Source organism: Armigeres subalbatus, chromosome 1, assembly GCF_024139115.2.
Source record: "Armigeres subalbatus isolate Guangzhou_Male chromosome 1, GZ_Asu_2, whole genome shotgun sequence".
NCBI classification, from domain to species: domain Eukaryota; kingdom Metazoa; phylum Arthropoda; class Insecta; order Diptera; family Culicidae; genus Armigeres; species Armigeres subalbatus.
In genome coordinates this window covers 193,285,927-193,358,015 of record NC_085139.1, presented here as the reverse complement: position 1 = coordinate 193,358,015, position 72,089 = coordinate 193,285,927, and the positions used below count along the sequence as shown (strand labels likewise).

At 44.3% G+C, this 72,089-nt stretch overlaps 5 protein-coding genes across 5 annotated transcripts; 3 read left to right on the top strand and 2 right to left on the bottom strand.

Annotated features, from left to right (window-relative positions):
• Positions 1-33,970: 33,970 nt before the first annotated feature.
• Positions 33,971-35,812, bottom strand: LOC134206859 (uncharacterized). Its single transcript, XM_062682594.1, has one exon. It carries the CDS (start codon positions 35,810-35,812, stop codon positions 33,971-33,973), a length of 1,842 nt encoding a protein of 613 aa, XP_062538578.1.
• A 617-nt stretch (positions 35,813-36,429) lies between these two features.
• LOC134206858 (uncharacterized) lies at positions 36,430-39,609 on the bottom strand. Its single transcript, XM_062682593.1, has one exon. The coding sequence runs from the start codon at positions 39,607-39,609 to the stop codon at positions 36,430-36,432; it is 3,180 nt and encodes a 1,059-aa protein (XP_062538577.1).
• Positions 39,610-55,392: 15,783 nt separating this feature from the next.
• LOC134206857 (uncharacterized) lies at positions 55,393-55,830 on the top strand. The gene has a single exon (XM_062682592.1). It carries the CDS (start codon positions 55,393-55,395, stop codon positions 55,828-55,830), a length of 438 nt encoding a protein of 145 aa, XP_062538576.1.
• Positions 55,831-59,212: 3,382 nt separating this feature from the next.
• Positions 59,213-60,433, top strand: LOC134206854 (uncharacterized). Its single transcript, XM_062682589.1, has one exon. It carries the CDS (start codon positions 59,213-59,215, stop codon positions 60,431-60,433), a length of 1,221 nt encoding a protein of 406 aa, XP_062538573.1.
• Positions 60,434-62,835: 2,402 nt separating this feature from the next.
• On the top strand, positions 62,836-66,082 carry LOC134209430 (cilia- and flagella-associated protein 58). Its single transcript, XM_062685420.1, has 5 exons — positions 62,836-63,227; positions 63,294-64,273; positions 64,331-64,458; positions 64,512-65,806; positions 65,870-66,082. Exons 1-5 carry the CDS (start codon positions 63,102-63,104, stop codon positions 66,041-66,043), a joined length of 2,703 nt encoding a protein of 900 aa, XP_062541404.1. The 5' UTR covers positions 62,836-63,101; the 3' UTR covers positions 66,044-66,082.
• The last annotated feature ends 6,007 nt before the right edge of the window (positions 66,083-72,089 follow it).

The window sequence follows — 72,089 nt, the reverse complement described above, 5'->3', positions numbered from 1 at the left end:
GGAAAACTTTTTATTACTTTTTATAACCCGAAAACAAACATCAAAAGAAAACCTGCAGGATTTTTTTTCGTTCGTTCGCGGAATGTTTACGATGCTTGCATTAAGTAAGTGGGAGTTTAGCAGATGAAGCCTCTAATATTTTTATTGCCGTTCTTAAAAATCCATTTACTGCGGGAATCCTTTTTGATACCCATGGATGGGAGAAGTATATTCCCGTTTGCTATTACGAGTGAAAAAAATCCAAATTCATTCACCTGATATTCACATGGCTTTTCTTTTTCATAAATTGTCAACCTTTCAACATTAACAGTAAGACCGTCTTCAGTGTTTCGTAGTTGGTACGACTATTTTAACAAGACTCTGGAAATAGATTAAAACAATTATCTCAAGACAATCATGGTGGAGCAGAGGTATACCTACCTACCTGGATATATGGATGGCTACAGCGTCGATACAGCTTGCCTGGTGTGCTGTAGAGCCCCATAATCGTCGGTCTTGGGCGCTATTCTCAGGCGAGGCAAAACGCCTTTTGTGGTTTCCCTCATATTTACCGCCATTAATATGTCCGTAACAAAACTAGATCTAAAATTATGTAGGTTAGGCGAAAAAAGTTTCAAAATAGCGTGTGGGAAGGTCGGAGAAACCGAAAATTTCCACATTTTGAAGAAACATCTAACATTTTGGCGAGGCAAAACGCCCTAGTGGCACGAACCTACAATGTACTTGCGTCTCCTCGCACTATCCATAGCAGAATGCTGGTTCGCCGACGCGTGGTGCTTTGTTCCCTAGGTGCTGCCAGCTAAAAGGCGTTTTGCCTCATGGGTTTTCCGGCAACAGAATATCACCACTTTTTTTAAATGTGAATATTATCAATATGATTGATATTTTTGACAATTTTTGAATGACATCAACTAGCTATCTTGTTAAACTGATGCATAATGTAAAAATACCCATGAATAGCGTTACGAATAAGACAATAAATCAGTGTTTGCTTAGCTAGGGCATATTGGCCCCCATCCCCTATGCCCTTGAAAACGCGAGCACTTCTAAATATGGATTCCGTGAGGAGTGTCCCTAGTACATCTTTATTTTCACCGTTCAACAAATCTTCGAATTGCTCCTTCCATCTGGATGTCGCAATAGTCTTGTCTGTCAGCAAATTCAACTCACGGCCATTGCACATGGTGTATACTGGCGTAGTCTTGGCTCCACCAACCTACGTGTATTAGCATTGCAGCGGAGTTGTGTCTTAGCTCACTTGACAGGAGCGATAGCCCACAAAAAGTGTGGGACAATCAAAGAGCACGTCGGTTCGTTGGTGGTCTTATGCCGCGCGTCATTGACAATTGAGTAAAACCTCCTCATATCGTTTCTATCCATGTTCTCCTGCGCTTTAGCTAGCACACTCTCTTCAGTCTGCTTTCCGGTGGATTCGTTTTTCTTCTACCCTTGCTGTCTATTGCAACGGGTACGAGGCACTAGCCTACGAGTTCTAGCCGTGTTTTTCTCGACCGTCATCCGCTGGCACTCTTCATCAGTGCTAGGAAAAACTCAAAATCTCAAAACTAATGAACGATTCAAATTAATCGTGAGTTGACACCAGTGTCAAATTACCCCAATACTGATTTATTTTGCAATAGTATGTGCGTGAATTTTGAATGTTTACGTTTTTACAGGAGAATATAGTGCAAAACGCCCATACCACTCAATAATGCAACATGATACAATCATGAGAAAATTGAGAAAAATTTAACGAATTATCAATTAAAACAATTTTACACTTGATTCCATGCTTCAAACTTAAGAATGTTCAACTTATTTGCTCAATTATTTAGAATGCTAGTTGCCCAAGGTACTGTCTATGCCTTTGTTCGTTTTATATCATTTTCATCCTCGCAATTATTTATGTTGCATTCGCAGTGCACTCGTATTGGTGATTCAGAAAAGATGTGATAAAGATGGCGTAGCTTGTCATCCCCGTGGTTGACACGCACCCAACTCTGCACCAAAAAAAATGTGGCTGAGAATCATCCATTTGAATCATCATAAGTTTTCTTTTGTTCTCCTTCGTAAATTAACAGTAAATTAGCGTTCAACATATAGAACAATGGATACTCTTGCGTGTGTAAACAATACATTGTCGCCAAATTGAGTTAAATGATGCATTTTAGCGTGAAAAACTCAGACGTGATGCATTCCTTTAAATTTGCACTTAGTTCTCAGGGAGCGAATGATTGAGACTCATGAATGATTTTACCTACACTGCTCCTCATCAAACCAACCATTTTGTTGGCGTCGCTGTGCAGTGCCTAACACTTCCTGCGCTGTTGTACACACTTCGAAAAACTCCTGTAGATTTACATCATATAAGACCGACATATAAAAGCGAACCATATGACGGATTTTTGCTTTCGATTTTAATTTTACAAGAGGACAACACACTTCGAAAAAGATCACTCTTAATTTTACACGGCTGTTTTATTCAAACAAAAATGACGAAGTTCCAGGCGGGAATCGAACATTGGTGTCCTGAGTGAGCGCCACTCACGCTTCCACTCCCGCCATCACCGCTTCTTGAAGAAAGAGAGATCCAAGCAAAACATTGTAACAGTACCATGATTTATGTTTTGAATTTTTAATAGAATTGTACAAAGTAGCACAGTAACGATGAATTTCCCCGTTGAACTACCCCTTGAATTCAAAAGCTCACTTTGAGTGTTTACCGACAATGTTCATTTTCTACACTCAATAATTCACTGAATTGAATGAGTTCCCGCTCAAATGTATGGCGCAAAATAACCGCCGTTCAAGCAATATATCTCAGCGACCATGTGCCAAGGCCCGGCCAATGACCTATCAGGATCGCTTTCAGGATTCGTTGACCCCCGGAATCATTTACAATCTTCGGGTGGGTAACAAGTAGATTGATCGTTTCCACTTGGAAGCTCGGGAAAAGGGAGGTCTTTACCCGCCGAATATGGATGGTGGTGTGGGTAGAGGCGATTTTTTGACTTTCGCGAAATCACTTCGTGATTCGCGTAATTTCCGGCGACGATCATAGAATCTCGCGCTTTGATCTGAGGATCCAAGGACTTAGCTCGTTCACTTCGTTCTGGTCTACGGAAGAGGCAAGAGCAGTCCGGATTTTCTAAATCGCGTCGTGGTGTGTTCTTGAAGGTGAACCATAGGAAAATGTGAAAGTGCTCCAAGTTTGCTTATTTAGATTTTTCCCTTAATTTCCCCTCTACTAGTTAGTCAAACCGTAATCAAGTGATTAGTGCATTCTGGCGGTTAGGTGGTTGTGTAGACTTGCGGATAAAGCGGTAAGACTGAAAACTAAACTTGGTGCAAAGTGTGGTGTTCAAGACCGGGGTGGGTCCTCTTTTCTTCACCAGAAGGCCCGACTGCTTTTGACCCCGTTTATCTGCTACGAAGGACGTCCCGGTGGTACACGTGGACCGGAGAGGGCAGCGCACGTTTTTTCCCGCGCCCTTGGCAGGGCGGCAACAACCGGACTGGTTAGGAACCGGTAATCAAGTTTATTCATCCTTTTTCGTGAGTGACGGCGTGCAGAGCGTGACACGGTCGCGTAAAAAGTTTTTCCCCCAGCCGGATTCGAACCGGCGACCTTTGGATCGGCGCACACCGTAGCTCGACGCCACCGACGGCTGTACCCCGTCGAGCAGTCCACAATTTCGCAAAAGACAGATTCTCCCTATTAATTTTCAATATAGATACTGAATGCATTGGCGAATTCTGTAGAATAGAACAGGATTGTAAGTATCCTAGTATATTGGTTAAGAACTGCCCAGTAGAAAAATAGTGGGACATTATTCCTCGATGAGAGCAAGTTGATACATGCCAAGCAAATAAGAATAAGTCCCTGTGAATATTTTTTAAAGCACATAATTAACAAAATTAAATTACTAGTGAAACGGAAGCGCGATTTTCCAAAGAAAAAACATATGTAATTTAATTGTGTATCTGTACACTTCTTCTTCTTCTTCTTATTGGCATTACATCCCCACACTGGGACAGAGCCGCTTCGCAGCTTAGTGTTCATTAAGCACTTCCACTGTTATTAACTGCGAGGTTTCTAAGCCAGGTTACCATTTTTGCAATCGTATATCATGAGGCTAGCACGACGATACTTTTATGCCCAGGGAAGTCGAGACAATTTCCAATCCGAAAATTGTCTAGACCGGAACCGGGAATCGAACCCAGCCACCCTCAGCATGGTCTTGCTTTGTAGCCGCGCGTCTTACCGCACGGCTAAAGAGGGCCTGTACACAAGTTTATTAAATATCATTTCTCAAATTCAACTATTAGTATTACATAGATCAGTGTGGACAATTGGACATACATAATGAAAAAATGGAATAAAATGTATGATAGGTAAAAAACTTTTCGTTTCTCAAAGTGACAATTTCCAATTTTGAAGTTAATAAATTTTTATAACTTTTTACCGAAAGTTGTTAAATAAGCCATTTAATTAATTTCACTAAAACTATTTTTCATTGAGCAAAGCAAAATAAATTATAGAGAAGGTTTTCGAGAGTTTCGCAATCGACGGTTTCACTTTTATCTATTATCGTCCTTCCGTGTGAAGTATATTCGAATACATATCTTTACAAATATTCTTCAACGGTTCACCTGAAATTAGCCAAAGAATTGACTAACGAAATAAATCGAGAAGTTTTGACGAGATCATTGTGTTTATTAAAAGTGTGTTAAAAATGAGAAGTATTATGCGTAATTTGATGAATTAAAATAAAACTGCCTTGTCATAAAGGAATTTCGATTTTTTTCAGTCAGTTTTACATAGTTCTCTTAATCATCTAATCCTTATTTGAGCATCAATCAGCAAAATTGTACACACTTAAACGCTGGATTTGATTTCGGTAATTTAAATTGACGAACTTGGTCGGTAAATTACTATTTTACTGATATATCGTCCAAGTTTGACATTTTACATTGTTTTTCTATATTCCCATTGCCGAAAATCGGTTAAGAAGAATGAGCACCGAAATTCGGTAATCTATTTTGCGATCCGAATCGGTAAAATAATATATTTGCCGAGATTCGGAAAAATGTGAAATGTCAAAATCGAAGTTGACACAAGAACAAAGGGGAAAAAGGAAAAAGTAGATTCAGCTACACGGACATTTGCGAATACCCATTTAAAGGGTTTCATATACCCATTTTTTGCATCAATACTGATATGTCAAATATTGGGTATTTTTTTTCACCTCGAATAGTGTACTTTCACCCCATTATACAGAATGTCTTCTGGTAATAAATAATGGGTAAATCGTACCCTTCCAAAAGTTGAAAAATAAAGGCAGCCATTTTGCCTGTTTTCTGCGGCAGAATCTTTCTACAGAAAAACTAATTTAAAATACAATTACGGAACAATTACAACGCTGGACTTTCAGGACAAGGTAAGTGGTTCTTATTGGCAACTGGAATAGTTGAAGAAAAGAGCACATATGTTTCCATTACAGAAACCCAGTATGGATGAAGCAAAAAGTGGCCGATCGGGACACTTAAGCTTCTGCAAGTCAAGGTCCACCAAGGAGATACACAATTTAACACGGGAAATCGACAATCAATCTTATATTCATATAAAATAAACATTGATGTTCCGACAAACCTTGGTGTTTGATATTTTCTTCAAATTATCTCCAAGATATTGCAATAAATTGAAAATCCAGAAAAATTCATTTGGAAAAATGGGTAAATTTCATACATTTTCAGTAGCAAAACAGGGGATGAAATTTACCCATTTTCTGAAGTTCAATGGGAGTACCCATTAATGGGTAAATGCGATTTACCCATTAAATGAGTTATGCCGCTTTTGTTTGAAATGGGTACGAAAGTACCCATTAATGGGTAAATGAAAGCTTCCATGTACGTGGTTGCTTGCCGACAGATAACATTATGTGTAAGTTTTTCAATCATTAACTGGGCGATTAATAGTTAAAAAAGTTAATAATAATTGAATAATTTAATCCAGGATTTAATCCCTTGTATAGTAAAATTGAATAATATTTTTTTTCATAGGTCTCTGTGTTGTTACCTGGGTTGTTACTCAATAAACCAAATGTTAAGCGCCGATGTAGGAGTAATGTATATTGGTGTCAACGGTTGCACGTGAGGAAGATCAAAATTGTTGTGTTAAAATGCGTAAAATGCAGCATTTCCAAATTTTTGTTTAAAATAGGTTTAATAAAGTGATTAAATATCGAACTGTTAAGCATGTATTTAGGTTAATTTGTTTCAGAAATAAATGTATTTACGTTTCATATTGAATTTTACTTTTATGTATTCTTCTTGAAAAACAAAATAAAAACAATAATTTCCTGAATCTCGGTAGAAATATATGCCGAGATTTTCGTTAATACAATTACCGATATGCCGGCAAATTTTGACAGTTTGCATGATTTCACGTTTTGCAGCCCAGTCGGCAATTTGAACTTTTAACGAGATTTTTACCGAGCTCTCAGCTGTTGGATTCTCGGCAATATGTTTTGCCGGCCTCGGTGGAGAAAATTAAGTGTGTAAAACAATGAATAATGGTTTTGGCTCCGTTGCGCTTAATGCACTTGAGCATAATAAGTAAACGAACGAATAGAAGAAACATTATTTGTTATCTTCTTTGTTCATTTTATTTTCTTATATTTACTTCGCAATTAAAAATGTGCCCTATTCAAATCAGGATCCTTTCTGTTATTTGGAGACAACAAATGACGAAACAAAAAACATGACTTCCATGGAGAAAAAGTGTGACGGTGGCGTAGGATGGACCCATTGTTTATGTTTCGAAGCGCCATCTGCGATTTCCAAGTGGATACGCGAAACTAAGGCTAAATGTCAAGTTGTTCGGGGGTTGCCTTAGCCAATCTGCTAGCGTGGCCAAGCCGATAGCCCTACCGTTCCTTCCGTACGCGTCAGCGAGGTAGTTGGCTTGTTATAGTTCAGAAAGAGTGAACACCGCACCAGTTTAAGTCACACCGCCAATTGAATTCGAGCAGTTAGACAGAGTATAGAGGGATATGAATTTGTAGCTAGGCCTAGTGTTAAGATTAACGATGTCGATCAAGTAGATCCAATATAAATGAACTGAATTCAATAAATGCTTTTTTGTACACTGTAGCTCGATAGTTTCTGGACGGATGGGAGAAATTTGAAAAGGTGAAGTAGGAGTACTTTCACATTTCGGTTGTTTTTTTAGGTTACTTTTGGTTATTTTCTGGGGAAGTTGGCTCTTACTCCAACCAAGGATTCTCTCCATTCGAACGTGGCTTGTTCGGAGTGTATTGGTTTAAGTCTTCCAATGATGATAACAACCGCAAATATTGCTTTGTTGCCGGCGGAAATCACCTCCGTTCACACCAATTTCTTTATTTGCTAGACCTCACGGTCTAAAGGCATCCAATTTTCCCTGAACAGCCCACTTGTCTCCCGCCCAATCTCTTTGGAAAAATCTTACCCTCCCCTGAAGGGTCTCACTAGGTCGGGCAACTTCGATCAGGTTAATGGTCTCCTCCGGGAGTGGCGCTTGAGCCATTTAAACTAAAAACGGGAAACTCGTTAGGCTGGCAGGTTTCAACATGTTCTACCTTCTTTCACAGCTTCATGGATATTTTTTCACAATCTGTTGACCTCGCCAGATCCGTTGGCATATCCTATTCGCTCGTTCAGCTTCTTTTGGTATTCTAATAAGTGTGCGCTGATATACATCATAAGTTAAATCTATGGATTTTGGCCAATAAATATGTGTGAATTTTTAGTAGTGTAGGATATTAAAACGCATCGTTCTTTTGCTTCGTGAATTCGTGACGCTGGATGGTCGCGCAGATTTTTTGCAACTACAAGATAGCGATCCGAGTCAATGTTCGGGCCTCTGAATGACCTTACATCTATGACATCCGAGAAATATTGTCCGTCGATCAGCACGTGGTCTATGCGAGTAAGTGTCTCCACTCGGATGTTGCCAGGTGTGTTTGCGGATATTCTTACGTGCGAAATAGGTACTGCTGATTGGCATCCCTCCAACAGCAGCAAAAGTCACAAGTCACAGGCCATAATCGTTGGTAGCGGAATAAAGGTTTTTCGTACCAATGACAGGGCGAGAGAAAGTTTGTCTACCGATCAAGACTCTCATAAAATGCATCCTCCACGTTTACCAATTTTGGGGCATTGGGCTTACCAATCGTTGGGCATAGATGCTGATCAGGCTGTAGTTGAAAAATTTGCCCTTTATTTTCAACACGTAAATGCGGTTGTTTATCGGCTTCCACCGGATAACACACTTCATGTGTTTCCTGATCACCATGATGCCAACTCAACGTTGTGCTCTGTCGCTGCCGCTATAGAAGATGTGGTACTTGAGTAAAGTGTCTGCCATGAGATCCATTGCTCGAAATTCACGTTCTCCTGTTTTGGGCCACCGCATTTCTTGGATTGTTGCCGCGCTCAAGGCGATTGTTTGCAGTTCACGAGCCAGGAGCGCAACACGTGCAGGTTCAATCTACGTTTTCACGTTCCAAGATCCGACTTTCCAATCGTTGTTCTTTATTCGTTGCCGGGTATGTTGCCATTGAATCCATTTGCTATATTTTTTAGAGTTATGTCTCATCGCAGTGAGAAGTGAGAAATGATTAATGAGTAGTGAGAGGTTAGTCGTCAAATTACCAATTTGGCCAAATGACATATTTGGCCGAATGACTTGTTCGGACAAATGTTGCCAAGTGTGTCGGCCAAATTACCAATTCGGTCAAATGACCTGACTGTAGGTCAGACTGTATTCCCTATATCTCGATGTCGATGGTTTTCTCGGTCCCTTCAATCTGCATACATTTGGGCATTATACATCTCGAAAACCTCCCTATCTCGATATCTCGATGTGCTCCATGTACCATCTCTAGCTCAATGTGTTCTGGTTATATTTTGTTCAGGATTCTCTCTCTTTTTGTCGATATAATCATACAGGTAATCTTCGATATAACGTACCCCCGATATAACGTACACTCTATATAACGTCACTCGATATTACTTTTTTTTTTTTTTGGCCCACCACTATCCCCCACACCAAGAAGCTCATTTTCGGAGCTCCCTGGTAATGGACGCATCTATATTTTTTTTTCAAACATTATAATTTAAGGAAATAACAAAAAACAAATATGTATGCTACGGTATGTGTGATGGACTATTTACAACAACAGTTATGAATAGGTTATACCCAGTGGAACTTGGTTCCTTTAAAGGGTTTCCTAATATGCATTTAAGAGTTGATACAAAATTATTAACTTTAAAAAAAAAAGAGTGTAAATGTTTACAATTAAGGCTGGCGATTGATACGGTTCAAATTATAAAAGTAAGTTGATATTGGACTTAAAATGTTGTTTTAATCTGGTTTTAATCAAATCACGATTGTTAATGGTTTTAAAATCTTCTGGAAGGGAGTTGTATACTGATGGACCATAAAAGGAAATTCGCATTTGGCCCAAACAGGTGGTTGCACTTGAGCGCAATAGATTATTTGCAAATCGAGTATTATGTACATGGTTTTGTGTCGTAAAGTTGAGATTCTGATGTGTATTTGCATTTTTCAACACGTCGTGGATAAACAAGCATGGCTGTAATTTGCATAGCCCACGTAGCGGTAGGATATTGTGTGGCAAATCAGTATAAAGTTGAACAGTAGGGTAAAGTCGTGGTAGCTGGTAAATAATTTTCAGACATCTGTTTTGCAAAACTTGTATTTTTTGTAAACTTGATTTACTAGCACGACCCCAAACTATAATTAGATATTGCATGAGTGAGTGTATGCAGCCATAGTAATACGTCAGAAGTAAGCATATGCGGTATTTCGAAAAATTTCGTTTCAGGTGGTTCGAAACGAAATTCCGCGGAATTTCGCGGAATTTGAGCATGGCGAAATCTGATTTCTCGATTTCGTTTCGTTTCGTAAAATTACAAAAAATTCGCTAGAAAAAACTAGCTTCTAACGAAATTTAACGGAATTCCGCGGAATTTCGAAACAAATTTGAACTTAAACCATACTTTATATTATCAAAAATTTTGGCTGCGCCGCTGAACAAAATCGGTAAATTGTTTTCAAAACTTTAGGTTATACATTTTTTTTCTTTTAACGCTTACTACATAACCCTATTCTTAGTCGACAAATACGTATGTAGTTTTCTTCTATGAAACGTCTTCAGTGTTTCCAAGATTCAAATTTATATTTTGTGATATTTCTTACTATTTGTACGATATTTGTACAATAACTTGTACAATAACTCATTCAGCTGATAATACAGTATTGACCCGATTTTGTCACTCCCCGATTTTGTCTACCCCCGATTTTGTCTACCCCCGATTTTATCACGTTTTCGACCCGATTTTGTCACCCCAAAAAAAAATGTCATTCTTTTTATTTTCGTAAATAATGCCACAAGCAACATTGATTTTCAAGAAATTACTTTCACCGCCTGTAGTTTATTACGAACGACTTCTGAGTACCTGGGAAACATTCTGTAAGCAATTTCGACAAGAAATAACGGGTACCGTTTACGCATTTGGCCTTTCCAAGGCATAAAATGATTCATATTTGTGGAATGAATTAAAAAATTGGAAATTTTGTTTTTTTTTTCCAATTTTGTCACATACCCTGTTTTATCACCCCAAAATTAACCAGGGGGGTGATAAAATTGGGATATTACTGTATAGTTTAAATTTACGCTCTTTTTGGCATTCCCTTTATGTGCATTACTTTCGTGTAAATTTCAACAACTTTTTCTATCTGTGTATTTACTGTTTCTCGGTCAATCAAGATTAGCAACTACGATGTGTACAGTTAATTAAGCTAAGCTCTTCTTTGACTATTTGCACAATATGTAAGGAAAATTGAAGATTTGTGGGCATTTCTATATCTTCGCATGGAATTTGCAAAAAAAAAAATCCAGGGCGGGTTGAAAGATCATTAAAATTGCTGAAATTTCTTTACTTATGATTCTACATACTGATTACATTAGTACATACTGACCATAACAGTTGTTCTCATATGCCAAGGGCACACAGAAAATAGCTCAGTTCGTTGAGCTGATTGTATATAAGACTATGGGTCTGTGAAATTCAATCTGGAATACATATCTTTGTGCATTTTAGAAAGATGCACAGAATTCTTTTAGACATTCGTTTTCTAATTTTGACTTAGCTTAATACTATAAAACCACGCTGACAAAACAATATGAAGCAAGCTTCAGCTTAATTACAATATTCTTAACTGAACTAAGGTTTTAAACGAAATTTGAATCCGTGTATAAAAAATCCCACAATTTCTATATTTTTGACTTACTGATGTAAAACTGATATAAAATTGATCATATTCGGGAGCACACACTCTACGATGAATTCCTTTGAAAGCGGCACAAATTCTGGGGTATTGCCTTATCGTCAATGGTATATGGTATATGTATATGTATATAGTATATATGGTATAATTTTAATTAAATTTCGTTTCGTTTCGTTTCGTTAGGAAAAAGTGTGTTATCGCATACCCTTAGTCAGAAGAGAGCTTCTTGGTACATAGTTTTTGACTCGATACATAAAACCGCATAATGAAGCAATTTTACTCCGAATTTGCTCTAAATGATCTTTCCATGGCAGTATAGGATCGAGTATTATACCGAGGTATTTAAAGCTTTTCACTCTGTAGACCCAACTGACGGATTACTGTGCAGAGGAATTTTTTTTCTCGGTGAATGGAACAGCATGTATTTAGTTTTAGATAGATTTAGGGACAGTAAATTTGTATTAAAATAATTCATAAGCAAGTTCATGTCGTAACTTATACAAGAAACAATGTATGACGAATTGAGATTGGATAAAATAGTGCTGTATCGTCTGCAAATAGTTTTGGAATACCTTTCAATGGCAAATTACCAATATCATTAACATATAGCAAAAATAGGAGGGGCCCGATATTGCTTCCTTGCGGAACTCCAATATTTATGGTCTTCAGTGAGCTTTGTGAATCATTTAATGCCACGAATTGTTTTCTATCGGTCAAATAGCTACGAATTATATCATTTGCTAATCCATGAATCCCATAGCATTCCATTTTTTTGCAATAATATATTGTGATTTAAGGTATCAAACGCCTTTTTTAAATCGATGAAAAGACCACCAACTATACACTTCTTATCAATATTGTCCAATAAAAAGTCAACAAGTTCAACAATAGCCGTTGATGTACTACATCCTTTCCGGAAACCGTACTGAAATTTATATAAAACATTGTGTTTGTTCAGAAAATCAGTTAGTGTACTAACAACTTCTCAAATACTTTGCTAAATACGGATAATGTGGAAATAGGACGGTAATTACATGGATCAGATTTATTACCTGATTTGAAGATGGGTATTACTCTAGCTAACTTGAGACAGTCTGGATATACGCCGTTTCTTAGTATTTGATTAAAAAGTGTAGAAAATATTTTTGAAAACTTTTTTGAGTTATCTTTAATAATACTAGGTGGAAAGTTATCAGGTCCACAGCTTTTTTTAATATTCAAGTTTTTTATAATGAATGCGATTTCTCGTTCCTCAGACGGTCTCAAAAACATAGATCTCTCTAATCGAGTGACCGTATTTAATGGGTTATTGATGTTTCTCCTGATAGTATTAGCAAGATTTTCACCAACATTTGAAAAGTATTGATTTAAAACTTCACAAATTTCTATTTCAGAGATAATTTTACGACCCTCGTGACTTATTTCAATCTTAAATGTATTTTTCTTCCTCCCCATAACTTCATTCAAATTTTTCCATACTTTCGCCTGACATGTATTATCTAAAAGATTTTTGTAATATTTATTTTTGCTTGACTTTTTTGCACTGTCTGTCTTTTTTGACACATATTGAAACATGTCTTTTAAGTGTTCATCTCTGGGATTAATTTTTAGTTTTTTTCTATATTTATTTTTCAGTTTTATCCATTGCCAAGTATAATAGTCTAGCCATGGACAATGTTTAGTTTTAACAGTAACTTTTTCACTTACTAGTTTCGTACAGTCTGCTAGTATACTATTGTAGTATGACTATTGTATGCAGATGTTAACATTGTTATTGATTCATCTACATCTTCACAACACGTATAACCCTCTAAAAAGTGTTTAAACTTATAGTTGAGTTTTCTTTTGTTTATAATTTTTTTAGTGAGTATTATACACTCTTTAGGATTGCTAATTTTATATGATGAAACAATGATCAAATGATCACTAATGTCTGAAAATATGGTATCGTTTCTAACATTTGATAAATCATCTTTCCTAATAACAACATGATCTAAGACATTGTTGCTTATACGACAAGTCACGCAAGTGTTGGAACAAACATAATTATATGAATTTAAAAGACTTAGGTATCGAAGGACGATGTTGTTATTACCTAAATTAATTGGTATATTAACATCTCCTATAATAAATATTGGACGGTTACTGTGAGTTGATAGTAAGTTTTCAAGCTCATCGTGAAATTTTGTAACAAACGATGGAAGTCTGTATACGCCTAATACATCGAACAACCTTTTCTTCTAACTCAATGTGAATAAGATGCATTCCCTCAGAGTGAATATTTTTCACAATCTTGTAACTCCACGCACTTCTTATGTGTACTGCTAGACCACCAGAGGACGTTTCACGACAGGAATAAATGTGAATGTAATTAGGTATTCCAATCAAGCGACAGTTATCGGATTTCAACCAAGTTTAACTTTAACTAACCAAGTTTAACTAACGAGTACATCAATAGGGACCACTATGGAGTCTAAAACAGAAGAATGTCATCGAATTTTTGCATATTGTTTAGTCCTCTAACGTTCCACTGTGCAATGGGTAGAACTCTATCATCGGTTCCGGTTCCATTTGAATTAAAATCATCAGTACAATCATGACAGAAATTTATCAAATTGGTTATTTTACATTTAAGATACAATATTCACAACATGAAAAAAAATATTGTTTTATTACAAATTAAAATTTACTCTACCACGCTTCCGTTTTGGAGAAGGAGTAGCCTTGGGCGAGCAGTTACCAGAATAGCGGTTTACTAATTCAATTATGTCATCTCTAGTTTTACAATTTCAGGCTTAGATTGTTCATTCTTCTTAATTAAAATATTTCCTCCCCTACTGGGCCAAACGTACTTGATTTTGAGTTGGTATTGATATCCTCTCATTTCATTTAAAAGTTCTAAAGACAGCGACGTCAACTCGTCCCGTATGGCGACACGAGTAGGTTTGTCATTTACCTTTAAACTAGGATCGATAGTCGTTGACAATAGAATTCCGCATTCCTTTTTTGCTTTGAATACATTTTCCTTCACATTTTCATTCTTAAAAACCACACGAATAGGGATTAACCAGTTATTTGTTTTATTTTTCGAGTTTAGTCTTGAAGCGGACACTACTGCATCAGGGTCTACTTCCAAACCACAGCATGTAATAGTTTTATGAACGTTTTCTTGAATATTTTCGTCCGATGCAAATGGGACGCCTAAAATAACCGCATTCCTAGAATTTGCCTCTCTGCTATTTTTATCTACTTGATGTTCTAGCTTGTAAACAGTTTTGGACAAGTTGTGTTCTGCATTTTTCATTTTAACAATTTCCCGCTTCAAGGTTTCGTTTTCGTTTTTCAGCTCTTGAATGTCAGTTACGATAGTAACCAACCTTTTCGAAAGAAAATTTTGTGATTTTTCAATCGCATCTGTGATCTGTTTTACCTTACTCCTAACATTTTGCATTTCATGAGATATTGCACTAGTAACAGCTCCTTTGAGTTCATTGGCGAGAGACTCAACAATGGACGATTTGCTATTTTGCATCTCAATGATCCTTTGATAGATGCTAGAGCAATTGTGGGAACAGAAGTACGTTTTATCTTTAATACGTCGTACTGCATTGCCGACAATGTTTCTACACTTGAAGTGTGCCTCAGAGAAGTAATACATGCATGTAATTATTTTGCTAGCATCCTTCCCAACTTTGTGACATTCAACACAAATTATACTATCGTCCTCCATTACAACCAGATTAAAACAATAATTAAGAACAATTAGACAAATTAAAATTTAATAAATATTTAGTCCAGCTGTAAATAAGAAAAAACAAAACAATATATAGACATTTGTTACTCACACATACCGAATTAGGGGCCCTCCTTAGCCGTGCGGTAAGACGCGCGGCTACAAAGCAAGACCATGCTGAGGGTGGCTGGGTTCGATTCCCGGTGCCGGTCTAGGAAATTGTCTCGACTTCCCTGGGCATAAAAGTATCATCGTGCTAGCCTCATGATATACGAATGCAAAAATGGTAGCCTGGCTTAGAAACCTCGCAGTTAATAACTGTGGAAGTGCTTAATGAACACTAAGCTGCGAGGAGGCTCTGTCCCAGCCCAGTGTGGGGATGTAATGCCAATAAGAAGAAGAAGAAGAACATACCGAATTGAAATTGAAATAATATTTAGAGATTAGTAAGTATGCATTTATTGTACTAAAAATAAACAGAAAGCATTAAGAACAATTAGGGATTAAATTATGCTTGAGCAAATGTTTTCAATCGCTTACAACATTTAATTCATTCTTTCATTCATTCAAATTTGTCATAAAACTCTATGTGACGATCAGTTTCGTTGAACTTCGGACAGTGTTTTTTAACTTTTATTTACGACTAACTTACTTACTTACTTACTTACTTTACTTATGGATCTTGTACACCTCCGGTGGCGCAAAGGGCCGACTTGAAAGATCTCCATCCTGAGCGTTGCCCGGCTATCGCTTTAACCTGTTGCCGGGTTAGATTTCGGTTGACTTCTTTAATTTCTAATTTCTGTTGCTATCGGCCTCTGGTGACAACGACGATGGAGTTCGTTGTTAGAGATCCAGTTGTGAGGCCACCAGGCCCGAATTACCGCAGGCATCTGTTAATAAACACCTGCAGCCGTTGAGTGTTCTCCACTGATACATACCATGTTTCGCTAGCGTATAACAGCACAGATCTCACGTTAGAGTTGAAAATTCGTATTTTGGTGCGTTCACTTATCTGCCTGTTTTACCAGATATTTTTTAAACTCGCAAAGCCAGCCCTTGCTTTCTTGATCCGTACGCCTATGTCGATCTTGGTATCGCCGTCTGACGCCATTTGTCTACCAAGATATTGGAAGCTTTCTACATTCTCCACTGGTTGCCCGGCTACTGTGAAATTGGAAGGAGTCACCGTGTTTACATCCAACGATTAGGTTTTGTTGACGTTAATGACTAAACCTGCCGAGGAGGAGCGCTCGGCAAGGTCGTTGAGCTTACTCTGCATATCAGAGCGCCGTTGCGCGAGGAGTGCAACGTCATCAGCCAATTCTAAGTCGTTTAGGTGCTCCATGGTTATAGGCTGCCATAACAGCCCGCGGTTTGGTTCACCGTCAATCGCATCTACCAGAATCTCATCGATTACGATGAGGAACAGTAACGGTGATAGAATACATCCTTGCCTCACACCAGCTACGACTCGGATAGGACCCCATTGTGCAGCACTCTACACGAAAAGGCTTCGTACTGTGCTTCGATGAGGCCGATGATTTTCTCAGGAACCCCCTTGCGTCTCAGGGCACCCCACATATTCTCGTGATTGAGACGGTCGAAAGCTTTTTCGTAGTCAATGAATACCAAGTAAAGGGACTCTTGGAATTCGTTAACCTGCTCCAGAATGATGCGGAGCGTGACAATATGGTCCACACAGGATCTTCCGGCACGGAATCCGGCTTGCTGCCGCCGGAGAGTCGCATCGATCTTCTCCTGAATCCGGGCTAGGATAATTTTGCACAGAACTTTGAGAACGGTATACAGCAACATAATGCCTCGCCAGTTATCGCATACAGTCAGGTCACCCTTTTTGGGCACCTTCACTAAGATACCTTGCACCGGAACGTCGACCGGGAAAGTTGCTGTGTCCCAGATATTACGAAATAAACGATGCAGTAGTTGAGCGGATGTCATGGGGTCAGCTTTGAGCATCTCAGCTGATATGCGGTCGACCCCTGGGGCTTTATTCGATTTCATGCTTTGAATGGCTGTTTGAATCTCTAGCAGTGATGGAGCTTCGGTATTGACGCGTGTTATACGTCGGATCCTAGGCAGATCATGCTGAGGTTGTGATGGCCTGGCTGGCACTTGAAAAAGTTTTTCGAAGTGCTCGAACCAGCGTTTCAGCTGGTCAGTTGGGTCGGTCAATAACTGATCATTCGCGTCTTTCACAGGCATCGTTGCATTCATCTTCGCCCCGCTTAAGCGTCGTGAGATATCGTAGAGGAGGCGAATGTCCCCGGTTGTGGCGGCTCTCTCTCCTTCTTCGGCCAGAGAGTCTGCCCACGCTCGCTTGTCCCGTCGACATGAGCGTTTTACTTCCTTCTCAAGAGCCGCGTATCGTTGACGGGCTAAGACTTTGGCTCCTCTGCTTTTCGATCGCTCTATCGCGGCTTTGGCTTCTCTTTGCTCCTCTATCTTTCTCCAGGTCTCATCGGTGATCCATTGTTGTCTCTGGGTGCGTAGTTCGTCCAGATCGTTCTCGCTGGTGGCGATGAAGGCATTCTTGATGGCGTTTCACCGTGGCATCTTCCAGTCGGCGTGTTTTGAATCGTCGTCCAATCCTTTCCTCCTGCCGACGAATCCGCGCAATGCGCAGGCGTATTTCGCCGATGAGGAGGTGATGATTAGATGCGATATCGGCACTACGTTTATTCCGTACATCAAGAAGGCTCTATTTCCATTTTCGGCTGATGCAGATGTGGTCGATTTGATTTTCTGTAAAGCCGTCACGGGAGACCCACGTGACCTTGTGAACCGGTCGATGAGGGAAGAGCGATCCCCCGATCACCATGTCGCTATTACCACAAAATTCTGCGAACAGCTCTCCGTTTTCGCTCATTTCTCCGAGACCATGGCGTCCCATAATGCGCTCATGGTTCGAGTTGTCGGATCCGATCTTCGCATTGAAGTCGCCCAAACAGATCTTGATATCACCCTTCGGAATTCTATCTACGACGGCATTGAGTTGACTGTAGAAGTTCTCTTTGTCTTGCAGGTCGGCAGCATCGGTTGGCGCATAACATTGGATTATAGTAAGGTTTCGGAGCCGTGTTCTGGCGATTATCGATTATCCTTTCACTTATAGGTTCCCACATCATAAGCGCAGAGTGTGCCTGAGCGCTTAGTAGGAAGCCAACTCCGCGATGCCGGGGAGCGTGTTCACCTCGTAAACCAGAGTATAGCAGAACTAGGGCTCCGATGCATGGCTAAAAACAGTATCAGTGTTCTGTTTTCTCAAGAAAGGATTGATTTCCTATTGATAAGGGGCCTATAATTACCGGGACCTCGTCATGGTGCTCTTGAGAAAACAAAACAACAACTGTATCGAAACCGATACTGCATTGCTTATCAATAGTAATGAAGTAATTCGACATGCACTTAAACACTAAGGATACGGGTAACGCTACAATAGATCTAATAACAGGTCGCAGTGGCACACCCGAACAGGAAAAATAAAAAAAGTAGTTGGTCCTCCATGGTACTCGAACAAGCTACGACGATTGAAAACTACTAAAAGAACTGCTTTGACCGCACTCCAGTTAAACAACAGCTTGCATCCATGGATGTCACATTTGCGAAAATAATCCGCATTCATAAACTTAAGCAATGAGGTATTATGGAATTTTCGGGGGATAATTAAAAGTCACTCTTTTTTATCGCATTTTGCCGGGATTATTTGAGGATCGCAAACGTCTTATTGAGTACCTGAGTGAGCAGCAGCACAAGTTTTTTACGCACGGATGACATCAAAACTGAACGATCATTCAAACTTGTTCTAAATCGTCTTCCAAGTAATGAGAAATCACTGGGTGATAGAATTGCCCAATTATTGGATGTGTATTGCTTATATTCAAGCGATAAATCATACGCTTTTACGATGTTTCGCAGAAGTTTCAACAACTTTTTTCTGTTTGGAATACTTGTATAATTAAATGCACGTATTTTCGAGAACGTTTTAATCCCTTGTGAAATGAAACCAATCTCTTTTTATAGAAAGCACGTGTTTGTTTTTTTTTTCTTTCTAAGGTATTCAAGATTAGTTAAAGATACCCATACAGAACCTAGGATCTTTTTTTTTCTTCATTATTCTTTAACCTGGAAACGAATTTACGACACCTTTCACCCGGAGGCATCGTATCACAACCAATCTACCTGGTGCGAATAGGGAGAATCTACCACACTCGCAAAAGGTGTCGAGAAGGCTCTTCACCAACCAGGAAGTGATTAAATTTTGCTTCTCGCCTTCCAGCCCATTAAGGCCGTTTCCGTTTCCAGCTTTCGCACCATCAACCGGCTCGAAGCGGGTTAAACGGATTCAATTGCTGCTGTTCGGTAAACTAATTTGAATACACGTTTCCTCCAGTCTTCCACTGCAGCAGGCCCTGGCCCTGCCAGCTGGGTAAATTAGCTTCAAACTCCGTGCCGGGGTGTTTGTACACTTGTCAAGTTGGTGGTTGAGGTTCAAGTAATACGCACTTGGGCGATGACGACACTTTGAAGAAGACTCCGAGTGCGGAGGTTTGACGTAATGTTGCCGATTGAATCGAAAGTCCTATCCCACGACGGTAATTTGTACAATTTGGAACAACGCCAAACTATTAGTTTCCACACACCGACGACGGCGACGACGATGGCGACGGCCGAAGAGTGTTTGTTCCGCAAAGTGTTTGGTAAACATGTTGATGTAAACCGTATGTGTGTCAGTGTGCGGTGTTGAGTCAATATTTGAATATTTCAGTAGCATGGCCTGCGTGGGAGGTGTTTAATTTACCTGTCTTTAAGTGTTTGTCAAACAACAGCATGGGTGTGAGAAAAATAATACACGAAAACTTTAGATAGCACGATTTACCAAAAATGAAAAAAAAACAACCTTTTTTCATAGCATATGAGCATTAAATGCCAGTCAAGCCAACGATTGGTGGAAAAAACATTCTAAATTGAAAGTTCGACTATTTGAACCTTCATTTCGAAGTGGTGTTGACACCTTGTGAAGATAGTTTTTTTTATTCACAGTAGTGTTTGAACTTTTATGATTTCTAAATGTCGCGTTCAAATATTTCCCATTTGCGGCATGATTACAAACAATCCGTTTGGATAAAAAAACACATCAAGGCTATTAAATATTGATCGATAGTTCAGAAACCTGGTATAATTCTACAAATTTTAGTAACTGAAAACATCAAAAAAAAATTTTCAAATACTTGAAATTGTCGAGCTTATTTTTATAACACTAAAAACAAAATATTTTATTTCTTTTTTTCTAATTTCCCAAATGTTTTATCATTCTGTAAAATATCTGCAATGCCCTAAATGTCGGGACACTTTCTATAAAAAGCCCAACATTATTGATGTCATCCTAGCGAAAATTGTTATTAGCTGCAACTGCCATAGAGCATAGAAATAACTGCGTACAGCATATAAAATATATGTACAGAATATCTGCGGTTGAGTCATTGCAGCAGTGTTGTAAATCCAATTCCGCGAGAACAATAGCCGCCGGTTGCTGGAAAGTGCCGACATCAGGACCAACAGTGCATTAATAAATTATGAATTGAAGCCGGTCTTTCTCTCACCTGTCCTCCGTGCGTTGATCCAGCCTCGAGAAGCTGCAGCTGCTGGCGATGACGGCAAAAAAATGACTGCCGGATCCAACTTTGACAATGGAGTGCTAATAACAATATTGAATTACCCAACCGCAACCGGCTTCATGGTCGTCTGTGGTATTTTTCTAGCTTCTCGGATCAATTTACATGAAGGAACTTTTTTTTGTTGAAAAAATAAAATTGAATATCAAATATTTTCAAAGATATTTAAACAAAAACTTTGAATCCACTTAAATTCAATTAAATCCGTGTGATTTCATAATGAATTCTATTTGTCACATTGATTTTGTGTTATTCTATTTTCTGAGGCAAGTATTACAAAGAAATCTTGTAAATTTGAAAAATGTTTCTAATACAATTTTTACACATGTGATATTTTTAGGGCATAGAGCTCGAATGCAAAAAATCATAATCTGACAACCAAATGTTTCTGAAAGTATTCTACAAGCGTCAACAGTTTCAGTAAAATTTCAACACATATGCGATTGAGACCAATAGCATTTTGTTTTCGTATTGGGCGTCAAAGACGGGATTTAAAATATAAACTAGCTGAACCGTGTCCCACCGTCGTCAACCACAAAGAACACGCCGCCCTACCATATACTGCTGAAAATGTTCGTTCATCCACTTGACTCGGGATAAGAAGTGAAAAAAATCACACCTCAGAGGAAGGCAAAAAAAAAACGCAAAATGGAAATTGGATTTTCCGTCGTCGTGGTCGCCGAACCATCTTTCGAAGGGACAAGACATTTTTTTACGTTACTTTCTTTTCCGAACGTGAAAAAATATACACGCAATCCATTGTGCCACTACAGTTGGTTTTACGCAGGAAGGGTGTGCTGCAGGGTTGTAATGAATAAAAAAGGAACTTGAAAATTGCGCACAAGTGGCAGCGATATGGCAGTTAGTGGGGTTGGATGGGGCACCGCAAGCTAAATAAGGTAAATTAAAGGATCTCTCGCGGGAACAATTCAAATTGGCCGGCCAGGCGACATCTTTTTGTGAAGAACTGTAGGTGTGTGGAAACGATGTGCAACACATTTTGATCAAATATAAACATCCTATGGCTTTGTGCTTTTTAAAGATCAGCAGTGATTAAACACCACAATGACAAACGTTTTTTTAATCACTAAGTCTAACTTTCTTCAAGAGTTTCTATAGTAGAGGCCCTCTTTAGACGTGCGGTAAGAAGCTCGGCTATAAAGCAAGGCCATGCTGAGGGTGGCTGGGTTCGATTCCCGGTGCCGGTCTAGGCAATTTTCGTATTGGAAATTGTCTCGACTTCCATGGGCATAAAAGTATCATCGTGTTAGCCTCAATGCAGAAATTGTAACTTGGCTTAGCAACCTCGCAGTTATTAATAGCTGTGAAAGTGCTTAATGAACACTAAGCTGCGAGGCGGCAATGTCCCAGTGGAGGATGTAATGATAATGAAGTCATATGTAGTATGATCAGAAGAAGAATGTCAAGAATCATGAAATTCTTTTCTAATTTAGGCCACGAAATAGTGAGGTGACAACTGGGATAGATCCAACATAGATCTCATAGCTCACAAGTTTCAATACTCTTCTACAATACTCAATGCTTCCAACGGTTTGTCGATGACAATCGAATGCCAGCTAAGTGTTGCAGGGGGTGAGAGGATGCTACCTACGGATCTGCCTAGGATGTGGTGTGGATTGACAGTGGGCCCAGTTGAATTTCCAGAAAAAGCTGCATGTATCTGCAAGCAGGCTTTATCAATGGAACCGTGTGCCGCTAAAAACGCATTAGACTAGTTTTAGTATCGGGTGGGACATTAAACAAATTTGCCCGAACTAATCGATCGTCTGTTCACCGAAAAATGCGACTCAAACAGTGTCTCTCATGGCATCCAGCGTCTGAGTGAATAAAACTATTTCCTCGATACTACATCTAAGATCCCGGTGGATAGGGAATTTTGGGCCAACAACCTAATGTTCTCGAAACATCAATTTGTTCGAAAATCCGACAATGAAATAATACGGACTGATTTTACGGAGTCTTAGCGCGAAAAAACGGACATCTAGCCTTGAGGCATGTTGCCGCAGGGCCGCAATCTCGGCACTCCACCAGTATATCGGACCAGTCTGTCATTCCTCGGCAGGGCTTTTATCGGCATAGTGTCGACGCACGCACGTGATAGGACTGCTACTAACGCATCCCGCTTAGACCTTTAGTGTTGGTTTCCAGTCACAGGGCCGCGGTAAAAGCTTTGCTGTCGAAGTGATTGGTCGACGAACCCACGGACCTGACAGGGATCCCCGGACCTCGGATATTGAAAAAGACTTTTGAAAAAGACAGGGTCACCGTCTTCGACCAGAGGTCGCACAGACTGAACTCTTAACATCTAGCATTAGACAACGGACAGGACATTTACACAACACCCAGTGGACCAGTGGAAAACTTTTCGCTTTACGAAAAGTTTTCTCCTTACCGGGGCGGGAATCGGACCCACACTCCACAGCACATGTGTCTAGACGATTGACGTCGCTAACCGCACGGCCACGAAGCCCACGCCATTGCACGCCATAGTTGATCTTAAAGCGAATTGCAAGATGATCACTTTAGGTATATACCCCTATTCCACCCTCCAGTCCAAATCTGGTGCCAGACTAGGGCTGACAAACGTTACGTCAATCCATGACTCGACTCCGTTCCTGAACGTGCCAGCGGAACTATCATTGACTAGCACTGCGTCGAGCTTCGCTAGCGCCTCTAGTAAAGCTTGACCCCTTGGATTGGTGCAGCGGCTGCCCCACTCCACTGCCCAAGCCTTAAAATCTGTTGCTATGTCAACCGGCTTATGATCCACTAGGTCGGACGGTAGCTTCTCGATCATCTGGTTGAACTGTTCGTATGGACACCGTGGCACACTGGTTCAGAAGCCCCCACAACGTGCGTTTTTTAGTTTTCGACCTGAAAACTACATTTTAGAGTCATGATGTCTTTGGATGTTTCTTGGGCTTTCTTTTGATAAGAAAATATCAATGATCTATCCACCTTGAAGGGCGGTATGAAATAAAAAAAATACGCAGATGTACAAAAGCAGTGGTTGTTCTCTGCAATGTTATAAAGAATGTGAATTGGAACATCTTTTCTGAAGACACAATATTGGACAAACGGTTTTGTAAGGAATTAGAGCACGTTTTGTATGAATGACCCCCAAAAATCATATTTTGAGGGGTATACCCCGTTAGGCATAAAGACGTTAGGCATAAGTACGTTAGGCATAATGGACGTTAGGCATAACGGACGATAGGCATAATGTACGTTTGGCATAATGGACGTTAGGCATAAAATGACCCAAAGAACAGCCTATGTCATAAAGAAGGCAGAATTATGCCAAACGTCCATTATGCCTAACGTACATTATGCCTATCGTCCGTTATGCCTAACGTCCATTATGCCTAACGTACTTATGCTTAACGTCCTTATGCCTAACGTACTTATGCCTAACGTCGCCGACCCATTTTGAGCATAACTTTTTTGGAAATGATTTTAGCACTATGGTTTATTCTAGAAAGTTGTGCATAATGACAAAAAACATGTTTGTCTAGACTACTTTGATTTATCTTGAAACCTGTCAAAGTTATTAAGGAATCTTTAGAAAAAATAGTCAATTTTCACATCGACACACCATGAAAAGCGGCAAGAGGCGGCAAGCCAAACAGCCACCATCTGAAAGATTCGGTTTTAAGCTACCGAATACACAATATTTTGTTTTGTTCCGTCGTGTTCCACTATTGTTTTGAATCAACTTAAAATAGTCCTTAATGTACGTTTTTGCAATTCCTGATCATAATATCTGGTTTACAGTTCGTCTACATGTCCGGCAGATGACTACATGCCGACTACATGTCCGGCAGATGATCCTAGGTGGTGGAGGTTGTTTTCTTTTTTTTCTGTTTGCATTTCTTTCGTTTTACTTTTTTATTTTTTTGACAGCACCCCGTTAAAAGCTCATCACTAACTGCTGCCGCAGTCTAAGCAAACAATCAACGCCGTGGTTTTGTGCCATTAATTAGAATTTCAAATCTGTTCAGTCGGCCATCGGAGTGGGGTACTAAGTGGAAATCCGTTTTGGCTACTTTTCCTAGGTTTTATGTCTCTTGTTGGAATACTGTTGGTAAAATTGGCATGGTTGAGATTGATTTTTTCCATTATTGTGACAGAAATTTCATTTGCACAACGGCTTCCATTTTTCAATCAATTATTATTTTTTAGTTGTATGCTATGATCAATGGAGATGCTAAGCACAACAAAATAGGTAAATTAATCACAATGTTTTTACAATTGCGTATAATAAGCGTTGAAATAAGCAAACTTGAGTAGGATTCGAAGTTTGTGAGTCATGTCTAATAGCGACAAGACAAACTTTCCTTTTTTACGAGAGGAGTAGGTTATTAGATTATCAAATATGAAAACTCTAACTTAGCTTTTCATACGTCCAAAGAACATTTTAATGTGCTCCTTTTACCTAGTACAACAACAATGGTGCGAAAAAGCGGCATTGGGATGGCAAAGACAGTTCTTTTGCTATAGCACTTCAGTACCAATGAAGAGTTAATAAGTGCGGAATTTGCTCACCACGGAGCTAACCGACGCGGAACCTAAAAGGTAATTTATTTTGGCCTGTCAAAAAACACTTAGCGCACAGTGAGGGCAAACGAGAAGAATTTGTCTAGCTTTATATATCGTAGGAAAATATTTGATAACCAAAATAATACTTTGTGAGTTGTTCCGAAAGATATGTTATATGGAATAACTTTTCCAGATTCCCATTTCACCGCACCTACGTCATTATCATAAAGAAATTAAATTTTTGTGTTATCATTTATCAACCTTCAAGCAAAAATAAACGAAAAATTCAGACTACGATCTTCGATATTAAGGCTCCCCCAAACACATTCGACGCGACAATCGCATGGCGACTGCGATTATGTCGCCATTGATATGGTAGCGTAAATGGAACATTGCCTGCAGCGACCCAACGATAGAATCACGGCGACTAGTTGTCGCCTTGCGTCGCGGTGATGAAATCGCTTAGGTCTGGGAAAGCCTTTAATCTGCATATCTGAATAGGCTATAAAATGGAAAATTGCATGGAATAACATTTGAACGTGGGAGCGGGGCATTAACTCTATACATACTATGCTTTCAAAGGGAGTCTAACAAACACTTCACCTGACCCCAAAGGCCCCAGGAATGACCCAATAAAAAACAGCTTACTATCAAATAGAAATGTGAAGGACCTTCCACCAAACCCTAACCGCATCTTCAATCCATACGTTCACAATCCGCATGCTGCCGCCTCTTACGTGCTAAAAACAAACTACACTACTGCAATCCCTGTGCCTCGAGACTTTCGAGGAGGTTGATCTCGCTCCCTTTAATGATGGTTCACGTTAGCCGATTTTCTCTACCCGTGCTAAAATGGAAGGTTGCCTCTCTACGGAAACAACGCCTCTCCTTTTGCTGTAACTAGCCGGCCGCGGAATTATATCGCTTCCTGGGAATCATTCAATGGAAACAACTGACGCGCGTTAGAAAGAAGTACCCCACCAACGCTCTTTGACTTCTCTAAGGTCGTCCTTGATGCCGCTGGTTCTTCTATTCTTGAAACCAGTAATCGATCTGGAATTAAAGCTCTCCGTAGGTGGTAGGATAAAACGCGTCGAGCCGTCAAAGCCAGAAGCAAAACTCTCCAAGTGCTCAGGTGCCTTCTCACTGGATACCCGCATAAGGAAAGTGCATTGGAGGATCACAAGCTAAAACACTATGAACGTTGCGCGATCATCCAAGGCGTCCTCCAAGAAAACAGTTGGAGAATTTCCCGGACTCTACTCCAATGTTCTCGGGGAATATTTTCCACTTGTATCGGTAAGTAGCTATCCATCAGAGTTTCAGAGGCAACTAGTCGTAAGAATCCTAACCTTGCAAAATTCTCGAGTCCCACCGGACTTGCTAAGATCCCAAGCAAAGCAGACATTTTCATATGAAATAGGATATCCAGAATTTCCCTTCGGAAATTCGAAGGAATTTCCCTTCGGAAATTCGAAGGAATTTCCCTTCGGAAATTCGACAGAATTTCCCTTCGAAGGAAACTCCTTCGAATTTCCTCGGGAAATTCCTTTGAATTTTGTCGGGAAATGCCTTCAAATTTCCTCAGGAAATCCGAAGGAATTTCGTAGATTTTTTTTTGTGGATTCGAAAGATTTTCCCTTGGATTGTTTTTGAAATTTCGGAAGGATAAATGTTCCTTTTATACATGGAGCAATTTTCGAAAATTCGAAGGAATTTCCCTTCGGAAAAACTTGATTGGACTGAGAAAAACTATTTTGCGACTAGAGGAAAGGTTTTCAACATGACGGCATTTCCCGACAAACTTCAAAAAAATTTCCCAAGAAAATTCGAAGGAGTTTCCCTTCGAATTTCCGAAGGGAAATTCCTTCGAATTTCCGAAGGGAAATTCCTTCGAATTTCCGAAGGGAAATTCCTTCGACTTCGAAGGAAATTCTGCGATTTCGAAGGAAATTCCTGCAATTTCGAAGGAAATTCCTTTGATTTCGAAGGAAATTCCTTCAATTTCGAAGGAAATTCCTGCGAATTTCGAAGGAAATTCCTGCAATTTCCGAAGGAAATTCCTGCAATTTCGAAGGAAATTCCTGCAATTTCCGAAGGAAATTCTGCAATTTCGAAGGAAATTCCTTTGAATTTCGAAGGAAATTCCTTCGAATTTCGAAGGAAATTCCTTCGAATTTCGAAGGAAATTCCTTCAATTTCGAAGGAAATTCCTTCGAATTTCGAAGGAAATTCTTCGAATTTCGAAGGAAATTCCTTCGAATTTCGAAGGAAATTCCTTCGAATTTGAAGGAAATTCCTTCGAATTCGAAGGAAATTCCTTCGAATTTCGAAGGAAATTCCTTCGAATTTCCGAAGGGAAATTCCTTCGAATTTCCGAAGGGAAATTCCTTCGAATTTCCGAAGGGAAATTCCTTCGAAGTTCAAATGGGTTGCATAATATTCATTATAACACTCATTTGGGTGCTATAATGAAAAACCAACATCAGAACAGTAGTTACATGACTACATTTTGCTGAATAAGTAAGTGCTCAAATAGTGTATTCTATGCGCCCCGTAATAAATTAAATAGTCTGGAGGACATGACATCAACAATTTCCAAAGGCAAGCACATCTATCGCTTCACGGCTTATCGAACTATGCAATGTGGCACGGTAACATGGAATCTGATTGTTCTCCACAGCAACATAATTTATTGGCAAGAATGATGGAGTAAATTAGACTGTACAATTTTGGTACAGATTTATCAAATTAAAGTCCATTTTCGTCATTGCAAAAAAATAGCGTGTGCAACTCGTTGCAAAACTCGATTTTTTCTGCACTCGTAGTATTTATCCAACTCGGCAAGCCTCGTTGGATAAACGTACAACTCGTGCTGAAAAAATCATCTTTTTGCAACTTGTTGCACAAACTACTATTTTCAGTACAACTGTTATGTAAACAATTAAAAAGTGACTAACATGATTGATTATTTATTGCATAGTAACAATCTCCATTACCGATTACCACAGCAGCTGCTGCACAGTTGCATAATGGTTAAGATTCGGCTGCCACGAAGGTCCACCCAGAGTAGCCATCGAGCAAGTAAGTACATCTCGGAGTTTGAGTGATTGTATCGGATCGTTACGTATCGGACACGGATTCAGGTGGTTAGTTTAATATTGTGCGGTCGGATAGTGAATCAATTCGATCGGGATTTAAAGTGATTCGCATTGGACGCGGTTGAAAAATGAATGGAAGTGAAGTTAAGTGAACAGTTTACGTATCGGACGCCGATTCGAGTGTTAAATTTATTTTGTACGGTTGGATAGTAAATCGGCAGAAACCCCTCTCAGAACTTTCGCGGGATCCGAGAATTCAAACCTGTATTGATTACGCGATTGATCGTATTTCGATTAACAAGCAAAACGGTTGCTCTGTGATGTTCGGAGAGAATAAACCAATGCACGTTTTCATTTGCATTTCATATAATCCCCTTACATAGATTGCATCACTCACCAAAGTGAATTCAGATTAAATAATCTATGCATCTAACACAATACCATATCCCAAGACAATCGTTGAGATGCAGAGGTGTTCTTGGTCTCTAGTAGCAATGAGAGTCGAATTAACAATCGATCTTTTCCTATATTACCGTAAAGACGTGGCCGGCGTCGTTATTGACTTAAAATACGTGAGCTTCTGAAACGTGTATATTGTACAGAATGGATAGAAAATCACATGGTTCTCTGTGCAATTTCACAAGATCCAGTCAATCACGGAGTAGCAACTACGAATTGTACAGTCATAATGCTCAGCTCATGCTTATGCTCCGGTGGGACACGAAGGTCCACCCATAACGTGGTTACAGGCTTGCTTTTTGCTGGTGCAAATGAGGCACTTTGGTGCCTTATCGCATTCGTGCGCCTCGTGCCCTTTCTCACCACAACGACGACACAGGTTGCTACGATCTGAGTCCTTACAGTCGTAGGACTTGTGCCCGACTGTAGGCACCGATAGCACCTGTCCACTGAAGATGGCTGGAGTTTGCTTAGCGACCAGCCGATCTTCAACTTTCCTCGCTTCATTCCTTTTTTAGCTTCCGCAACCGGTAACCTAAGGTAGGCTCCCCCGTAAAGCTGGTAGATCACTTTTACATAGTGTTTTACGGTGTAAGATCTACCAAACCGAGCCCTAGCTTAATCCATTTTCATTTCCACCTTGTAGCATTTCCCCTAAGACGCTCTAAAATAATTAATCAATTAACCATTTTTCAAGCTAGGGCAATAAGTTGTGGTATTTCAAGGATTTATCGTATTTAGTCCTCTCTACCAATTGCAGTTTTTGAATTATAACAAAATTAACTTTATCCTGCACATGGTTGAAAGACTCAAATTCCTCTCGTTTGAGGCTAAATTGTATGCACCGGAAACATATTTTCTAGCAATTAGTTATACAACCAATTAGTTATAAAACCAGGAGTAATCGACCTAGGCTGAACTAACTGCTGGAAAAAGTTTGAGTTAGGTTTCTATGGATGTACTAACTCTTCATGAACTGGTAAACAATGGTAGTTCGAAGAACACACGGAAATCATTGTTACTGAACAACTTCTCTAGATTAAAATGGTCTTGTAGATAGAGCTGAATCCCGGGTTTGTAGCTTTACTGGTGATATTCTAGAAGCAAGACACGGATGTGGCTAGGGCACCGATGCATGGCCAATTAACAGTATTACTGTTCTGTTTTCTCAAGGAAAGATTTGATAAGGAGCGCGCTTTCAATGAGACTGCTCTCTGTGAAGGGTCTAAATAGCGGGACCGTGTCATGTACTCTTGAGAAAACAAAACAAGAACTGTATTGCTTCTCCATTTTTTTTTTTATCTTGCGTTTATTTAGAAGGCTCATTTGCCATTTGGCGTTACGGAGCCGGAAATATGTTTTTTTTTGTACAATTTATGTTACAATTCTTGTGATTCTTACAACTAGAGTTAGTTTGGGTAGCCGACGTACACGCGACTGACTCGAGGTTAGGGATCACAAATACACAATAGGAATAGGAGGGAGTAGGGTTTTAAAATTATTGATTGCGATGTTGTTGACTTGGTTTGATGGTGGTTTTTGCATTGATCTGTAATGGAAGAGAAACAAAAACAAAAAAAAGAGACAACGAAAAGAAGAGGACACTTTTAAGGGGAAATACTACTTACAGGGGACTCACAAAGATTCAAATTCTAACATCAATCTTTTTCAAAAACAGATAGATAAGGTTCATATACTCTAAATCAAGGCCCGCCAACACTTCCCTAACGGGTTTTATTTGTTTTCCTCGGACCCGGACAGTTTCAGTCAGCTCAGACCTGGTTTCACGATGCTCGAAGCACCCCCACACAACGTGCTTGACATTCTGATAGTGGCCGCAGACACAGATATTGCTCCCCGAAAGCCCAATCCGGAACGTAAGTGCATTTAGCGAGTAGTGATTAGACATTAGTCTACCCATAGTTCGAATGAAATCACATCCCACATTCAACCCTTTGAACCACGGCCTCTTGGATACCTGAGGGAGAATAGAATGCAGCCATCTACCCATGTCTCCACTTTTCCATTTCCGCTGCCAACTGATCAAGGTCTCCTGATGAGCTATTGCAAAAAAATCATCAAAGGCGATTTGCCGCTCGTAAATATCGCCTTCCATAGCGCCCACCTTAGCCAGGGAGTCCGCTTTCTCATTGCCCGGAATCGAGCAATGAGAAGGGACCCATGCCATGGTGATGGTATAGGAGCGTTTCGTTAAAGCACTCAATGCTTTTCGTATCCCTCTTAAGAGATACGCTGAGTGCTTAACCGGCTTCATTGACCAAACAGCCTCCAGAGAACTTAGACTGTCGGTGACGATGAAGAAGTGCTCAGCAGGAAGTGTTGCAATATACTCCAGTGCATAGTATATAGCTGCTAGTTCAGCAATGTATACTGAACATGGCTTCTGCAATTTGTAGGAGGCACTATGTAAATTATTGTACACACCGAAACCAGTGGAATCTTCAAATTTTGATCCGTCTGTGAAAAACCTTCTGTTTGCGCTGACATGCCCGTACTTGTTTGCAAATAATCTAGGTATCACCATCGAACGATGGGAACCGGATATTTCATGAATCTCTTGTTTCATGGTTGTATCAAAAACTACAGCGGAACTGTGGGAATAGGAGAAGTTATCACAATTGGTGTTAACCGAAGAGGGGGCTACCTCCAACGTCATGTACCGGTAGTACACATTCATAAAACGAGTTTGAGGATTACGTTCAAGCAGCTTCTCGAAATTCTCAATGACCAATGGGTTTAGTACCTCACAACGAATGAGAAAGCGGAGTGATAATTCCGCGAAACGATCGGTAAGAGGAAGTACTCCCGCAAGTACTTCTAGACTCATCGTATGAGTCGAGTTCATACAACCTAACGCGATGCGGAGACAGCGGTACTGAATCCGTTCAATTTTTAGCATGTGCGTCTTCGCCGCGGACTGAAAACAAAAACTACCATACTCCAAGACCGAAAGTATGGTTGTTCGATACAACCTAAGTAAATCTTCCGGATGGGCTCCCCACCATGTACCGGTTATTGTACGCATGAAGTTAATTATCTTTTGGCATTTTTGTGTCAGACACACAATGTGCTTCCGGAAGGTGCATTTGGTATTCAACCAGACCCCGAGGTGTTGTAAAGACATGCTGTGAGTGATTGTGTTACCCATGAGTTGAAGCGGGAACTTTGTCTGCTTATGTTTTTTTAAAAAGACAACCATTTCAGTTTTCTCTGGAGAAAATTCGATATTCAGCTTTAAGGCCCAAGTAGACAAATTGTCCAAAGTATCTTGTAATGGTCCTTGCAGATCAACCGCTGTTGGCCCCGAAACGGATACAACACAATCATCTGCAAGCTGTCTTAACGAGCAACTTTGCATGAGACATTCATCAATGTCTGTGACGTAAAAATTGTAAAGAAGGGGGCTTAAACATGAGCCCTGAGGGAGACCCATGTAGCTAATTCGTGAAGTTGCCGAGTCACCATGAGAAAAACTCATACGCTTCTCTGACAACAAATTGTACAAATAGTTGTTCAAAATTGGTGAAAGTCCACACTCGTGGAGTTTGTCGGATAAGACATCGACGCAAACTGAATCAAAAGCCCCCTTAATGTCCAAAAACACTGAGCCCATTTGCTCTTTATGAGAGAAGGTGAGTTGAATTTCTGAAGTAAGCAACGCAAGACAGTCGTTCGTTCCTTTGCCTCTCCGGAAGCCGAATTGTGTATCTGACAACAAACCATTAGACTCAACCCATTCGTCGAGCCGATGAAGAAGAATTTTCTCCAACAGCTTCCGAAGACATGATAGCATCGCGATAGGACGATACGAATTACAATCGGACGCGGGTTTGCCAGGCTTTTGAATGGCTATGACTCGCACCTCCCTCCAATCATCTGGAACAATATTCATTTCCAAGAATAGATTGAACAGGTTCAATAAACGCCTCTTCGCGACGTCTGGGAGGTTTTTTTTAGCAAATTAAACCTGATTCTATCCATCCCTGGAGCAGAATTGTTACATGAAAGAAGAGCGAGTGAGAATTCAACCATCGGAAAGGGCCGATCCATGTCACTACTGCTGTCAGCTGAAGTGACCCGAAGCATTCGCTTCACAGGAACGGAATCTGGGCAGACTTTCTTAGCGAAATCGAATATCCACCGTGGTGAACTTTCACGATCCTCGTTAACCGACGACGCGTTACGCATTCTTCTACCGACGGACCAAAGTGTCTTCATTGAGGTCTCACGCGACAGACCCTGGACGAAGAGTCTCCAATAACTGCTTTTCTTCGCCTTGACCAGCTTCTTGAACTGGTCCTCAAGCGCAATATAACGCTTATGTAGTACGACCGAACCATGTTTTCGAAAATCCTTAAACGCTATTGTTCCTTTTTGGACCACCCTAATAAAACCAATTTCCAGAGCAGTGCTTAGTTTGTGCAGCAGCTTGAAACTATATTTATTAATTCAACAACGAAAAATAAGAGTTTCACTATAATTTTTCTTTTTCTTTTCAGGTATTTCTAATATTATTACTCACATTTAATGGTTTTACAATAATTCTCTTTCTTCCCTACAGGTACGACGGCTCACGGTCAGACCAACAGCGGCTTCCAATATCTTAAATAAAACTTTCTTGTATCTAGTGCTTTTACGAATTCAACTATAATTCACCCTCACCTTTGATATGATACGGCTGTAATAAATTTAACAGGCACACAAAACTGCGGTTTCAATTTACTATTCACTACTCCAAACTACTTCAAATTTCTTCACTGCCTATTTTTTCAATGTCCTCTTTGTTTATGTTTTTACTCACAGTTTTTTACCTTTTTTTCTCCCTCTCACGCCAACATACTCACTGACAATTATGCTCGCTATCATTTCGCCTCTACAACATCGTTTGAAGCGAACGGATGCACCATGTGCCGGGTGCGCACAACTCAGGGTTTCTCGATGCCGGGTGGTAGCGGTGCCAACATACCCCCTCCCCGTATCTCTGGTGGGGCCTCTGCAACGCCGGAGTTACCATCCTGGACCTCCAGCACCGCTAGCTTCGTCACCGGCCTCCTAAACTTACCCTTAACCGTCTGCACCATCGCTTGTCGAATTCGGCCGTCCGCCCCGGGTAGACATCTAGCACGATGCCGCGGATCCAGCTCTTCCGCACTGCGTCGTCCGCGATGTACACCAGATCACCGCTTGCTATTGGTGGCACGTCAGTATGCCACTTAGCCCGATAATTTATCGACGGCAAATACTCGGACACCCACCGAGCCCATAGTTTGTCCGCCAAACGCTGTGACCGCTTGTATCGGTCTCGAAGCGCTTCGGCTTCGCTCGTAGGTGGAACAGAATGTTCCTCCCCAATCGTTCCGACGCCACGAACAAAATGATTTGGCGTCAACGCTTCTTCTGTTCCCGGTTCCAGGCCGACGTATGTCAACGGCCGGGAATTGATTAGGTCTTCAGCCTCTGCAATCGTCGTCAGCAACACTTCGTCGGTTATTGTTCTCCCGTCGTTTAGCACGGTTAATGCTGCCTTCAGGGAGCGGACCAATCGCTCCCAGACACCACCCATGTGAGGTGCGCTGGGGGGGTTGAAGTTCCAGCGGGTTCTGGAATCCGTGAATTCGTCCTCACATTCTTCTCCGATTTGCTTCACAATCGCCTTGCTTGCAGCTTGAAAGTTCGTGCCGTTGTCGGAGTAGAATTCCAACGGTTTTCCTCGGCGGCACACGAACCTTCGAATGGCCATCAAGCACGCTTGAGTCGTCAGGCTGTGAGCGACTTCAAGGTGGACAGCTCTCGTAGTCATGCAGGTAAACAAACAGATGTACCGCTTCTCCGATCTTCGACCGACTGTAACTGTGATTGGGCCGCAGAAGTCCACGCCGGTGTGGCTGAACGGTGGTAGTCCCGGCGTGACGCGCGACACCGGCAATGGAGCCATTCTCGGTGTCCTCGCTCGGCATTTCTTCACCTTGCACCACATGCAAGACTTCCCGATCTGCTTCAACTCTGCTCGCAGGTTCTGAATGCTGAACATTTGCCGGATTTCGTTGACGGCAGACTCCACGTTTCCATGTGCTACTCGGTGATGGTAGTATTCTAGCAGCTTGTCAGTCACCAGATGCTGTTTCGGTAGAATTATTGGGAATCGAAGCTCGAACGGCAGCGACGAACCTTGCGCTGCTCTACCTTCCATTCGCAGTACGTCCTCGGTGTCTAGGAACGGACTCAGGTTGTGCAAACTGCTACTCTTCTCTAATTGCTGCTGCTGCTGTAACGGTAGCTGCCGGTTCTTTTTGATCGTCCTGATTTCGTCGCCAAAACAATCGGCCTGGGCTGACCGCCAGAGGTACGCCTCCGCCTTCTGGTACTCTTCACGTTTCAACGGTACCGTCGTCGATCGTACAGTTTTTATAACCGCCTTCTTCACCGCTTCTGTAGTTGGAACTGCTTCGATCTTGAATCCATCTTTTTTCCTTCGACAGTTCGACGCGAACCGATAGACGCATGCCACCGTCCGCACTAATACCCTCCACTTAGAAAATCGTTGCAGATCTACTATCGACATGGTGATGGCGATATCGTGGAACTGGACACACGCTCGAACCTCCTCGGCAACGTTTGGTGCGATGCTGTCCTGCTTCGGCCAACAATCCTCCGGCTGGTAGAGGAATCCAGGGCCGCGGAACCACGCAGCATCGGAATGCATGCTGTGCGCCTTCTCCCACTTCGTTAACGCGTCGGCCGCATTGCACTTAGTCGGCACCCAACGCCATTCCGCTATTTTCGTTAAGCTGTGTATCTCTCCGATCCGGAACGCCACGAACTGTTTATAACGACGGTGGTCGGAGTGGATCCACGAGAGTACGGTCTTCGAATCGGACCACATGAAACGACGCTTGACTTCTAACGTAAGAATCTCGCCGACGGAATTGGCAAGCCTCGCTCCTAGCGTTGCTGCTTGCAACCCAAACGAGGAATGGACATGTGTTGCAACGGTGCTACCTTCGACCTTGACATTACTAGCGAGCATATCGGTCCCTCGTCTGTTTCAATTCGGATGTACGTTGCTGCTCCGTACGCGTCCTGGCTTGCGTCCACAAACGTGTGTAGCTGAAGACTGGCGTAGTCCAAAGAACGTCCACCGCAGAAATAGTAACGAGGAATTCGCACTTCCTCGACTTCCGGAAGCCTCCTGATCCACTGGTACCACTTCTCTGCCTCTTCATCGCCGATCTGCTGATCCCATTCGCATCCGCTTCGCCAGAGTTCCTGAATCAGCAGCTTCCCGTAGAACGTAAACACGGAGAGTAATCCCAACGGGTCGAAGAAGCTCATCACGCAGCTCATCACGATCCTTTTTGTCGGCAGCTGCTCGCCGGACAGGAAAGGCACCAGGTCTTCCCTGAACTTGGTCGAAAAGGAAAATTCGTCGTTTGCTGGTCTCCACACGATCCCCAACACCCGCTCGGAGCCGGACTCCTTATCCTCACCGAAACGCACGCACTAATTTTCCTTACGTTCTCCCATGGCCTCCAGAAAATCTCTGGAATTGGAAACCCAGTTTCGCAACTCAAAACCGCCCTTGGAATGGACGTATCTCACATCCTTCGCAAGTGCCACTGCTTCTTCAATTGTATCTGAACTGTCGAAATAGTCGTCGACGTAATGATTTTCGACGATGGCTTTCGCCGCCGCCGGGAATTGCCCTGCAAATTCTCTTGCATTCCAGTTCTTCACGTATTGGGTTGAACACGGTGAACTCGTAGACCCAAACGTCGCTACGTCCATCACGTACACTTCCGGTTTCGCTGATGGATCATTCCGGAACAAAAATCTCTGCGCTCGTTTGTCTTCTTCTCGGATCCGTAGCTGGTGGTACATCTCCTTCATGTCTGCTCTGAATCCGACTTCTCGTTCACGAAACTTGCAAATTACCGCCGGCAAGGCGGTCACCATATCCGGCCCCTTCAGCAGCTTCGAGTTCAAAGATACTCCTCTCACTTCTGCTCTTGCGTCCCACACTAGACGAAACTTCTGCTTTCTCGGATTGTAGACGATATTCAGTGGCACGTACCACACTTTGCTGCAACCTAGCGCTTCTAGCTCGGACGACGTTGCCTTGTGTGCGTACCCCTTGACTAGATAGTCGGCGATCATGGTCCTCACCTTGGCGTACAGTTCGGGATCTTTCCTGAGACGATTCTCCAGGCCAATCAGCCGCTTAACGGCCATGATGTAGCTATCTGGGAACTCGGAGCAGTCGTTTTTCCACAGCAGTCCCGTTTCGAAGCGATCTCCTATTCTTTTTGTCGTCTTCCTCAGAATCTCTTTTGCTCTTCTGTCTTCTTCTGACTCGGGAAGCAAGGCCACAGAAATACCGGATTCTTCCAGAGTGTACTGACTCTTCAGCAGGTCGTGCAGCTCCTGGTTGGTTACCGAGCTACAAGCGTGATGCCCGACGATTCCACCTTCCGTGGCATTCGCGCCAGTTGGTCCGTAGACAGTCCATCCCAGTTTTGACCTGACTGCTATAGGTTCTTCCGGCCGGCCTATTCTAGACTCAATCGGAGCGTAAAGATGGATATCCTTCAGCCCGATCAGAATCTGTGGCGTTGTTTGGGGAACATCTGCGATCGGCAGATCTCGAAGGTGGCTGTATTGCTTCACCACTTCCGACACAGCTAGTGAATGCTGCGGAAGCTTGAGACTCTCCACCGTGTGGGCACTCTTGATGAAGAAACGTTGCGCTGATCCTCGAGCGGAAATGAGCATGTTTACACACTGCGAGTCCTTCTCGACTCGTGAGACTCCAGCGGTCCACGTCACTCGTAGTGGCTGCGTTACACCACGAATTCTCAGTCGGTCGATCAGCGTGTTCTCCACCAGCGTATAGGAAGAACCTTCGTCCAGGAAGGCAAAGGTATTCACCGAGTAGATTCCGTTGTGCAGGGTGACAGGCATCATACGGAAAATAACGGATGGCTTTGGTTGAATAGCGTGGATATTGCAGTTCGAGCCAGCCACTGATCTCGGTGGATGCAGAAGTGGATTGTGGCGCTCCTTGCACCCGCCGATGTTGCAACGAAAATTCAACTTGCAGCTGACAGTACCGTGCTCGTTCAGACACAGCTGGCATAGCTTCCATCTGCGAACCGCTTCCCATCGCTCACTGTAGTGGAGTCTACGGAACCTCTCGCAGTTACGGATCCGGTGATCTACTCTTCCACAGATCCTACACGGCCTTCTCTCCTTCGCAGGCGGACTCGAACTTATACTCTCCGCCGCGTCATGGGCGTGAATGTACCCTTCGCTTGCTCTACTTCTTGGGTTCGCCTTCTTCGAACTGAGCTCTCCGGACCGGGATGCTTCTCCGTAGGCAGCCACTTCACTTGCATCCTTCACTATACGTGGCAGGAAATTTGACAACGTCCGCAGCGTCACCACCTTGCTCTTCCTTCGGTATCGTACCCATTCCAGCTGCGTCCCTGCTGGTAGCTTCTCTATCAGCTCTTGAATAAGCATGGGGTTCACCAGATGCGAAGTTAACCCTGTAGCTTCTAGATAGTCAGATAGCTGCTGCACCACCACGCCGAAGCCAATGAAACTCGCCAATCGATCTGCTTTTGGAGGCGCTGCATTGCGCACTTTCGCAAGCAGCATGTTCAACAGTCGCTCAGGTCGCCCATACAGCATCTGCAGCGTCTCTATTATTTTTGGGACTGACTTTGGTAGAAGCAACCTGCTCCTGACCGCTTCCAGCGCCTCGCCTTTCAGGCATTCCTGTAGCCGGGCCAAATTTTCTACGTCAGAAAAACCGCACGCTTTCGTCGACGTCTCGTAGCTACTGACGAACATCGGCCATTCTTCCAACTTGCCAGAAAAAGTTGGCAACTTCCTGGACAGGAACTGCCGAGCGGACATCTGCGCCCTCGTTGGTTCTTGCTGCCGACTTTGTCGACCTTGTCTGATTCCTCTTTGCTTCTGACGTGACCTCTCTTGCCTTTTCTCTTCTTCGGAACTCTCCGAACTTTCCTCCTCCGTACAATCTTCTTCCTCCTCCGGAGAGCTCTCTTCCTCCTCGGAGGGACGTCCTCCTTCCTCTTGGCTTTCCTCCTCTTCAGCGGACTCTTCGTCCTCTACTTCTTCGGAACTCGTTTCAGATTCCGACTCTTCTTCCGCTATCTGCCACTTGTTGCTACGCTTCACCTTTTCCGGTTTGGGAACCCCTGGGCGTCCGACAGGCGTCGAATTTCCATCGCGCCCAATCAGAAAACTCTCCGGAAAAGTTGATGGATCTCCAACCGACTTTGGTGCGAGTTGCTGAGCAACTGTCGGCGTCGAGTGTTTGCGGTAGGCTCCTCTCGGATCGTTGAATTTCGCAATCGCTGCATCCGCTTTTCTGGGCTTTTTGTTCCCCGACTTTTTCTTCTCGAGGTTTTTCCCCAGCTTCGAATGCTCCAATTCCGCAATCTTCCTTGTGCCGCTTTTCGAGCTTCCCATTTTGACACCACCGACAGCTCCCTTTGACTCCTTTTTTCCAGTGTCCGTTTCCGTTCTCCGCTTTAGCTTCAACTGCTGCAGCTTCTCTTCCATCTCCGTCCGCATTTCGTCCAGTTTCCGCTGGTGGGCTTCTTCTTCGGCAATCTTCTTCTCCATTTGTGCCTTCTCGAACTCCAGTTCCATGTCCTGTTTTTCTTTTCCAGCTGCTGGCGCATCTCAAACAGTTCCTGTTGGACCTCCAGGCGCTTCCGATGCAAAATCTTCTCTCTTTCCAGTTCCCGCTTCTGCTTCTTCTTCTCCTTTTCGAGCTTCTTAAACTCCTCTTGCAGCTCGGACGAACCGGAATCATCACTTCCACCTCCACTGCACTGTTGACAGCACCAGGAAATGTCCTTTACTTCTGCTGTGACGCCAACACAGCCGAAATGGTACCACTGCTGGCAGTGGTCACAAAAAACCATTTGGGACTCTGCATCATCCGGACGATCACAAGCCACGCAACTAAAACCTGTTTTATCAGGACTTTGCATATTGGGATTTGGTCGGAACATCATTAAATTTTCAAGTTTGTTCCTTTTTGGACCACCCTAATAAAACCAATTTCCAGAGCAGTGCTTAGTTTGTGCAGCAGCTTGAAACTATATTTATTAATTCAACAACGGAAAAAAGATATACAAGTTTCACTATAATTTTCCTTTTTCTTTTCAGGTATTTCTAATATTATTACTCACATTTAATGGTTTTACAATAATTCTCTTTCTTCCCTACAGGTACGACGGCTCACGGTCAGACCAACAGCGGCTTCCAATATCTTAAATAAAACTTTCTTGTATCTAGTGCTTTTACGAATTCAACTATAATTCACCCTCACCTTTGATATGATACGGCTGTAATAAATTTAACAGGCACACAAAACTGCGGTTTCAATTTACTATTCACTACTCCAAACTACTTCAAATTTCTTCACTGCCTATTTTTTCAATGTCCTCTTTGTTTATGTTTTTACTCACAGTTTTTTACCTTTTTTCTCCCTCTCACGCCAACATACTCACTGACAATTATGCTCGCTATCATTTCGCCTCGACAACATCGTTTGAAGCGAACGGATGCACCATGTGCCGGGTGCGCACAACTCAGGGTTTCTCGATGCCGGGTGGTAGCGGTGCCAACAGCTATAGATTTCTCGCGATAGAGCTGTGTACACTCGCCATCCCACCACGGACTGGATGGCTTCCTACGGACCGAAACTCCTGGCACCGGCCGGCGTTGTGCCTGGAGAGCGCTGTTAAGAATCAATTCGGACAAAAACTGGTACTCTTCCCGCGGTGGAAGTACGTCTACCGACTGTTCACCGACAACAATTGCCTCAGCATATTTGCCCCAGTCAATGTGCTTCGTGAGGTCATACGCGATGTCGACCGGAGGAGGCTGGTATGTTCCATTGGAGATTGATATTTCGATTGGCAAATGATCACTACCATGGGGATCCTGGACAACCCTCCACGTGCAGTCAAGGGATAGTGAGCTCGAACATATTGAAAGATCTAATCGGCTATCTTTCATCGAAGGTGCCACTCGTGTAACTTCTCCAGTATTAAGAATTGTCATGTTGAAGTCGTCGCAGAGGTCGTATATCAGAGATGAACGGTTGTCGTCGTACAGTTCCCCCCAGCCTGTTCCATGAGAGTTGAAATCTCCCAAGAGCAACCGTGGCTCGGGCATTACCGAGCAGATGTGTGGAAGATGCCTGCGCAGTTCCCGGCGGAAGATATATCGAGGCGATACTGAGGTCTTTTCCTCGGATAGTCACCTGACATGCGACGGCTTCGGTGCCTGACATCGGTGCAAGATCGACTCTATAGAAGGAGTGCTGTTTTCTGATCCCTAACAGTACCCCTCCATGTCTATCTGCACGATCTCGGCGAATGATGTTAAATTCTGGAAAATGGAGGTTCACATCGGGTGTTAGCCATGTTTCGCACAAAGCAAAAACATCGCATTGTAATTTGTTAACTAAAAATTTAAAAATATCTAATTTGTGAAAGATGCTTCGACAGTTCCACTGTAGAACCGAAATCGTATTAACCTCGTTGACCTTGTTAGCCATCGAAGGATACGAATGTTTCAAGTAGGGGCATTTTGGAAGCCAGCTGCTTCAAAAGGGGTGTCAAAAGAGGGAGAACTGATTTAACCATGTTTGTCACATGGTCAGAAGCGTTGAAGAAGTTAAGGATGAAATCCACGATGCCAGCAAACGTGAACATTGGAGCATCCTGGGATTGATCTCGATGCCCAGCAGCTGACGGAGAAATAGAAAAAGTAGGAACATCAGGGATTTTAGATGTCCCCGGAAGGGGCGGAAAGTCCTGTTCTTCCTGGAGAAAGATTCTAGGAGCTGAACGTCTGGGCATAATTCCACTTACCCACGATTTTGCCATGTTGGCTTGGGGAACACTGCGTGGTAGTTTTCGAGGTTTTTTCGAGGGTCTCTGGCTCTGTTTTCCTCGTTTCCTCGATATCCCTTTGAAAACAAAGGACACCCCTTCGGCAACTTCAGAGTCAGAAGCTTGATCATCAATTGACAGAGACGAGTAAATGTTATCTGCTTCAACAGGCGAAGCGGCCTTTTCCAGCATCTCGGCGTAGCTTCGTCGAGAACGCTGCTGTAGAAACCGCTTCTGGTATTCTCGTCGCTGTATGTACGTAGGGCAAACGGTGAGAGCATGCGGAGGGCCTTCGTTGCAATAAACGCATTTCGGCGCAGTCTTGCATGCACCGTCATCATGTTTCTCCCCGCACGATGCACAGCGAGGTTTATTGCAGCAGTACTGAGCGGTATGGCCCAGCTGCTTGCAATTAACGCAGTTCATCACCCTCGGCACATACAGCCGAACAGGCAATCGGAGTTTGCCAATCACCACAAAATCAGGCAACGCAAACCCGGAAAAGGTCACGCAAAAGGAGTCAGAAGCCAAGTAGACCTTTTTCTCTCCCTCCTGCGACACCGAATGCATTTGCCTGCAATCTAGTATCGGGACAGGAGGAAGCGAACGGTTTTTGAACTGGCCGACGCCATGAAGTATATCTTCGGTGGTCATACTCCCTTCAATGACCACGCCCGCGATCTCGATTGCCTGACTAGGCAAATACACTTTATATTCAAGCGTAAACAGCTGACAGGAAACAATCTCGTTAGCCTGCTTACGATCACCAACAGTGATTCTCAACTTGTTGGAACCGACCATGTCGATGGTGGTTACCGACGAGAAGCGCTTTTCCAGATCCTTACTGATCTGATTAATATTCAATCGTTTTCCTTTGGGTCGAAAGAAAACAACGTATGGCCCATTAAAGTCGGGAGGGTAGGCCTTTTGGCGGGGGGTCGTACCAGTGTTGCTGATATCCATTTTGGTTTGGCTCGGAACACCAGAACGCAATAAATTATCATCGGACTGGGTATACGATATACGACCCCCGCCGTCTTCGCCTTCGTGCATTGCGGAAACTATTCCGCTGCAGCGAGGCACAAACAAAATTTTTAACGAATATTTAACTTATCACAAGTAGAGAGAAAACTAATACTAATAATACTGAAAAACACTACAGGGAGGGTAAATGAGAGAATCTAACTACTACCTACTAACTAACTAAAATAAAACTATCATAAAGTTATCGACTATGATTGGAAAAGGGGGAAACAACGAGGGAAAAATTATAATACTCAACTTCTATTGACGACAGCTGCACAGCACCACAGTACGCACCAGATGAAAGCACGTGGCACGAACGGGACCAACCACAAGAGACGTATGTATTGGTCTTCGCACCAACCACTTGCAGCGAACGCTCCGTATGGGCTGCGATGGCGGTTATGATCGGTGTCTGCTGCTTTCTGCTCGCACGATAGGTAGGGACAGCAGGGAGCCATGAAGCTTGGCTCGATGAACTGACGCGCGTAATGACGCTGATATAGGGGAAAAGTGGGTAAAACCGACACCTTAAGCAACTTTACAGTTCCTTAATCTAGGAAGCAATTTTCCGGTCTAGAAATTTCATACAAACATACTTTGGCTCTCCATGCATCAGTCCATGAGGTCTCAGGACAATATTTCTTGATAGAATTTGATTTATGATGAAAACGCGAACAGTCCATCTTCCAGCTCAAACAGCTGGGGTGCGGGTAAGATCGACACCACATGAGGGTAAAACCGACACACCAAGTCTTTATGGAATTGAATATCATAACAATTCTAAATGATGTTACAACATAATAGAAAATGTTTAACAGCATTCATTTTAATATTTGTGTATGAAATTCATGTTTAGGCATCACTCATAAACGATGGTTGGGAAAAAAATATATATTTATAATCATCACTACATATCATATTTTATTTAGTTTCTTTAGTAGGTCGAGTTAAAAATATATAGAGTATAAGAATGTTAGTAACAAATTTACTAACTAATGTAAATATTGACCTACATTTAAATTTCACTTATTTTAAAAAGTTTTTTGTAACAACGATTTAAAATAAATGTGTATGGTGCAGTTATGACAAGAAATGGAAATGACCAGTTCCGTGACAAGCTACATGTTAACAGGGGTGAAAATGGATCACGAAAGAACAACACTAGAGAACGGATTGATTATATCCAAGAGCAAAATAAGCCTAAAAATACGGTTCTCCTTTGAGCGCTATTGTTATCCGACCTGCAGGCTTTCCTTGATGACCCAATATTACCTACTAGACCTATTGTCACGCCCAATGATGATATGGTATGGAATCAGTCTATAATTAAGTTATATTCCTCGGCGCCTCGTTTTCCTATACTTGAATGATATTATGCGAATGATAAGTCTAATAAAACAGAGGTATTTCGTGATTCGATGGCAGGTGTCGAATTTACCCCAACTGATAACATAATAATGATGAGATACATGTGGATGTTTATAATTAGAAAAGTTAACTATTCTTCCACAACATACACAAAATGATGTTCAATTATGGATCAGAGATGAATTAAATACTGAAAATCAACAAATTATTGTCGAAAAAGCTTATACACCGATGTCAAGATTTTACATAACTTATCTCCTCAACGGTGATCAATGCTAATTGTCTGTTTATTATGACTCTTACACATCTTCGCCAGTTACAAAATAACTAGAAATACAAGAAATCAAACGTTTATTCAAAGTGTGTCAAAATTCTGTCCGATAATCACTTGAAATCAGAGATTTGAAGTGGTGTCGGTTTTATCCGCAGTGTCGGTTTTACCCACAATTCCCCTACTTTGCGCACGTGATTTTTTTTAAAGAAAACCACGAAAAACTTCTCACGGGTACTTAATAGCGTCGCTAAAAAGTCCCGCTTCTTAGTCTAGCTAAAGATCTTGGTCACTTCACACTTTCTCACGGTAAAAAACCTAATACACGAGGGAAAAAACCGGCACAGGACCCAGAGGTACAAGACGAACGTCCATTGCTTCTCTATAGTAATGGAGTAATTCGACATGCACTTAATTACTAAGGATACGGGGAATGCTACAATAGATTTAATAACTGGTCGCAGTGGCACATCCGAAGAAGAAAAAATTAAAAAAAAGGTGGGCTACCTGCGTACCAAATGGACCGCTTCTTAGGCGTATAGAGGTCTTCTCGACCTCTGTACCGCACTGGTCTCTGACTGCAGAGACGACGTCGTCCGTGTTCGTGACATCGTTCAGTTGCTTGCACTGGAGGCTCACTTCCGCCCCTAAAGACCTTACCTCGGCGCCGTCACCCAAGAGCTCTTGTGTCAGCTTTCTGGCTTGCGCTCGGCGTTTCAGAACCAAGATCAATCCATCGGTCTTAATGCGTTTGACGCTTCACAAGACCTGACCCAGCGCCGAAAGCTTTTCGGATTTAAGGGCTTAGGCATACTTTTCCTTATCAGTTTCCACCAACAAAGCCTCGCCTCTGTCCTTAGCTTTTTCACGGGTCGACATGCGATCGACTTCCGCTTTGCCATAGACCAGCTACCAGGGAATTTCCGTCCCTTGTGAATATGGCATTGGCTGGCTGGTACCCGCTTGCGGCTCGGCGACTTGCGCCTGGTTGGTGTCTTTCGCTTTTTTGGGCCGGGAAGTCGACGCCCTTCGGGATCCTCTGCACCCCGATCTACTCCGTCCAGACGACGTTTGGCCTTTACGCGTCGTTTGGCTTTGCTCTGATCGCTTTCGCTGGATTGCTGCCTGAGCCGTTTTGGGTTAGTCACATGTGACTGCAGTCTTTTCCTCATTATTGATCCTTGGCGGAAGCTTCGGTTTGTGCACCTTCATCGGCCTTCTCTCTTCCCGCCACCCGCCGCCCGATAAACGCGTTTTGTTCTTGTCTTGTGACTCGAACAGCCTGGCGGAGCATCCGTAGGTTCTGTTTCAGTTCCTTACTGATGTTCTGCCTTGCGCTCGCGAATTCGATGATATTATCGAGTTGCTCGGTGACCACCCGCACCCGGGTAGAAGCCCGCCGAGCGTGCTGATAGGACTATACCCCATCGCTGCTGAGGAGACTCTGGTGCTGCTAGTTGCAGCCTCCGTCACTCTGATTTTCCAGACTTCGCCAAATCCCCTTTGGCGAAGGGGTTTACCACATCCATTTACCACGCATCGTCAAAAGATTTAATTTTGAATCACTTATTTTTGTTGGGCCCCCCTTGTGGCTGCCTTCGAATCCTACTGGAATAGTCGTCTTTAATGGTTATCTTCACATGCCTTACAGCATGCAGGGAGGCCATGCAAGAGTTGACACTTACGTGCTCAGAGCCAGATCAGCGCAAGTCTGGTAAGGACAGCTGAGCTCCCATCCAGCAGGCGAGGCTTGGTATCAGGATTGGACAGCTTGCTACAAGGCCCGCCACGGTTTTAGGGGACGGAAGACAGCCTAGCCATTAGCCCACTCGCCGATTCAAGTCAGTGTTGCCCATCTCTACTCGCTTTCACAATATTACTATATCCAAGACAAGGTCCGTTAACATGCGGTTAGAATACCATAATCAGGATCTCATCCCAAGCAGCACAAATTGTTTCACTACTGAACATTTCACTGTATTGCAACTATTCGGAAAGAAACAATCTTCTCGTATGTGCCATCAAATATAACTCTCTTGCAATCTAAAAAGCGCAAGAGGTGGAGCCTACGCAAACATCCTTAGATTGCAGTAAAATTGCAATAATGTTGCAAAATAGTGCAGCGGAAAAAAAATAAAATAAAAATATAAAACTGGATTCGATTTATGGATCTTGTGATTGATAGTCCTTCACTCTACCACAGCACCATTCAACACTTCGAGGGGACTGCATGTTGACTCACAGTCGATACCATACGATTATGAAGTTTTGTACTCGGGTTTTCTGTTACTTGATTGCACCACCACAAGAAAAAAATGTGAGTTGTCAAAACGTTGAACGATGCTAAATTGAACATGAAGACACATTTAACTTATCTGCAACTTAATTTAAACAAACAATTAAATTTTGAAATACGCATTGAAGTAACGTGGTAAAAAATATGCAACTTAATGATTTTGTTTCGTGTTTGCAACATGAAGTGCAGTATTCTTTCGTTGTTTGTTTTCAAATGTCAAACACGTACTGCATTGCAATTTCAATGAAACATTAATCACAATTCGAACGTTTTTGACATCTTGATGCAACTTTTTAGTGCTTTGATGTTTTTCCAATGCCTTTAATGAAACTGAATAGAAACAAGGTGCTTTTAGGAAGATGTTGCGTGTGCGTGTGGGGCACTGATATTGATCCTGATGTGCCAATTTGGACTCCCTGGGCTCCTGTGCAGGGTATGTTTGCACTTTTTGAGGAAATTGCTTTTCATTTTCATAAAAACTCAATTGACCTCCACTTATGATTCATACGGCTATAGTTTCAAATGTGAATAATGTAGTACAGTAATGATCAATTGTGTAAACGTCATCTGCAATCAACAGTAGCGCATCAAAAATCTTCTACTTTCTGGGATACCCTAGACAGAACCCAATTGTCCACGTCTCGTTTTATTCGATGATTACTTTAATTTCTAACAAATGTTTATTCAATTTAATAATGTATCTAGATCTGAGTTCTGTTTTCTTTGTTAATGTCATTGTTAATTTTTAATTTGTACTATCTCCTAATTTCAATTTTTCTGTCCATGGAATGTGCGTATGTTGGACTACGTCTTCAGCCCCTGCTTCAGTCAAGTGCTTTGTCATCCTTGGCCTCTACGACTAGTGAAGATCTGATTAATAGTAAAGTAAAGAATAGTAAAGAATTTAAAAATATATAACACTGGATCAACAATTTGATACTACCAGCCGAAGCACCTCATTTCCATCGAAACAATCAGAGCAAAGACTAAACCAAATTGGACATTATATTGGTTATCGAATTTATGGAGTTACCTCATTTTCCCAGGAAAATTTCTCAGCTCCTGCAGATTCACATTAGCAGGAAATCCGGCCGCCAGCAATCACCTCCGCGGTAATCAGAAGTCAATTTATTTAATGTGTTAATGGGCGAGCATGCATGCAGAGAATGGGAACAAGTGTAATAAAGTGATTTTTATGCAAATTTATGATGCCGTTAAGCAGCAGGCATTCCACTAGGGCGCATGCATGCTCCCGATCTCCCCAATGAGTTGAAAGCTTGTTCTTTTTTGTTGGTTCCTAGAGAACGTTTTTTTTTCTCCATCAGTCCGTCAACTGCGGTGGCAAAGGACGATGGAAGCGACGACGACGACGATTCCCCCTTAACGACGATGACGACGCTCGCATGTATATTTTATGTGGTCTTACATTTTTTATCCGTAACAATGTTATAAACTTCAACCTGCGTTAGACTTTTGAAATGGGGGTACCGATAGAAAGCGAGAACGAAAAAAAGTATGTAAATGTGTTACGCTGTGTTGCTGATGAATTTATATGTAGCGGAAAATTGTAAGTATTATTACTTGCAACATCAAACACCCACGACGAGCCGTTCTGGGCATTGGCTGGGTGGATCTCAAATTTGGAGATGGGGGAGGTGTTGATATCTACCATGCGGTATATAGGCTCTTGGCAGTCCCTCAAGCTCTACAATGAAATCGTAAGAACACGTGACGTGGAGGAGCAACTCCCACCCATGCCCTGTGATATGATGTTGGAGAGGCAAATTTCCCGCTGATTGTTATGTAAATTTGACTTCATTTCAGCCAACCACGCCAACAGCTTTATAACGACGCTAATGACGTTGTTTGTTTGTTTGTCTTATTTTAAATACCGCTATTCTTCTTTCCAGTGAAGTCTTTTACCTGAATGGCTTTTGAGGTAAACAGTCCGTGTTTGAAAATAATATTAAATTGTTTATATCTTGCGAGGAAGCCACTTGTTCGATGTTCCATCCACTGTGAGAAAAAAATGGTAACAGGTTATGAAAAAAAAAAATCATGTTATCTAACATAAACGATGTATCTTTACGATTTAGATAAACGATAAATACTGAAATATCTAATTGCACTTATTACAATCTTAAAACAAATATTTTTTGTTATCAAACTCATTGATTCAAAGTTGTATATGCATTCATAACGATGAATACTTCCTGCTGTTAGATACAATATTTGCGATACTCATCGTTCACTTAGAATCCAATGATTCTATAACAAATACCCTGTCATTTACCCCTAATGGGCAGGAAATTAAATAAATTGACCATTTCTCTTCTCACCACCTGAACGTAGAAGGTTGCCCCGGATCGGCTTTCCGGTGAACCAAAGTGTTTCCGTTCGCAACAAACCCGGGAGGAAGAATTTATTACCACGTGCCCGTCGTCGTCATCGGCTCCGGTCAGTTAGACCGGTGGTTAATTGCTGCGGCAGTCAGTGACGCTTGTCCGGAGCGAAGCCATTCTGTCTTGTTTCTTGTGATCAAACGGTCGTAAACAATCACATCACGTGCGTAACACGCTTCCGAAATAAGAGGCTCGGCGTGGCAATAAAGAATTTTCTTCAACAACGGGCTGTACCTACGGGGGCGCGTAAGAAGGATTACTTCAAGAACCGATTGCCACCGAGAGGATGTTTGCGATGAATTGACACAACAATTTAATCGAAATGGGTCCCCGGGGATGCATAAATCTTACGGGGTGGGAGCGCTTCCAACGGGAACCAAGTGAAGGGCGTAATTCAATTCGAAATGAGCAATCAGAGAATAGAAAATGAGTCTGTCATTGGCAGTCAGGATATCTGTTTGAAGATTTTTCTGTTGGCGAAAACAATTGCTTTTTTTTTAAATCGAAGAATAATTTCATAAATACCAGACATTACGGTTTTTCAAATCACAACTCCTATATTCATCATATCAAAAACAAAGTCATTTGAACTGTCTAAGACGAGCTTAGTACTTTCCATTTAATTCCGCTATGTGTTGTTATCTTTTCAGATACGTATTTCGACCTCAACTGTAAGGTCGTCTTCAGTGTCTCGTACTTGACTCGTCTTAGTCGCAAGTCAAGTTACGAGACACTGAAGACGGCTTCACAGTTGAAGTCGAAATACGTATATGTAAAGATAACAAAACGTAGTGGAATTCAATGGAAAGTACTAAACTCTTCTTAGACAGTCCAAATGATTTTGTTTTTTATATGATGAATATAGGAGTTTTCAAAAAAAAAACATCTAAAAATTTTGTCTCTGGGGGGGTTTTATGTACAAACCCACCCCCGTGGCTACGCCACTGCCTGGAGTAAGTGGGAGGAATTTCCCGAGAAACTTCCGAATGAATTCCTGGAGGAACTTCCGAAAGAATTCTTGGAGGAACTTCTGGAGAAGTTTCCGGATGAATTCCCGGAGAAACATCCAGCATAATACACGGAGGAATTTCCTGAGGAACTTCTGGAGGGATTTCGAGAGGAATTTTTTCCTTCGAAATTCCCGGAGGAACTTCCGGAGGAATTCCCGGAGGAACTTCCGGAGGAATTCCCGGAGGAACTTCCGGAGGAATTCCCGGAGGAACTTCCGGAGGAATTCCCGGAGGAACTTCCGGAGGAATTCCCGGAGGAACTTCCGGAGGAATTCCCGGAGGAACTTCCGGAGGAATTACCGGAGAAACTTCCGGAGAAACTTCCTGAGGAATTCCCGGAGAAACTTCCGGAGGAATTCCCGGAGAAACTTCCGGAGGAACTTCCGGAGGAATTCCCGGAGAAACTTTCAGACGAATTCCCGGAGAAACTTCCGGAGGAATTCCTGGAGGAATTTCCGGAGAAATTCCCGGAGGAACTTCCGGAGGAATTCCCGGAGGAACTTCCGGAGGAATTCCCGGAGGAACTTCCGGAGGAATTCCCGGAGGAACTTCCGGAGGAATTCCCGGAGGAACTTCCGGAGGAATTCGGAGGAACTTCCGGAGGAATTCGGAGGAACTTCCGGAGGAATTCGGAGGAACTTCCGGAGGAATTCGGAGGAACTTCCGGAGGAATTCCCGGAGGAACTTCCGGAGGAATTCCCGGAGGAACTTCCGGAGGAATTCGGAGGAACTTCCGGAGGAATTCCGGAGGAACTTCCGGAGGAATTCCCGGAGGAACTTCCGGAGGAATTCGGAGGAACTTCCGGAGGAATTCCCGGAGGAACTTCCGGAGGAATTCCCGAGGAACTTCCGGAGGAATTCCCGGAGGAATTCCCGGAGGAACTTCCGGAGGAATTCGGAGGAACTTCCGGAGGAATTCGGAGGAACTTCCGGAGGAATTCCCGGAGGACTTCGGAGGAACTTCCGGAGGAATTCCCGGAGGAACTTCCGGAGGAATTCCCGAGGAACTTCCGGAGGAATTCGGAGGAACTTCCGGAGGAATTCCCGGAGGAACTTCCGGAGGAATTCGGAGGAACTTCCGGAGGAATTCCCGGAGGAACTTCCGGAGGAATTCCCGGAGGAACTTCCGGAGGAATTCCCGGAGGAACTTCCGGAGGAATTGGGAGGAACTTCGGAGGAATTCCCGGAGGAACTTCCGGAGGAATTCCTGGAGGAACTTCCGGAGGAATTCCCGGAGGAACTTCCGGAGGAATTCGGAGGAACTTCGGAGGAATTCCCGGAGGGACTTCGGAGGAACTTCCGGAGGAATTCGGAGGAACTTCCGGAGGAATTCTGGAGGAACTTCCGGAGGAATTCGGAGGAACTTCCGGAGGAATTCCGGAGGAACTTCCGGAGGAATTCGGAGGAACTTCCGGAGGAATTCCGGAGGAACTTCCGGAGGAATTCCTGGAGGAACTTCCGGAGGAATTCGGAGGAACTTCCGGAGGAATTGGAGGAACTTCCGGAGGAATTCGGAGAAACTTCCGGAGGAATTCCCGGAGGAACTTCCGGAGGAATTCCCCGAGGAACTTCCGGAGGAAATCCCGAAGCAACTTCCGGAGGAACTCCCGGAAGAACTTCCGGAGGAATTCCCGGAGGGACTTCGGAGGAACTTCCGGAGGAATTCGGAGGAACTTCCGGAGGAATTCTGGAGGAACTTCCGGAGGAATTCGGAGGAACTTCGGAGGAATTTCGGAGGAACTTCCGGAGGATTTTCCGGTGGAACTTCCGGAGGAATTCCCGGAGGAACTTCCGGAGGAATTCCCGGAGGAACTTCCGGAGGAATTCGGAGGAACTTCCGGAGGAATTCGGAGGAACTTCCGGAGGAATTCGGAGGAACTTCGGAGGAATTCGGAGGAACTTCCGGAGGAATTCCCGGAGGAACTTCCGGAGGAATTCCCGGAGGAACTTCGGAGGAATTCGGAGGAACTTCCGGAGGAATTCGGAGGAACTTCCGGAGGAATTCGGAGGAACTTCCGGAGGAATTCCGGAGGAACTTCCGGAGGAATTCCGGAGGAACTTCCGGAGGAACTTCCGGAGGAATTCGGAGGAACTTCCGGAGGAATTCCCGGAGGAACTTCCGGAGGAATTCCCGGAGGAATTCGGAGGAACTTCCGGAGGAATTCCCGGAGGAACTTCCGGAGGAATTCCCGGAGGAATTCCCTGAGGAACTCCTGGAGGAATTCCCGGAGGAACTTCCGGAGGAATTCCCCGAAGAACTTCCGGAGGAATTCTCGGAGGCGCCCTCGGAGGAATTCCTGCAGGGACTTCCGGAGGAATTTCTCGACGAACTTGCGGAGGAATTCCTGGAGAAAATTCCAAAAGAATTCCTGGAGATTCTTCCAAAGGAATTTCTGGTGGTACTTCCAGAGAAATTCCTGAAGGAATTTCCGGAGGAATTCCTGAAGAAACTTCCAGAGGAATTCCTGCAGGAACTTCCAGAGGAATTCCTGGAGATTCTTCCAGAGGAGTTCCTGGAGATACTTCCAGAGGAATTCCTGCAGGAACTTCCAGAGGAATTCCTGAAGGAACTTCCAGAGGAATCACGGAGGAACTTCCAGAAAAATTCCTCCGGGAACCTCCAGAGGAAATCCTTGAAGAACTTCCAGAGGAATTCACGGAGGAACTTCCGGAGGAATTCCCGGATAAACTTCCAGAGGAATTTCTGAAGGAACTTTCAGAGGAATTCCTGAAGGAACTTTCAGAGGAATTCCTGAAGGAACTTTCAGAGGAATTCCAGGAGGAACTTTCAAAGGAATTCCTGGAGGAACTTCCAGAGGAATTTCTGGAGGAATTCCTGGAGGAACTTCCGGAGATATTCCCGAAGGAACTTCCGAAGATATTCCCGGAGAAACTTCACGGGAGAACTTTCCGGATAATTTTTCGGAAGAATTCTAAGAGGATCTTCCGGAGGAATTTCCGGAAGGGGGCTACCAGGCCTGTTAAAATTATAGTTCAGGGCCTCTTAAAACTAGGCTTCTGGGTCTTTCAAAACGAGGCTTTCATGTCTTTTAGAAGGAGACTTTTGAGCCTTTCGAAACACGTCGCTTGCTTGGGCCTTTTAAAACGAGGCTTCTTGGCTTATTAAAACGAGGCTTCTAGGCCTATTGAAACGGGGCTAATGAGCCTCTTAAAACGGGGGTTCTGGGCCTCTTGAATGCTGGCTTCTGAGACTCTTGAATGCTTCTGGAACTCTCAAATGCTGTCTTCCAGGCCTCTTAAAAAGAGGCTTCCGAATCTCCTAAAACGAAGCTCCCGGGTCTCTCAAAACTAGACTTCCGGGTCTATAAAAACAGGGCTTCCGGGCCTCTTGAAACAAGGCTTCTGGGTCTCTGAAAACAAGGCTTCCGTGCCTCATGAATGCTGGCTTCCGGGTCTCTTGAAATTAGGCGGCTGGAGGAATTTCCGGAGGAACTTCCGTAGGAATTCTTGGAGGAACTTCGGGAGGTGTTCCAGGAGGAGGAACTCTCAAGACGAAGCTTAGTCTTGTAAAACAAGGCTTCCAAGCCTTTTAAAACGAGATTTCGGAGGCTCTTAAAACAAGTTTTCTCGGCCTCTTAAATTGAGGTTTCTTTGCAACTAGAATGCCGGCCTTCGGGCCTCCTGAAAGGAGGCTTCCGAAGGAATTGTCGGAGGAGCTTCCAGAGGAATTCCTGGAAGAGCTTTCGTAGCAACCTCCGGAGGAACTTGAGGAGGAACTTCCGGAGGAATTTCCAGAGGAACCTCCGGAGAAATTCCCAGAGGATTCCCGGAAGGAGGCTGTTGCATCAACCGCAATAAATTGTATATTTAAACTAAGCACTACAACACCAAATTGTTAACCATATTGCACTTCACACCATACACCCCATTCCCACGCTCCACACTATACTACCATATGACACACAATAGCCCCCAATCAATAGCACATTCAATAGACTAAGAATATCCATCACTGCATCCAACCCACTTTATACACAAAGTCAGTTGTAACCGTCTCTTCACACCGTACAGCAATACACGCGATCGCGATAGTATCAAGTAGAGTGAAGTGATTTTTATCTCCCTGACCGAAATCCCCAGTGCAGTGTACCGGTTAGTGACTGTAATTCGCGAACCAGTGACCTATATCCGGATTAGTCCGTTCCGCCGTTGTAGGCACAGAGCCGTCGGAGAGGATTCCGAGGCGCGGACATCTTTTTGGTCCTTCGAACCGGATTATCGTTCCATTCGAGTGGGAAACAAGCGCACATTGGTAGTGCAATTGTTGTCGCATGTGCGACCAGATACAGTGAAGTGGGGAAAGGTGATTGATTGCTTATTGTGGGGCAATTAATTAATTCTCCGATTTGTGATCGGTGCTGGGACTTCGGTGTGATTTGGTCGGTGGAGATTGGGATTTCCCGTCGCATTCCGGGTCGCGTGTGATTCTCATCAGATCGCCGTGTGTGTGACGAAGAGTGAACTGTATGGACTCTGGACTGGACAATTGAATAATTGAACCAGAAAGAAAGCACAGTACACAGTGGTCCAAAGAGGACATTTTGGTGGTAGAAAAGCGCTAGTGCAGTGAAACCGTTTACGGGTAGAGCGATAAAACCCAATAGTGCATTCGTTTTCTGGTTTGTCGTTAAAACTAGAACAACCGTTTCCAGGTTTATTCGTTAGAACCTGTGCCAACACGTTTCTTGGTTTGGGCGTCAGAACCTTGTCATCTCGTTTCCAGGTTTGGGCGTCAGAACCTGTGCCATCCCGTTTCCAGGTTTGGGCGTCAGAACCTGTGCCATCGTGAGTAGGGTGTGGTAGTATTGGGTCGGCGAGACTACGGTGAGTACTCCATAGTAGAGTAACTTTTTTGGAATTTGGATTGGTGGAGTGGACCGGCATCGTAGTTTTTGTAATTGTTTGGGTTGTGGTGGTTTTGTTGTTCGTGGCGTTCTGAGGAAGCAAAATGGCGCTTCGAGAACGCTCGAAATTGATGAGTGTCACTGTGGACGCCATCAAAACTATAGAAACGTTCGTTAATGAGTATGATGCCGAGGTCGATTAGAGTAAGATCGACTCAAGATTACTGAGGTTGGATCAGTTATACGATCGTTTTGTAAACGTGTCCATTGAGGTGGAATTACTCATGGAGGAGAAAGTCGAAACGAAGGCGACGTTTGTCAAGAAGCGCAGTGATATGGAGGACTTGTATTACAAGCTCCGGGATTTTCTCACATTGAATAAGCAGAATAGCACGCCTTCTGCCCAAGCGTCTCACGTTTCTTCCTCTGTCGTCCGACTACCGAAGATTGATCTACCCACATTCGATGGTGAGATGGATAATTGGATCCCATTCTACGACGCCTATCGTAGTTTGATCCACAATAATAAGGATTTGGCAGCTGTGGACAAGTTTCACTACTTGCTGGCGGCGCTCAAGGACCTAGTCAAGCGTCTGCTGGATACCACGAGCATTACCGGGGACAATTACAAGATTGCGTGGGATCTTCTGGTTAGTCGGTACGATAACAAGCGCCTGTTGATCAAAACCACATCAACTCGCTTTTCAATGTTGAGCCCGTGAGGAAGGAATCTTCTTCTGCAATTCTATCACTTGTCGACCATTTCGAACGCCACGTAAAGATTTTAACGACATTGGGGAGCTGACCACGCAATGGAGCTCGCTACTAGTGCACATGGTGTGTAGTCGTTTGGGTCAAAGCATGTTGAGGGAGTGGGAGAGGTCGACAAGCAACGATAGGCAAGAAATTCCGAAGTATAGCGAGTTGATCACTTTCTTGAAGGATCAAGCACGGATTCTGCTTTCACTGAATAGTGGAAGCGTGATACCCTCCCCTCCTCGGGACAAGCCTCGCCTCTCTGTTGCTCACACCGCATCCGTTTCAAAGCCGTTTCCACCTAAATTCAGTTGCCTTGTGTGTTATCAACCCCATCGTATTTATGACTGCGAGGTGTTCAAACAGATGCAGCTGGAGCAGAAGCAAGACACTGTTCGCAAGAAGAAACTATGCTGGAATTGTCTGTCATCCAACCATCTCAGTCGTGAATGTTCATCGAAACCCTGCCGGAGATGCAACGAGAAGCACCACACTCTGTTACATCCGTCCTCCCCCAATGATCGTACTACCCAACCCCAAGCAAAACTACCAATTAGGAATCAACCATCCACCTCTAACACTGACGGTGAGTCATCTCGGCTTCCCATGATCACTCCGTCCACCTCATCCATCTCGTCCACCACCCATCAGCCCCACACTTCGAATGCTTTAGCTGCTGCCAGCTCGTCGAAGGCCACATATTCCACTGTCCTGCTGTCGACTGCCGTGGTGAAGGTCCACGGTCCAACGGGAAAGTCCACATTCGTTCGAACCCTGTTGGATTCCTGTTCGGAGTCGAATTTCATCACCGAAAGAATCGTCCAGCTTCTTGGTCTGCACCGGCAGAAGCGAGCAGCAGTTATCGGCGGAATGGGTGGATCCACAGTGAATAGTCACCAGTGCACATTTGCAACGTTCAGTTCCGTTGATTCCACCTACTCCAACAGTTTGGAATTCAGTATTCTTCCGAAGATTACGAACGATCTTCCGGGAAGGACACTCGATGTTTCGAAATGGAACATCCCATCCACGATAGCTCTCGCCGATCCTGATTTTGCCACACCGCACAGGATCGATATGGTCATCGGTGCACAGCTTTTCTTCAGTCTACCCCGAGAAGGTCAGCTGCCAGTTGGAATTGGTTCTCCATCAAGTCATCCAGCTGGGTAGTAAGTGGTTCTGTATCTACCACTGTTGAAGCCCGATGTGCCAAATCAGTTGCGCTATTGTGCACTACGGAAGATCTCGACAAACAGTTATCTCGATTCTGGGAAATCGAGAGCTGCCCTGGCAATCGTGGACTGTCCAAGAAGGAGTCAACCTGTGAGCGATATTTCATAGAAACCACTACCCATGATGAATCAGGTCGTTTCATTGTGCGCCTACCTAGAAAGGAAGGCATCTTGAGTCAACTTGGTGACTAAAAAGCTAGCGTTCTTCGTCGATACCATTGGATGCAACGTCGGTTAGTCAAAAATCCCGATCTGAAAGGACAGTATGTCAGCTTCATGGCGGAGTATATCAATCTTGGCCATATGGTTCCCGTAGATCCGTTACAAGACACCACTCATCCCCACTCATTCTATCTTCCTCACCACGCTGTTTTCAAGCCAAGTAGCACCACCACAAAGTGCAGAGTGGTTTTCGATGGGTCCAGCAAGTCTTCTACGGGAATATCGCTCAATGATTGTCTCATGGTCGGACCAACTGTTCAGGACACACTGTATTCCATCGTCGTCAGATTCCGAACGAATGAGATAGCTCTCGTTGCCGATATCACCAAAATGTACCGGCAGATCTGGGTGCATCCAGACGATCGACATCTTCAACGGATATTCTGGCAAAGCGAATCAGATTCCGTCGCTCGCTCCTACGAGCTCACTACTGTGACGTACGGCACATCCAGTGCGCCGTATTTAGCAACACGATGTCTACAACAACTCTCCTATGACCACTCGAGTGATGATGGAGACATCCCGTCGAAGATTGGAAAGGATTTCTATGTGGACGGTTTTCTCAGCGGTTCCGATACAGTGGAAGGTGCAGTACAGTTATATTCCGGTGTGCAGAACATTCTTGGGTCCGCAGGTTTCGAACTGAGAAAGTGGTCCTCCAACTCTAGTGCAGTGCTGTCCCAAATTCCGGAAGATTTGCAAGACAACCGGTCGATAGTAGAAGTCGAAGACGTTCGAGATTCGGTTAGCACACTCGGACTATTGTGGCATCCTGAGTCGGATACATTCCGGTTCAAAGTTCCCGAGTTCTCCATGAACCTTCCACTCAGCAAGCGGATCGTCGTCTCCGAAATGTCCAAGTTATTCGACCCATTGGGCATTCTCGGTCCAGTGGTAATCCGGGCGAAAGTGTTCGTCCAACAACTCTGGAAAGCAAACTTGGACTGGGACGAACCGCTTCCCAACGCTTCTTCTTCTTCTTCTTATTGGCATTACATCCCCACACTGGGACAGAGCCGCCTCGCAGCTTAGTGTTCAATCAGCACTTCCACAGTTATTAACTGCAAGGTTTCTAAGCCAAGTTACCATTTTTGCATTCGTATATCATGAGGCTAACACGATGATACTTTTATGCCCAGGGAAGTCGAGACAATTTCCAATCCGAAAATTACCTAGACCGGCACCGGGAATCGAACCCAGCCACCCTCAGCATGGTCTTGCTTTGTAGCCGCGCGTCTTACCGCACGGCTAAGGAGGGCCCCTGAACGCACTGAACGTCGAGGGGGAAAACTATAGACTTGGTCTAGAAGCTCTCGAACACCTCTCCATCCCTCGCTTGGTAAAAGCAGCAGATGCAGGAGAAAATATACAACTGCATGGATTTTGCGATGCTTCTCAGCGTGCCTACGGAGCGTGCATCTACATACGAAGTACTGGCATGAATGGTATCATCGCGTGCCGTCTCCTAACAGCCAAATCCCGCGTAGCTCCAATCCAAACCCTGTCAATTCCCCGCTTGGAACTATGCTCTGCTGTACTTCTGTCCCAGCTGTACCAAAACGTGGTGTGTAGCCTCAACATTACACCTGAGGCCTACTTTTGGTCAGATTCTTCCATCACTCTACACTGGTTGAACAATCCTCCTACAAACTACAATACGTTCGTGGCTAATCGTGTCGTGGAAGTTCAACGAATGACTGAAGGAGGAATCTGGAACCATGTCGCCGGTTTGGAGAATCCGGCAGATATCATCTCGCGAGGCATTGATCCGTGCGAGCTCATCAACGTCGCCCTATGGTGGAAAGGCCCACCTTGGCTATCGTCTGACCCTTCTGAATGGCCAAGGCTGTTCACAATTCCAGAATCTAATGAATTCCAATCAGAAGTTCTAGAGATGAAAGCAGCTACAATTGCAGCTATCTCACGGCCAGTCGAGGCACCCGATCACACTCTGTTCAATCGATACTCGTCACTGACGAGGCTTATCCGCATCGCTGCTTATTGTCGCCGTTTTGTGCGGCATTGTCGTGCCAAGTTAACTAGAATAGATCTGCAAGTTACACCATTCCTTACCGCCGAGGAACTGCATCAGGCGCTCATCGGCCTCGTGAAGGTCGTTCAAGATGAGTGCTTCAGCCACGAAATCGCTATTGTTCGGGCTGGAACTGAAGCAGATCTAAGAAAATCACCACTCAAAACTCTCCATCCGTTCATCCATGATGAATTACTCCTTGTCGGTGGCCGACTAAACCACTCCTCGTACTCGTTTACACGTAAGCATCCGATACTCCTGCCTGAAGTGCACCCACTAACGTCACTGCTCATCGATTCGGTGCACAAGCAACTCCTACACGCTGGTCCTCGCGCGATGATCGCACACATTCGTGAGCAATTCTGGCCTCTACACCTTCGTAACTTGGTACGGAGGCATGTCAACACTTGCTTGCGTTGTTATCGCGTCCGACCGCAGTCGGAATGTCAGCTGATGGGCCAACTCCCGAAAGTTCGAGTAACACCAGCAAGAGCCTTCCTCAACACCGGTGTCGATTATTGCGGCCCTGTTTGGCTCAAGTCTCCAGTAAGAAGAGCTGCGCCGATTCGAACCTACGTCTCCGTCTTCGTATGCATGGTCACTAAAGCCGTGCATCTTGAACTTGTCAGCGATCTCAGCACCGATGCTTTCATTGCTGCATTGAAACGGTTTGTTGCTCGCCGTGGTAAACCAATCGCATTGTTTTGCGACAACGCCACCAACTTCAAAGGTGCAGACAAGCAACTACGAGAGCTCTGTTCGCAGCTCAACCACCAGCAAGTGGCATCGTTCTGTGCTGAATCCGCCATCCAGTTCAATTTCATTCCTGCAAACGCACCAACGTTCGGCGGCCTTTGGGAGGCCGCAGTCAAATCCATGAAGCACCACTTCCGGAGAGTCGTGGGTCTAGAAGCACTGCCAAGCGAAGCCATGCACACTGTTCTCTGCCAAATCGAAAGCTGCCTCAATTCGCGGCCGCTCACTGCAGTCTCGGAGGATCCAAGCGACATGGACTTTCTCACTCCGGGAAACTTTCTTGTTGGGTCGGCTCTGCAATCGATCCCCGAGCCCGGCCTGTCTTAAATCCCAAAGAATCGGCTATCGCTCTGGCAGGAAATCCAACGGAGAACCCAGGTGTTCTGGAAATCGTGGTCTACGGACTATCTCCACCAGCTTCAGCAACGATCGAAGTATTTCTTCCGACAGCCGAACGTTCTAGTCGGTAAGCTGGTACTCCTGAAGGACGACAATCTTCCCCCGCTCAGGTGGAGCGTGGGCCGCATTGCAGCTGTACATCCCGGCGCGGACGGAATAGTCCGTGTAATTGATGTCAGGCTTGCATCCGGTGCTGTACTAGAACGACCAATTGTGAAGGTGTGCCTCCTCCCAATCGATGATGACTCTCGTTCCGCCTCCATTACTGGCGAAATATCTGACCCCCAGGCCAGCAACACTGATCCTGCTATCATCAACCATAGATCTTAAGTATATGAATTTTGTTAGAATTAAGCACACTTTTCGAATTATAATGAACTTCTTTCATTGGTGGCCGGTATGTTGCGTCAACCGCAATAAATTGTATATTTAAACTAAGCACTACAACACCAAATTGTTAACCATATTGCACTTCACACCATACACCCCATTCCCACGCTCCACACGATACTACCATATGACACACAATAGCCCCCAATCAATAGCACATCCAATAGACTAAGAATATCCATCACTGCATCCAACCCACTTTATACACAAAGTCAGTTGTAACCGTCTCTTCACACCGTACAGCAATACACGCGATCGCGATAGTATCAAGTAGAGTGAAGTGATTTTTTATCTCCCCGACCGAAATCCCCCAGTGCAGTGTACCGGTTAGTGACTGTAATTCGCGAACCAGTGACCTATATCCGGATTAGTCCGTTCCGCCGTTGTAGGCACAGAGCCGTCGGAGAGGATTCCGAGGCGAGGACAGAGGCTTTGGGGCTTTTTGGAAGGAGGCTTCCAGATCATTTAAAATAAGGAACTCTCAAAACAATTCTTCCAGGCCTATTAAAACGAGGCCTCCGGGCCTCTTGACACGGGGTTTCTGGGACAGTTGAATTCTGGCGTCCAGGCCTATTTAAAGGCGTCTTACATGCCTTATGAAAGGATGCATACATGTCTATTGAACTGGGGCTTCCAGACCACTTGGAAAGATGCTTCTGGGCCTCTTGGAAAGAGGCTTCCAAGCCATTTGAAAGGAGGCTTCCGTACATCTTATAAAGTGGTTTCCAGGCCTCCTAAAACGAGGCTTCCGGGGCTCTAAAAACGGGGCTTACGGGCCTCTTAAAACATGGCTTCAGGGCCTTATAAATTGGGGCTTCCGTGCATCTTGAATGCTGGCGTCTTCAAAGCAGACTTCTAGGCCTCTTAAAACGCGCCTTTCTGGCATCATAAAACGATGTTTTTTGGCCTCTTGAAACGATGTGTCCTGGCCTCTTAAAACGAGGCTTCCTGACCTCTTGAATGCTGGCTGTTGAGACAACCGAGCTTTTCGGGAAAAGCCTCCATGCCTTTCAAACGGAGGCCTCCGAACTACTAGATTCTAGATTTTAGTTCAGAAGCATATGTTTGCAAATTATTCAACATTTTGTTTCAATTAGGTAGATTGCATTGAAGATTTTCTAAATTAGTTCATTCGACGTTTTGTGCGTTTAATCTTCTGTTCGACAGCCCTTCATAAACTGTACTGGTTTCGGATGGCAGGATTCATTTGGCTTTGATTTACTGATCATCATGCATATTATGTACTAGATAAAGTTTTGAAATAAAAAAAAATACAATTATCAAAACTTTATCAATAAGTTTTGATTGTAATTGTAATACGTCCGCTGTTATGCATTTTTGTCCTAGGTACTCCCACTGCCGTAATCTGGAAAAGTGACGTAACAGCCATTTAACAACATGCATGTTTTTCATTTTTCGGTTAAAGAGCTCGATGAGTAGTACTCGTTACCATTTTTGGAAAATGACGTATACGTCACTTTTTCAGATTACGGCAGCCCAAGGGTACATGTACCCCAGGTTGAGAACAGCTGCATTAGATGATTGTCATAAAACAACGCTTTTGTTTGATTAACTAAATTGTTCACGAATACACATATTGCAATGTTGAAAATTGAATCATTGAATACTTACCTAATTTAAAAAATGTAGAAAAAAGATCCCTTTGCGACTATAAAACTAATTCACTGCCTTACTGTAGTAGCTTTATGCCAATTACTCTAAAACAAAAATTTACATTGCTGACAAGCAGTACTATTCTTTGACTGTTCTGATATTTCTGGTTCTGATTTATCAATTTTGATTTTTTTCATTAGTGCTAATCTGAGGTGCTAATGAACCAACATAATGATTTAACCACCTAACTATAAATATTAAAATCGGATCAATTTATTCACCTAGGTTTTTCTATCCATTGAAGTAGGCCGCAAATTGATGGCGTTGAATGAAATATGAATTCTTGTTAACGGGCCTCGCTAGTTCTCCAGGTTTTTTTTTTTCTGCCACCTGTTGCGCATCTGTTTTGACGACACGGGTAGTTCCAGTTCCGTCGCCTGGCAGGGAACCGTTGCCCTGGAGCTAGGGAACCGTTTGTTTGCGTAACCAAATCAGGACACTTTTTTCGCTGTGCTGTGGTTAATGGTGGTTAATAGATATTGCAAAACAAAAGGTTATTTTCTTCTTCGAATCTTGAATTCACGAAAAAATCATGGATCAAATAGTTGAGGAAAGTGGCGAGGACTCGCAGGCACCGGAGTCGACATTCGAGGATGACCTTATTCCGAAAGAGATATCCGATGAATTCTTCGAGGAAATGTGCTCGAAAGCTAACCTGGTATGCCATTGGTTGACCTTAATTGTCACATCATTTCCATTTTGACCTGGTCTAATTCGGTTTTAGACGGTGAAAGACTTGCAGGGAAACCAGCAATATGCCTTGGCGGAGGATTTTCAGAAGTTGTTGCTCACCAGTCAACAGTTGAGGCAGCAGTTGTTGGACGAACAGGATAAAATTGATAAAATGCAAGGCGAGGTTGCTGCTGCAGCAGAGCGTGTCACACATGCATTGGCCATCTCACAGAAGGACCAGGACACTATCCAAGCGTTGCGTTCGGAAATTGAGGATGCATGGAAAAGGGCAGATGCTGCCCAGTCCCGTGAGCAAACGGCTCAGGAAGCAATGAATCAAATGCGAGAAAAGTTGGATAAATTATCGGCGGAATCCTCTGACAGACATGGCGACAAGGGAGATGACGTGGGAGCGGCGATGGGCAAACACAAGGAAAACATCTTGAGGGAAAGAGATCGTTTGTTTGTAGAAGTCGAGGAGCTCAATCGTCGTCTTAATACGCAACGAATATACACGGAAGAACTGGATCAGAAATGTACCGATTCCGAGAATAAAGTGAAAGAGCTTTTCAAATCACTTGATGAAACTTCAAACGATGCATTCCGAGACAAGAGAATGTTGGAGACCTTGCAGATTCAACATGCTGAGGTTACCGCGGAGCTGGCGTTGAAAACAGATGAAGCGTCACATTTTAAGAAGCTGTCGGAAGCCAGTCACAAGACAACGGTGCATCAGAACATGCAGATGGCCGCAATCCGAACCACTTTGGAACGATTGACTACCAGTAACAACCTTTTGCAGGTAAAATTGGCAAAGGCCCAGGGGGATTTTGAAAACATGGTTCAACTCAAGGAGAAGGTCACAAACGAATTAAATACTAAAGTGAATATTTTAAAACTGAAAGAAGATGAAAACAACAAATTCCGTCTCGAAAATACAAAGTTGACGAAAAATAAAGAGTTATTGCAGAAAAAGATAGTAACAATCGAGACATCCAAGAGTACATTTGAACAGGAAGTAACAAAATTGAAGTAAGTATTGTATAAAAAATAAGTACTACTAGAAGTAAAACATTTATTGAATTTTAGAAATGTCATTGTAACGTTTGAAAAGGAACGTGATGCGACTAAAAGAGCATTCGATTTATCAAAGAAGCAGGTGGATGCAGTTCTGCGTGAACGTGACTTGGCTAGAAAGGATTTGACTAAAGCGAACAGTTGATTAATTCTTTTTGGTTATCTCACAGAATATAATGCATTTTTGTTACAGAAATGACATCGGATCTGCTGGAACAGATAACCTTACTGGAGAAGCAGCAGAAAACGTTGGAAAACGAAATCAAAGCCTACCAAGCCACTGCCCAGAAGCAAGCTATGCTGATGCTCAAAATTGAGAAGGATCGCGATAGAAACGTTGAAGAAGTGCAAAACCTGAGCGACAAACTTGAGCAAATAAACGAAGACCTACTCTACAAGCAGAACCAAATCGTAGAACTACGCGAAAAGTTAAAGGAAACAGAAGCGAAGCTGTTCCAGTGTCAGACATCACTTGAGACGACTAGGAGCGAGAGAAACATCTTCGAGCGTGATTTGGCCGCCTGCATGAGAGACAACGACAGCCTCAAAGATCGCTTGAAAACATCCGTACATTCCGTTGACCAACTGAAAGATGACAATGCAACAAAGGTAGCAGAATTGTTCAAAGCAAACAAGACCATTGACAAAATAGAAAAAGAAAAACAGTCACTCAAAACAGAGGTACAGAATATCTCGATCACTCTACAGCACACTAAGTCAGAACTGAACGAAAAACTAATGGAAAATGCACGGCTGAACAAAACACTGACGGAGGATGCCGCAAGCATGATACGACTGAAGAAACAACTGGATGGAACAATCAACGAAAAAGATTTAATAAAAGTGCAGCTAACACAGCGTGTAGACGAGATCAATAACTTAACCGAGAAGTTGAATATGCTGAACATGGCTTTGGATCGAGGTGAAAGCCAATACAGAGATCGGTTGGACGACATTCGACTGCTGAAAATAGAGATCAGTAACTTAAGATCGCAAAGAAATCTTCTGACAAGAGGACTGGCTAACACAGCCGATATGCGACAGGAAGTGCTGCAGTTGAATCGTGTGCTGAACCAGGAACGCGTGAAGGCAAGAGCACTTGAAGACGAGATGCAAACGCCAATGAATGTTCACCGGTGGCGCAAACTGACCGGGAAGGACCCGGAAAAGATGGATCTTATTGTCAAAGTGCAGACGCTGCAACGTAGAGTTCTGTATCAGTCGGTCACGGTATCGGAACAGGAGAAGACCATCAACGAGTCGGATAAGATGTACGACGAGTTGAAGCAAGTGGTGGAGAAGTTGCCGCATCAGAAGATGAGGGAACAGTTGTGTGCCACGCAAAGGGCCCTCACGGCACGAACCAAGAAGTTGAAAGCACTGACAGCAGAAATTCGTGTCAAAGAAACGGACAGTAAAAGCCAAGAGTGTCTGGTGGATGAGCTGAAGAAATCCCTTTTGGAAACGAAGAAAGAACTTGTTAAAGAGGTAAATTGAAACCTTGGAATGTTGCTACTTTTGTATACTACTTTTAACAAGCTTATGTTTCAGAAACGAGAGAAACAGAAGCTAACCGAAACGATGCGCAATGCATTGATGCCAGCCAACGGAGGTCGAGGGCAGACTGCTCATGCGTCGAACGTTATTATGGTTAGGAGGAACACTGCCGGTGCCCTGTGGACAAGAAATCGAAATTCCGCATCCCAATTTACAATTACGATATAACTAAATCACATTATTCCAAAAATATATACCAATACACTATTCATGCATGTACTACAAACCTGTAATCTTTGTTTTTTTGTTGAGTCAAGGTTTTCTATGCCTGCTATTGCTAAGAAAATCTATTGATACATTGTGATCCGTATCGCTGGGAGTGTTTAGTGGGAAGATCAATCATGGTTACAATGGCAGCTATAAGCAAATCCTGACCCAACAAATGTCTTTCCACAAAAGGGATGAGCCAGACTATGGCTGCAAGTCTCTTTGATAGAGAATAATAAAAAAACTCCAACGTCCAACTCCGTGGCCGGGTATCACTGAACCTATGGCTAAGTATTTGTACATCAACATTTCTCCCCTTCCTTAGTTATGCCTAGTAAAGATTGACGTGGTTTGGATTGGATTTGGATATGGATTGGATATGGATTGCTTTCGGAGTGGATTTGTATTGGATTTGGATTGGATATGGATTGCTTTTGGAGTGGATTTGGTTTGGACTTGAATTAGATTTTAATTGGATTTGGATTGACTGATGATTGAGATTGGATCTGAAACTGACTTGGACTTGACCTGGATCAGATTTGGATGAGAACCGACTGGATTGACTTGGACAGACTGGACCTGACCTGGGCCAGACCTGGGGTAGACCTGACTGGACTGGACTGACCTGGACTCGATCTGACCGATCTGGACTGACTCTGGACTGACTTGGACTGGATCTGGACTGGATCGGACTGACCTTGACTGATCGACTGGATCTGGACTGATCTGGACTGGATCTGGACTGGATCTGGACTGACCTGGACTGATCTGGACTGACCTGGACTGACCTGATTTGACTGGATCTGGACTGGATCTGGACTGACTAGGACTGACCAGACTGACTTGGACCTTGGACTGACTTGACTGGATCCGGACTGGATCCGAACTGGATCTGGACTGACCTGGACTGACCTGGACTGACCTTGTACTGGATCTGACTCAGACTTGACTGACCTGGACTGGACTGACCTGACCTGACTGACCTGACTGACCTGGACTGGATCTGGACTGACCTGACCGACCTGACTGACCTGGACTGGATCTGACCGACCTGACTGACCTGACTGGACCTGGACTGACCTGACTGGACTGGATCGACTGACTGGATCTGGACTGGATCTGGACTGGATCTGACTGACCTGACTGACCTGACTGGACCTGACTGACTGGACTGACTCTGACTGGACCTGGACTGACTTGGACTGACCTGGACTGGATCTGGACTGGATCTGGACTGACCTGACTGACTGACCTGACTGGATCTGGACTGACCTGGACTGGATCTGGACTGAATCTGGACTGACCTGACTGACCTGGACTGGATCTGGACTGGACTGGACTGGATCTGGACTGACCTGGACTGGACCTGGACTGGATCTGGACTGGACCTGGACTGATCTGGACTGGATCTGACTGATCTGGACTGGATCTGGACTGGATCTGGACTGGATCTGGACTGGATCTGACCGACTTGGACTGACCTGGACTGACCTGGACTGGATCTGACTGATCTGGACTGGATCTGGACCGGACCTGGACTGACCTGGACTGGATCTGGACTGGATCTGGACTGGACCTGGACTGACCTGGACTGATCTGACCGATCTGGACTGACTGGACTGACCTGACTGATCTGGACCGATCTGGACTGACCTGACTGACCTGGACTGACCTGGACTGGATCTGAACTGGATCTGGACTGGATCTGGACCGACCTGGACCGGATCCTGGACTGACCTGGACTGACCTGGACTGACTCCTGGACTGACTCTGGACTGGATCTGGACTGACCTGACTGACCTGGACTGACCTGACTGGATCTGACTGACCTGACCGACCTGGACTGGACCTGGACTGGACCTGGACTGACTCTGACCGACTGACTGACCTGGACTGACCTGACTGGATCTGGACTGGATCTGGACTGGACCTGGACTGACCTGGACTGACCTGGACCGACCTGACCTGGACTGGATCTGACTGACTGGATCTTGGACTGGATCTGGACTGACCTGACCTGGATCGGACTGACCTGGATCCGATCTGGACTGACCTGGACTGGATCGACAGACTGACTGGACTGACCTGGACTGATCTTGGACTGACCTAGACTGACCGATCTGGACTGGATCTGGACTGACCTGGACTGGATCCGAAACTGGACCTGGACTGGACCTGACTGGATCTGGACTGACCTGGTACTGATCTGGACCAGATCTGGACTGATCTGGACTGACCTGACCTGACTGGACTGGACTGGACCTGGACTGACCTGACTGACTGACCTGGACTGACCTGGACTGGACTCTGGACCGACCTGGACTGACCTGACTGGACCTGGACTGGACCTGGACTGACCTTGACTGGATCTGGACTGACCTGGACTGGACCTGGACTGGATCTGACCGGACCTGGACTGACCTGACTGATCTGGACTGACCTGACCGACTGACCTGACTGACCTGGACTGGACTTGACTGGATCTGACCGACATCTGACTGGATCTGGACTGGATCTTGGACTGACCTGGACTGGATCTGGACCGACCTGACTGGATCTGGACTGACCCGACTGACTGGACTTGACTGGATCTGGACTGACCTGGACTGACCTGACTGACTGGACCTGACCTGGATCTGGACTGGATCTGACTGACCTGACCTGACTGGACTGACCTGACTGATCTGGACTGACCTGGACTGGATCTGACCGACTGACTGACCTGACTGGATCTGGACTGGACTGACCTGGACTGGATCTGACTGACTTGGACTGGATCTGGACTGACCTGGACTGGACCTGGACCGGATCTGGACTGACCTGGACTGACTTGACCTGGATCTGACCGACTTGACCGGATCTGGACTGACTGATCGACTGACCTGGACTGACCTGGACTGACCTGGACTGGATCTGGACTGGACCTGGACTGGATCTGGACTGACTCTGACTGGATCTGACTGACCTAGACTGGACCGATCTGACTGACCTGGACTGACCTGGACTGGACCTGGACTGACTGGATCTGGACTGGATCTGGACTGACCTGGACTGGACCTGGACTGACCTGGACTGACCTGACTGGACTGACTGACCTGACTGGATCTGGACTGGACCTGGACTGACCTGGACTGGATCTGGACTGACCTGACTGGATCTGGACTGACCTGGACTGACCTGGACTGGACCTGACTGGATCTGGACTGACCTGGACTGGACTGGACTGACTCTGGACTGACCTGACTGGACTGATCTGGACTGGATCTGGACTGACCTGGACTGACCTGGACTGGATCGGACTGATCTGATCTGACTTGATCGACTGACTGGATCTGGACTGATCTGGACTGACCTGGACTGACCTGACTGGATCTGGACTGACCTGGACTGGATCTGGACTGGACCTGGACTGGATCTGGACCGATCTGGACCGACCTGACTGGACCTGACTGATCTGGACCGACCTGGACTGACCTGGACTGGATCTGGACTGACCTGGACTGACTGGATCTGACTGGACTGACCTGGACTGATCTGACTGACTGATCTGACCTGGACTGACCTGACTGGATCTGGATCGATCTGACTGGATCTGGACTGGACCTGGACTGGACCTGGACTGGATCTGGACTGACCTGACTGGATCTGGACTGACTTGACTGACTCTGGACTGACTTGACTGGACTGGACTGGACTTGGACTGGATCTGACTTCCTGGATCTGACCTGACTGGACTTGGACCGACCTGACCTGGACTGGACTGGATCGATCTGACTGATCTGGACTGACTGGACTGGATCTGGACTGATCTGACTGACCGGACTGGACTGACCTGGACTGGACCTGACTGGACCTGACTGGATCTGGACTGATCTGGACTGGATCTGGGACTGATCTGACTGACCTGACTGACCTGGACTGGATCTGGACTGACCTGGACTGACTCTGGACTGACTCTGACTGGATCTGACTGACCTGGACTGACCTGACCGATCTTGGATCCGGATTGATCTGACTGACTCCAGACTGACTTCGATCCTGACTGGATCTGGAGATCTGACTGACCGACTGGATCTGACTGGATCTGACCTGATCTGGACTGGATCTGGACTGACCTGGACTGACCTGGACTGACTGACCGATCTGGACTGATCTGGACTGGATCTGGACTGGATCTGGACTGACCTGGACTGGACCTGGACTGGATCTGGACTGACCTGACCTGGATCTGGACTGACCTGGACTGACCTGACTGACCTGGACTGACCTGGACTGACTGGATCTGACTGGATCTGACTGACTGGACTGACTGACTGACTGGATCGACTGACCGACCTGGACTGGACCTGACTGACCTGACTGATCTGGACTGACCTGGACTGGATCTGGACTGACCTGGACTGACCTGACTGACCTGGACTGACCTGGACTGGATCTGGACTGACCTGGACTGGATCTGGACTGACTGACTCTGACTGGATCTGGACTGGACTGACTGATCTGGACTGACTGATCTGGACTGACTGACTGATCTGACTGACCTGGATCGACCTGGACTGGATCCTGGACTGGACCTGGACTGGATCTGGACTGGATCTGGACTGGATCTGGACTGACCTGACTGGATCTGACCGACTGGACTGGACTGACCTGGACTGGATCTGGACTGACCTGACTGACTGGACTGGATCTGGACTGGACTGGACTGGACCTGACGGACTGGACTGGATCTGGACTGACCTGACTGGATCTGGACTGACCTTGGACTGGATCTGGACTGACCTGACTGGATCTGGACTGACCTGACTGGATCCTGGACTGACCTGACTGACCTGACTGGACTGACCTGACCTGACTGACCTGGACTGACTGGACTGATCCTGACTGACCTGGACTGACCTGGACTGGATCTGACTGACTGGATCTGACTGATCTGGACTGGACCTGGACCGACTGGACTGACTGGACTGACCTGACTGGACTGGATCGATCTGACTGACCTGGACTGACCTGGACTGGATCTGACTGACTGATCTGGACTGACCTGGACTGACCTGGACTGGACTGATCTGGAACCTGGACTGGATCTGACCTGGACCTGACTTGACCGATCTGACTGATCTGACTGGACTTGGACTGGATCTGGACTGGACTGAACCGACTGACTGGACTGGACTGACTGACTGGACTGGATCCGATCTGGACTGAACCGACCTGGACTGGACCTGACTGGATCTGGACTGACTCTGACTGACCTGACTGATCTGGACTGACCTGACCTGGACTGACTGACTGGACTGACCTGACTGGACTGGACTGACCTGGACTGACCTGGACTGGACCTGACTGGATCTGGACTGACCTGACTGACCTGGACTGGATCTGACCGATCTGGACTGACTGGACTGACCTGGACTGACCTGGACTGGATCTGGACTGACCTGACTGGATCTGGACTGACCTGACTGACTGGATCTGACTGGATCTGGACTGACTGACCTGGACTGACTGGACTGACTGGACTTGACTGATCTTGACCGACTGACTTGACTGAATTGGACTGGACTGGACTGATCGGACTGACCTGGACCGACTGGACTGGATCTGACGGACTGACCTGGACTGACCTGACTGGATCTGGACTGACTCTGGACTGACCTGGATCGGACTGACCTGACTGGACTGGACTGGACCTGGACTGACTGGACTGACCTGGACTGACCTGACCGATCTGGACCGACCTGACTGACCTGACTGGACTGGACTGAATCCTGACTGGACTGACCTGACCTGATCTGGACTGGACCTGACCGACCTGGACTGACTGGATCTGACTGGATCTGACTGGATCTGGACTGACCTGGACTGACCTGGACTGGATCTTGGACCTGGATCTGGACTGGATCTGGACTGACCTGACTGACCTGGACTGGATCTGGGACTGGATCTGGACTGGATCTTGGACTGGATCTGGACCTGATCTGGACTGACTGGACTGGATCCGGAC

What these genes read in the sequence shown, in the direction of transcription:
- LOC134206857 (XM_062682592.1), top strand. Translation starts at nt 55,393, where the DNA reads ATGGAGGAGAAAGTCGAAACGAAGGCGACGTTTGTCAAGAAGCGCAGT.
- LOC134206859 (XM_062682594.1), bottom strand. Translation starts at nt 35,812, where the DNA reads ATGTGGTCCGATTCGAAGACCGTACTCTCGTGGATCCACTCCGACCAC.
- LOC134209430 (XM_062685420.1), top strand. Translation starts at nt 63,102, where the DNA reads ATGGATCAAATAGTTGAGGAAAGTGGCGAGGACTCGCAGGCACCGGAG. An exon ending in TGTGCTCGAAAGCTAACCTG is followed by an intron (nt 63,228 to 63,293) that starts GTATGCCATTGG and finishes ATTCGGTTTTAG; the next exon opens with ACGGTGAAAGACTTGCAGGG. An exon ending in GGATTTGACTAAAGCGAACA is followed by an intron (nt 64,459 to 64,511) that starts GTTGATTAATTC and finishes TTTTTGTTACAG; the next exon opens with AAATGACATCGGATCTGCTG.
- LOC134206858 (XM_062682593.1), bottom strand. Translation starts at nt 39,609, where the DNA reads ATGGAACTGGAGTTCGAGAAGGCACAAATGGAGAAGAAGATTGCCGAA.
- LOC134206854 (XM_062682589.1), top strand. Translation starts at nt 59,213, where the DNA reads ATGAAAGCAGCTACAATTGCAGCTATCTCACGGCCAGTCGAGGCACCC.